At 37.1% G+C, this 72089-nt stretch overlaps 1 protein-coding gene and 1 long non-coding RNA gene across 2 annotated transcripts; both read left to right on the top strand.

The window, feature by feature from the left end:
- Positions 1 to 2362: 2362 nt before the first annotated feature.
- On the top strand, positions 2363 to 2858 carry LOC149253004 (uncharacterized). The gene is made up of 2 exons (XR_016266106.1): positions 2363 to 2411; positions 2794 to 2858. It is a non-coding gene; the product is annotated as an uncharacterized LOC149253004 (long non-coding RNA).
- A 52595-nt stretch (positions 2859 to 55453) lies between these two features.
- On the top strand, positions 55454 to 57957 carry LOC149253003 (uncharacterized). The gene has a single exon (XM_089456747.1). It carries the CDS (start codon positions 55749 to 55751, stop codon positions 57465 to 57467), a length of 1719 nt encoding a protein of 572 aa, XP_089312873.1. The 5' UTR covers positions 55454 to 55748; the 3' UTR covers positions 57468 to 57957.
- The last annotated feature ends 14132 nt before the right edge of the window (positions 57958 to 72089 follow it).

Raw genomic sequence — 72089 nt, 5'->3', positions numbered from 1 at the left:
ATTTAACTCAGCCACCACTAAAGTTCCTGGGGTGAGTTCGATTCCCAAGCTCATGTACTGTTCTTGGCTTAATGGCTATCTGTAATTTGTAGGAAGAGATTGTAATAAATTGATACAATTATTAAAAATATTGATTTAAAATTTGACTGTCATTTGGCGTATGCATCTATACTGTATATTGCTACTAGTTTTATTTTTTCCATACGGCAATATTCAGTAGGAGCCAAGTAGCCTTGGCCCATGTAATTTCACTTGATTTCCTTCCCACGAGATATCATGGCTTATGCAAATAGCTTAAGAAATTTCTCTGGCAGGTTGACTAATAATAGTTCTGCAGGTAACTATTTGACTTTACCCAATGAGGTTGCAGGAGCTCCTTCGTCTCTTATGCCTTCCCAAAGTACAAATTCAACACAGAATGCATTTTCGGGAGGGATTGGGACTGGTAACTCTGTTCTCACCTTTGTTGTAGTTTCATTTGGATAAGAAGTTTTATTAGTATACGAGGTGTTCTGGCCCTATAAAGTCAACCAACATCTTGCAGTTGGATATATGGATTCTTGGTACAAGAAATCCAGAACCCATCTCCTCATTTTTTCTCATAGGTTTACCTTGAGAAATGCAAAATCTTGTGCCTGTTAAAGACGTTTTCATTTTTCTTCTACCCTATGTGTGGATTTTACTCAAAATCCATTGACTGACTATCATAACTATGAATTTCCCGGTGTAAGAAGTTCATAACCCATGGGCATTAGGCCTATTTGAATGATTTTCCATCCCATCTTGATTTAGTTGACAATTTTTACTTCCTTGGCTGCGAGTTACCATCATTTACCCATTACCCATCTGGGCCATCTCTAACTACATTTCGTGGTGTGAGAAGTTCATAACAACCTATTGGCATTAAGACTTCTTGAATGATATATTATCCCATTTGCATTTAGACAACTATTTCACTTCCTTGCCAGGCGAGTTACCATCATCTATTCATGATCATACTCAATAAACCCAATTTTATAGACATGATGGATTGGAGGATTTTGAATTTTTGTAATAATCCAAATATTTTACTGCCTCCTTTATGGGATTTGAGTATGGAATCACAAGAAATATGAACTATACTATTTTTTGAGTGCTTTGTTCATGGGTTTTTACCATTGATTTAGACCTAGAAATTGAGCAGACAATTCCACTAAAATTTGCTGCCCTATTTTTGGGTTTATTACCGGGAATATGAAATCCACTCACGACATTTCCATCTTTCTGTACCATTAAAAATCGAAGAGCCTATTTGTTTGTTTTTTTTGGCTTCTTTCTTTTTATGTTTTTACTGTGAAACTCCCCTACTAATCTACTCTAGCGAAGGCCTTTTGTCTGATCCACTTAGACACCCCTTGTATTTAAGAGTGCTGAAGGTAGTTAAGGTTTAATACATGTGCTTTTTTGTTGCAGATGTCAGTGAATCTCTTCTTTATGAAGAGATATGGCATGCATGTGCTGGTCCACTTGTTACTTTGCCTCGTATTGGGGAGAGAGCTTTTCACTTTCCTCAAGGCCACATAGAGCAGGTATGGTGAAATTAATGGAAATGTTGATATGTGTTTCAGGGCAACAACTCAAATTGCATAGGGTTTTGAAAATCTATTGCCAATGGATCTTTCAAAATATAAACAATCTAATCATATTTATTGATTGTGTACACCATAATAGGTTATGCATCAACAAACCAAGGGGTTGATAAGCATATGCCACTGTATAATTACGCCGTAAGGCGTTTCCCTCTGGGAAGAACTCCCTTATATGCCACCGTGTCCTATTTTCGACCATTGATCTGATGTGTTAGACGATTAAAAGAGATTGTGCCGTTGGATCAGATCATTATAGTTGGAATTTTAATCAGCGTTGGTTGAACTCCCTGTTTATCTCATGCTAGATAGATTACCCGCTCGAAACCCTTCGCAGACAGTAGTGATGGCTTCGCTGGAGTTTCGATTTCCTTGGCATCTTTTGAATTTTCTATAGTTATCTGTAGACAAATTTCCTGGCTGCCTGCTCAGTTTGAAAATCCCAATTCAGTGCGGATAGACCGCTTCAATTTTCTGTCCGAGTGAAAAGATCTGCGGGCCCTGAGCGGAATTTTGGATTCCCTCAAATCTGAGGGTTTTGTTTTTCCATTCAGTACCCGCAAACAACTTTGCTCTCAGCTGCTCCGCCGAGCCCTTAACGCCAATTCCATTGTCGAGGCCCAGAGTTTGGTGGATTACGCCAAATGCATTGTACATTTCAGTTTTCATGCCCTCAGGGAAGTAATGTTCGAATTAGGGTTTGGCAAATCCTCGAATGAGAAGATGCTTTATGCTGTGGAGGAGAATATTTGCAGCTCCATTTTCGATCAAGATCGTCTTTTAGAGGTATTTAATTTACCTCATTTAAGGTTCAGGATTGAATTTTAAAGTTCAGTAGAGATCGACCAGGTTCGTGATTCATATCTTAGAATTTAAACTGCAACGATAGGTTGGGGTTCATGATTTCAGTTTTAAGGATCCATTAACATTGTGTTTAGAGTATAAATGGTGTATTTTAAACTGCATATCTGACTTAGCAGTCTAGGGTTTAGAGTTGAGAACGCCAACAGCAAACAGCTCTGTTCTAGAGTGCAGGTTTTAGATTTTATAATTCGAAGGTAGCCGAGTGTTAACGTTTAGGATTTATTATTAAAAATGGGGGTTTAGGGTTTAGCATTTAACGTTTATGTTCAAAAGTTAATGGTTATTTCATTTTGGTGATTTTTAGTATGTGCTGGAGAAAGAGGCAAAGGAGGAGGAGGAAGCTTTGATGAAGTCTAGACTAGCAATTTATCTTGGAAATGGATTGCAATCTAAAGATTCAGAGACCAGGTTGTTGGCACTTAAATTGTCATGCTCCTGCTGCTTCAATTCCAGACTCATTTTTTTCAGGCTTCTACCTATATTTGAGACGGCACTCTATCATGAGGATTGTTCCATGCGTGAATACGTGCTGGCATGTCTGATGGATTTGATCTTTATCCACCATTCAACTATTCGTTTACAATCTGTCTTCCATTTTATTTCCCCCTTCCTGTATGCTCCAACACCTACCCTTCAGCTTGCGGCTGTTATTGGCTGTGGTAAGTTCTGTTCATCTGTGTCTAGAATACATTTGTTTTGATGCCACATTTTTGTGCCTCTTTCTTCTACATACTTATTTTGTTTTTTTGGGTTTGATAGCCTAGGTATAGGATCTGCTTTGGCATCCTACTTGTTTTTATACTGATGTGCTTTTAAAGTCCGATTTACCTGCTTTTATGTTCATTGGTTTCAGATTAATAAAATTATCAAATCTTATCTTTTTCCTCACGTTAGAATTTTGGTGAATTTCATTTAGTTATAATTTTGATGAAATTGATAGTGTTCATAATATTTCCAGGGCGCCTTCTCCTGTATGATTGCTTCCCAGACGAAACAGAGTGCTTATTGAGTATAATGCTTCAGCGCCATGTTTATAGGCTCCCGGATTACTGTTCCCTGTGAGTATCTCCACTCTTAATTGAGAGCCACGAGAAATTGTTTGTCAACTTTGGATTCCTATCTGAGTGAAATCTGTTATGCATCAGCACAAGTGCTAAGAATGAAGAGTAGACTGACAAAATAGTCAGCCTGCAAGCATGGAACAATTTCAACCAGTAGGTTTTTACTATTTCATTCATTTGACAGCTTGAGAATGGGCACCATACTGTAATCGGTAATAGGGCCTTGGAAGGGTATTAAAGGTGACAGATGCCACAACCAAGTATACTGATAAAATCCTTGATGTATCTCGGGGCACTGTGTACATTATCTGTATCTTCATATAGGTACAAAGGATTGGATTTGCACCATTTTCAAATTGTTTTATATTTTAGACCCGGTGCCATCTGAGAAATGGACCAAGCTGAGTATCATGATGTATATTTTGTATAACTACGACAGATTTGGTGTGGGACTGGCTCTCTTTCCCAAGGGTAATAATCAAATTGTAAATCTCTCCTTGCAGAAAGTTTAAAGCCCTGGTTGCCCTTGTGTTGCACACAGATAGGGCACTCCTCAGACAATTTAATTACCTGCACCAACAGAATTCACAGAAATGGCAGCCTGAATCAGTTATATATGTTCTTTCAAAAATATATGGATTTAATTGTGCAAATGAGTGCTTGGTTTATCTCACCTTTGGCACACATTTGAAACAAAATAAGTGGCTACATGCTAATTGCTTCGGCTCCACAACGACATCTGCACATAGATTTATGGGTAGAAGTTTCAGATTTTGTTGTCTGTTGTTAGAATACAGATAAATCATTGAAATAACAATGTAAAAAAAACGAATATTCTAAGTACCCAGGCATATAGAACAAGTAAGTTCCTTATCGATAGCAGATTTTGATGATGCTTGTGTTAAAACTTTGGAAATAGTGGGCATGTTCCCCATTGTTTTCTCTGTAGTATATAATACTGTTTTAATACCATTGGATCCATTAAGATTTGAAAATGGACTCTCTGGAAGGTTATGTCCATAGCTGTTGCAAGGAAAGAAACTCACTGATCATTACCTTTTTATAATAATCACCAAAACAAAACAAAGTAGCTTCTATTCAACTACTTCCAGGAACCCATTATTGACAGCTTGTTTTCTAAGTAAATCTTTGTCATGTTCTTTATTTTACAGAACTGCAGACTGTGGATGATGGTCTCTACTTTTCTTGATCATCATTGTCCCGCTTAGGCTTATCTTCGTTATTCTCCAGTACCTCAAGCAGGTACCCAAGATGATCGGTTGAAGGAAACTTGTTGAGATCTGCATAAGAGGATGAATGAAATTACTTAAATGCAAAGTGACAGTCTCTAGAGAACAGATTGGAAAGTTATCCATATATCAGGAAATTAACAGCTTGACATATCCATCCCCAATAAGATTTTGTATGAATGAGTTAAATTTTACTCTCGATGGAAATACTGAAGCACTTGTGGCTAGTGGAATGTGTGTCCATGGAGGGTAAGATTTTATTAACCGTTACCAAACTATTGTGAAATGTATTCCAGAATATCTAGTAAGGATTTGTGAGATTGTCTTTTCTAGTGATGGTCACAAATCATGACCACAACAATGCAATTCAGTCAGATCTTTGAGGACCAATGTTCACAATCTATGTGAAACGCCATCTGTACAAATCAAAAATAAATGCCCAAAAGGGTTTAAAATGATGTATTGAACGATAAATGGACTGCTGCAACGTTTTAATTTTGATGATAAAATGTAAAATATTTTAATTTCAATTACATATATATTATATATCATTTAACTTTTTTATAAATTTTTATGGTTAAAATATTTATTTCATTTTATATATACTTTTTTTGACATTCAAAGATACAATTTAAATTATGAAAATCAACACGTTCTATTTTTCACTCTAAAGAAGTTTGCAGGTGAAAAAATTTGAGATCCTTTTCCAGTGAAAAAAATTGATCTTTCTCGTTAGATCTTGTACTTAAAATGGATCTATACAATTTGATTTTTCTTGACTTAGGTTAGATCCGTACTTAAAATAAATCTATGTTAATTTTACAGATCAGATATATTTTTAATAATATAGTAATATTAAAAAAATTCTATCCTCAACTTAATCTAAATCACTACAGCAAATTAACAATCCACTATCGTAAAAAATGTTAACCACATATTTTCAACCCAACCTAACTCAACTCAACTCAAATTTCAACGGAACGAGCAACTTAGGTTCATGGATGGGCGTTCAGATCTCTCAAATGCAGCACGTTTCGAGGCTAGGTCAGTTACGGTTCTAAAACCATGAGGAAATTTTTCGCGTACTAAAACATGCGAATCTCTAATTGACTCCAAGTCATTCTCCTGAAATTTGAGATTGACCTATTTATACAGAGAAAAAATAATAATATCCGTCGGTCCATGGGAGTCAGAATTTAATGGCCATAATAGGTTGATCGGAGTCAAAAATTTTAATAGGAGCATCACTCTGAATTCCCTCCCTTTTATCTCACAAATAAAAAAAGACTTGTAAATAAAGTATTTGAGTGGTAGCAACCAAGTATACTGATGGATGCCACAACCAAGTATACTGATAAAATCCTTGATGTATCTCGGGGCACTCCTCAGACAATTTAATTACCTGCACCAACAGAATTCACAGAAATGGCAGCCTGAATCAGTTATATATGTTCTTTCAAAAATATATTGATTTAATAATGAAAATGAGTGCTTGGTTTATCTCACCTTTGGCACACATTTGAAACAAAATAAGTGGCTACACGCTAATTGCTTCGGCTCCACAACGGCATCTGCACATAGATTTATGGGTAGAAGTTTCAGATTTTGTTGTCTGTTGTTAGAATACAGATAAATCATTGAAATAACAATGTAAAAAAAAACGATTATTCTAAGTACCCAGGCATATAGAACAAGTAAGTTCCTTATCGATAGCAGATGTTGATGATGCGTGTGTTAAAACTTTGGAAATAGTGGGCATGTTCTCCATTGTTTTCTCTGTAGTATATAATATTGTTTTAATATCATTGGATCCATTAAGATTTGAAAATGGACTCTCTGGAAGGTTATGTCCATAGCTGTTGCAAGGAAAGAAACTCACTGATCATTACCTTTTTATAATAATCACCAAAACAAAACAAAGTAGCTTCTATTCAACTACTTCCAGGAACCCATTATTGACAGCTTGTTTTCTAAGTAAAATCTTTGTCATGTTCTTTATTTTACAGAACTGTAGACAGTGGATGAGGGTCTCTACCTTTCTTGATCATCATTGTCCCGCTTAGGCTCATCTTCGTTATTCTCCAGTACCTCATGCAGGTACCCAAGATGATCGGTTGAAGGAAACTTGTTGAGATCTGCATAAGAGGATGAATGAAATTACTTAAATGCAAAGTGACAGTCTCTAGAGAACATGTCTTGAATAAGTGGGTATCCTAGGTTTACCTTTTGATGCCTTGGATTCTATTTCAAATTGTGGGAATCCATTAGTGAATCTACTCTCGAGGGGGTGAGAAACAATAATAGGTAGTGATGTTGTAGGTACATTTGGGTAAATATCCATTTCTTTCTTTACACCAGCTCTTTCCTTAGGAAAATAAATGTCATTTATAATCAAGCCTTCATAAAACTAGCTGCTATCATATTTCAGGTATCTGGCTCCAGAATATTTCATGTATGGCAAGGTTAATGAGAAGATGGACGTGTATTCCTTTGGAGTAGTTCTTCTAGAGCTAATAACTGGAAGAAAACCAATCAATGACAAGAATCCTAAAGGCCAAGAAAGCTTGGTTATGTGGGTAGGGCTCTAGTGTCCTTGCTTGTTTTGTATTTGATAATTTTGGATTCTTTTGGTTTCTTTGTCTTGGTTCAGAATCTTAGTCTCTTGTAAATTTCAAAATTTAGGCAAGGCTGCTTGTTTTGTATTTGATAATTTTGGATTCTTTTGGTTTCTTTGTCTTGGTTCAGAATCTTAATCTCTTGTAAATTTCAAAATTTAGGCAAGGCCATTACTGGTAGCTGGCTCTGTAAAAGAACTTGCAGATCCACTTTTGGAAGATGCTTATGACACGAGGAAGATGAAGAGAATGGTCATTGGTGCAGCATGTTGTCTGAGATAGGCAGCTTAGTTTCGACCTCGAATGAACAGAGTAATTACTATTATTCTCATTAGTTGCATATATATGTTTCAGTTTCTAATCTTATGTCAAATTTAGTTGCTTGAAGACATTTCCTTTCCTGTGAGGAGTTAGTGCTAGAATTGTTTTTTCCCATAACGAAGAATGGCACATGAAATATCGAGTTGATATCGTTCTGACATAGAGTAAAGGGTGTTTAGACCTAGTGTTTAGGGTTGTAATCTAAACATTTGTTTAGTAGTTCAATTTGTAAAATCATCACCCTTAAACAGGTTAGCCCTAAATGCTGATGGTGGATTATGGCAAAATATTCAAAGCCTCAATTGCCAATAATCTATTTTTCCATTAATGAAATATAATATTCTTTGAATATTAGCAAAAGAGATTACATCATATCTCAAACCAAAGCTTCAGTATGCAAATTACCCCTCCCTGAATAGGCAAGAAGAGCCAGCATATCTGCTTTCACTCCAATATCAAGAGAGTATATAGCTTTCCTGAGAATCACTATCCTAGCTGAAATCTGGATTGCAAGATTTGAATTGAAAGCTTTGGTTTCCCCAAATAAAGTGGCTTACCTTTGCATTAAATTGACTTTGTGAAATTTCAAACAATGGATAAATGTTAATGTAAGAACGTGAACTTATTCTTCCTCATTGTTTGTCTGTAACTTATTATTGCAGACTTTGAAATTACTACGAGGAGAAGGAGATGACCTACCTTATTGGACCAAGAGGTAATTGACAATGTCCATGGAATTAGATGAATTGATTGAGGATGAATTTGGAGAAAACTCTGGGAGTTGTGACATCCAAACTCATCTATCACTTGCAATGCTTGGGGTTGATGATGATTTGGTATCAAACAGTTGTCCAGATCAAAGTGTAAATCTTGTACATGAGAGCAGAACATTGGAAGATTATTTCTATGGACATTATAGCCGTTCAACAAGCTTTGATTGATTTAAATCTACTTCTCTAAGCTTCATAATTTTTCTTACTCCTTTCTTCTGTAAAAGCTTAAATATTTTATACTTGGTGTATTACTGTGAGCCAATGCCACTACTTAGCTATGTTCAATTTCAATCACTCTCCATATTGGCTGAAGTTGTGTCTGAAGTTGAGTGGAGTCCATGTAAAGTCCCTTGCCAATTCCTTGTATAAATGTGAAAGCCATTAGTGGTCACTCGTTTTGGTGACCCACTGGTGCTCACTAGAGCTGAAAAATTTTCTTGTCCTTGCCTTTGGAGCAATTGTATGTATGTGGAAGGAAAAGCAATTATGATATCGCTATTGATATGCCAAACCATTGTTATGTACTTTTTTAGGTCTGAAGATGTGTAACTTATGGTTTAGCTTGGTACATTCTCTTGTATACCAGTTTACTTTGAATTTGTCAATATCATAAGCCCAATAGTGATTTAAGTGTATGTCTGCATGGCAGAACTGCATTGCGGTTGAACTTTTTCTAAAATTAAGTTGTATTTAAAGAAATATGGTGTCTAAAAAGCATAGAAATCCAAACATCAAATCTCTTTGCTCCTTGTAGGCTTGAACCAACATCTCTTCTAGAGAAATTCAACAATTCTAATTTAATAATCCTATCGGCCTCTCTTTGTACCTTTTGAGACAATTGCTAGTTCTAGATGGGACATATAACTCCAATGTGCTTTGTCCTCGTTACAGAGAACACAAAAATATTAATGCAGGGTATAACAACTATACCACTAGCACTACAAATCATTTCTGCTCAAAAAGGGGGATTTAAATCATGCAACAGCTTAAGAGGGGCAGGGTCCAGTTTCAAAAATAGCCTTACAATTGGACTAATCAAAATAAAATCTGATTCGCTTCATAGGCGTAGAGTAAACAGGTACCAATGAGGTAACGTGCAAGTGGACAATTAAATCATATTCAGCACAAGACCAGCCCTCGGCATACAATGCAATTGAAAGTCTTGTGTTATGAGCTCCGAACAAGATCACAAATGATATATTATTCACCAAATTTTAATCTTCCACAAAGAGACAGATTGATCCTCTCTGATTTGTCAAACAAATAAAAAAATACCAAAATTATGCATAGAATCATCTTTGAACTGTAAACACTATAGTATATAGTAACCTGGGAAAGTGATGAAGCACTCAATACCATACAAAAATAAAATTCCTTAATAGAAGATTCCTTAATAGAAGAAAACACCACTGAAAATTGTGAAAAGCTGCCAAATGAACTTTGCCAATCTTTTAGATTTACAGAAACAAAGTCAAAAAACCTCTTCAAAGCTAAGTGCTTACTACCAGCCACATCCAATAGAAAAGGTTTTATGGGGCCTGATAAGATCAGAACTTGCTTGACCACGGTAAGATAAGCACCGTACCTACCTAATGTATAAAAGAAGACTGATAAGCTGGAGGAGGGGCAGGCAGTCTACTGCCAAAGTGATGGTTGCTGTAATTAGTAGAGGAATTGTAAGAATCGGAACCCAACAACGAAGGCCCCATGTTATCTGATGGATACATATATGGCCTTGAGAGCGAGACTGGAGTCCTATTTCCAACACCATAGCCTGCTCCATATAATCCTTGGTTTGATCTGTCATATGCATTTTGGCCCTGTAGGTTGTAGGATGTAACACCTGGAGCTGCACCAGAATATTGTACTCTATCCAAAGACCTATAAAAGCTTCTGTCTGCACCATTGGAAGAAGCATAAAGAGTCGGAGTTCTTTCATCTGCACTTAACGGAGGCATATATACACCAGCATTTCCTCCATTGGCACGAGGACGCTTAGGTTGAGACTTAACAGCACCTGCAGACCTTTTTTCTGTCAGCCTTAGCTTTCTCTAGCTGAGCTACACGCTTTTGAAGAGGATCTGGTGAGAACTGCGATTCAAGCTTGTGCTCCTTAATGCACTTTATAACAGCTCTGTAAGCAGAAAGCTCTTTTGTATTTACTTCATTCTGTAGCAGCAAATAAAAATATCGATCAAAAAAGGAACTTCCGATATAACCAACAATACTAAGCCAAAATGATCATCACATAACAAGACATTTTGTATAACAGTAATACAATCGTACTTGTGCAACAGTAGAGTTATTCCCTCTTTTTAAACTTGCTTGAGAAGCTTTCTTAGCATCTTTCAGATATTCCTTCAACAAAAGAATAGGTGCAAACTTCTCTGTCAGCCCAAATGCATGAGCAAAGTTGACTGCCTCAATTTGTTTTCAACAAGGGAACAGGTGCAAACTTCTCTGTCAGCCCAAATGCATGAGCAAAGTTGACTGCCTCAATTTGTTTTCCACTATTGACCAGGGTTTCCACAACATCTGCATGAAATTGTCACAAAATTTTCAGTTAATCTGAATATGTCACAAACATTTGAAATACCAAAAGACAGTTTACTGTGAAAGAAAAAACAATACAGACAACTTCAACGGATTTGTCAATAAAGATAACAGCTATGCCAGCTTGAGACCATTTTCATAAGTAAACAGTTCCCCACTCATGAAAGGCCTTATGACACTTTACCATAGCTGATCATCTTCAGGTGCCTTTATTAATATCAACAAAATAACTTACATACAACTTTCTACCTCATAAAAAGATGTCTACCTAGTAGAGGCCACTCAGTATCTGCCTTGCATATGAAATGTTGAGATCTAAAGAAAAGACTACCAACCCCGTCAACTTAGAAACCTATTCACTGGACTAAACAAAAAACGTTGGGAAGGTTTACTACAGCCAGGATTACCAAAATTTATCTTCAACTCAATCAACCACAACCAAGTATACTGATAAAATCCACCAGTCCCTCAAAAAAACCAAGCTAGCCATGAATGCCAGAAAAACAACAAAAAGCCTATCTACCAAAATGGATGGAAATTTTGCCAGCCTAGCCACTGAGGCTAACATTACAGAACACCAGCCAACCAAGCTGGCATTTTTTATTCAAGTCCAAGGGAACGATAGAGTTCAGGTGTCTGCCTGCACCGTGCAAATGCAAGAACAAGCTTGCATAAGTCATCTTTATCAAACTCTGACGCAATTCCAAAAGTAGCTAGAAGTTGCAAGGAGGCCTGGGCCTCCAACGAATTGCCATTGGCAACATCTCCTTCAAGGTTTATCTTCGACTTCCATTCATGTGCAATACTTTTGGCTTGCTCCTTTATATTTAAGGGCAGAACTGGATGTTCAACACCCAAAATAGGATCTGCCAAAACAGGTACAACAGATTCCAGTAATAATGTACAGGCTCGGCGTAGAGCCGGGAGCCCAGACTCTTTCTTGTCACTTGACTTTTGTTCAAGAGAATAAAACCCCTCCAAGGACTCCAACACTAACCTTGGTGGGTCAGTTGCAGAGTTTAATGCAGAGGGAACCTAATTGCAAAGCCCTATTTCCAATTGCAAAAGTCATTAAGAATGGGAAGAAAGGATTTAGGGATTATAATATCTGAAAATTTCTATTTTTAAAGTATTATAAAATGAGTTTAGATATTTATATAACAATAATAAGTGGAAATCAGAAAAAGAAAAAGAAAAGAAAAGAAATTGATTGGAGATAAACTTTTTATAATTTTGTAAATGTTATTGAGTTCCAATGCTCAAACAAAATATTTATAAAAGGTAATTCACTGGTCTGTGGATGAAGTAAGCATTTGGAGGCTAATTCGTGAAGTTTGACAATAAAAGAGGTGAAATTAGAATGAGTAATGATAAGACAGACATCCTTGTATAGAAATTGCAATGAGGTTCTTCTTAAAGGTGACTTAATTGTATCACATTGATTTTGACATGACAACATCAGCAAAATGATATAAAAGTCGTTGCAACTAGTACATCTGTGTTTGGTGCATTAATCACTATATGAGATTAAAGGAATCTGGCGCATTCTCGATCAGAACTATTGCTTGATTGACAACAACATGAGTCTTGTGTTGTACAACAATTGTATAATTGGTGCATTAATCACTGTATGAGATTGAAGGAATCTGGTCGCATTCTCAATTAGAACTATTGACAACAGCATGGGCCTTGTGTTGTACAACAATTGTATAATTTGATTGTGAAGGATTTAAGGAGAAGTAATGTTGTTTTTTCTGATCCTAGCAAGGATTAGCAAATATACTATTTATTGGTCCCTGTGGTATACATTGTTTGGACCTTGTTTTCTCCCTTAATTGTAAGTGCATAAAAATATTAGATTCATAGGACAGGGTACCATTAATCATGTGATCCAATGATCTTGGACGTTTTTTATTGAATTCTTCAAAACTTATTTCCATTTGATCTTCCAAAATGTGATGATAGTTTTATTGGTTGGAACAATGCTACAACTTACAAGTTATAATAACAGAGATTTTGTTCTGCATAATGCTTTCCACCTTGCAATCTTTTTGTGGATATGGTTAAGCAATATTCTCTTCGAGTAAAGAATAAATTATTGTGTGTAGATTCATTGGGTTTACTATAGTAATGATCGTAACATTTTGTAGTCTTTTGTTTGTTGTTATGTGGTTTACTGGTTGAGACAGTGCATTACCATGTTAATGACCCAAAGTCAAACTTAGAGATCAGAGCCCTCAATTATAAGTTGGTTGAATTTTATGAGATTTATATGCAATATTAATTCAATAATTAAAAAAAAATATAGACTTAAGCACCCTAAATAAACTTCAATTTATACATCTTTAGAATCTCATTTATGCTACATATCTGCATCTTATGTACATTTTCCCATTCCCATGTCGGAATTGTTCCTCAATTTATGCCTTACGGCGTTTCCTTTGCAACATTTGGTGCAAATGCTAGTATAAATATATTTTAATATTATAAGATCTTACATTCTAATATTATAAGATCTTTTTATTTAGATGGATTTCATTCGTTATATATTTATTTTATTTTATGTGTAATTATTCAAAATTATATTAAAATATTTGTTCTATGTAGAATTATTCAAAATTATATAAATATATTTTAATATTGTAACTTTTTGTTTTATTTATATTTATTGCAATGTGATTGTAATGTTAGTGTGAAGGATTGTTATCACCCTAAGAAACTTTCCTAAGTTGTATCTCGGAGATGCTCGGGAACATTACAAACTCAACAAAATGTTGGAAATGGATGAATGGAAGGAATGATGCTTGTCCATGCCAGATAACCACTTCTACTATGCTTAACTCTAGACATGGGTGAACACCCCTAGACTACAAGGCTTTAGACCACCAATTACTCACAGTTTGAGGATTAGGTGAACATGGAGACTACTGACCACACCAGCAGATGCACAAGACCATGTGATGGCCGGCTACAACTAGTAAAGAGGTCTCCAAATCTATTTCCTAATGCACAGATAGGATGACAGCGCTCTGGCACTAAGTAAACAGAAACCTGCATAACACATTCAATGATACATACTAGACTTCAACACAGAGGTGGAATGATAGCCCCTCTAATGCTAAAAATCAAGAGCACATGAATAAATGCATAACAGGCACAACCTAGAACAGAGTAGAAATGGAAAGTGAGCAATTAACAGCAAAAGAAGCTTGTATTAGCTAAAAATGAAGACCAGACACTGCAAATATCAAAGTAGTTACAGTGTCCAGAAGTTGAACCTTACATCAAAATAACAACCATCAACCCTAATTATATTTGTTTTCTGGGTATATATAGAGTTTCTTTACAAAAATTCTCTACTATTCTATGCGTGGAGGGGTCATAAGTGACCACCAACCACATTAACTCTTTGAAAGAGTCTCTACTACAATCTGCGTGCTTTAATAAATGAATTTGATCTTTTCTAATATTTTATTGTCCTTCTTGAGCAGATGGTGTTGTACAGGAGAAGTTCCATAATTGATCAATGTTGCGATTTGCTCGAGGCTGTCTTTTTTCTTCTCGGCCATTCTTTTTCTTAAATGCAGTTGTTGGAGATGAAATGTGCCGGGTACGGGTGAACTAGTTACTTTCGTCCTTCGGAGACACGGGACAGGCTATGGACGAGCGGACTGCATGGCGGAACAAAAACAACCGTTGGATCAAGTGAACAGAGGGCAAAGATATGTTGGTGAGAAGAATTGAATGAAGGCAGGAGCAGACAAGCGTGAACCGTCGGATCTTGGGCAGACAGATCTGACAGCCATCGGGCGAAGAAGATGTTGGGAGTTTATCAGGCAAGGACTACGGTCTTGGCGGTAAGCAGTATTACCCACACCGCTTTTGGGAGGAAGGTGGTAAACGTACATTCGAGTCATCGGGCGATGCGTGGGGGATGTGACGGAAGGAAAACTGTCGTGATCATGAGTTAACGCGCGGGCAGCTTGCAGGAGCGAGAGGTGCGAATGTTGTCCGATCGCGGTGGGGGTTGATCGGACAACGCGGATGTGATCGCGCGAATTTTTGATTGATGTGACAGGGGAATAGTGTATTAGGAATTTCACGAAGGCATGCGGTTATATGTGTTTCAGAGTTTTAATGCCCAGGGCTTAAGGAAAAAGCATTGTATGCGGTTTTTAACAAAACAGGTGTAAAGGAGGTGAAAGGGAAATGGGCGAGGGATTTGAGAAAGGCGGGAATAACTGGTTCAGGCCCTCTTTGTCTAGAACCAAGGTCCAAGGTTCTTTCTACTCTTTGAACGTCGGCAACCCATAATAGAGCTAACAGTGGCTCCTTCTGGGGATGAGATCCTCCTTGTGAGGTCTCAAGAACTGCAGACCAATGCCTTCATACAAAACAAGATTAAAAACATTGCCTAGTATTCCATTGGGCATGGAGTCTAATTAAGTCTACGCTAAAACCCATAAAAAAACATGCTAACAATCATAAATCTTCAAAAACTGGCCATCTAGTGGACCATCAAAATTGTTTTTTCTCCTCTCAGCTGGCCTATCAGCCAGTTCATCATAGATCTACAAAATTGGATTGATTTGATCCTCTACCTCAAAGAGTTTAGGGCATTTGACCTTATTAGGTAGAGATGGTTTGTATTTCACCCGCTCTTTGTATGCTCTCATCCTTGGATGTTCTTCATAGGAGCCTTTGTACACCTGTTGAATGACAATGGCTGCTGTGCACTTGTCTGTGTCATTTGTGGCCTGCATAATTAATATAAATGGTGAACCAATGCATTCTTGTGTGGAGGACACAAAGACATCATCTGCTCCTGCATTTTTCTTAGAACAGTCCACATCCAAGGAGGAGTCCCAAAATTGTGCATCCTCTTCTTCTATGATTTGGAAAACTGCCCTTCCAAGTTGTGTGGAGGCCAACTGGGCAGGCTTTGGAATATCAAGACAAATATTATCCATATCAGCCTTGGGCATTGAATTCTGGCCTGCTTCAGTGCCTAATGGGCAATTATGAGGGATTGTCACTTGAGCAGACAGAGAGACATAAGATGATGGGGAGCTTTCTTCTCCCTTTTTGATCATTGGACTAGGGATAATAGCAGGCTGGCCAGTTGGCAGATTTGCATAGTCATGGGAAGTTGAGCTGGCTTCGGGCTCAGACTCTTTGAGGATGGTGGGACATGCTGCTGACTGCTTCTGTTGATGAGCTTGTTGTTCTGCAGGTACAACAAACTCACGAGTAGTGCCTCTGGATAATGCTTTCTCATAAGCAGCCCTGGTTAAGAAAGGGGCATTGCCCTTATCTTCCAAACCATGGACCTCATCCTCTTCTTCAACACGCTCTTCTTCCATGACTATATTCTGAAAAAGGGTCTTCACCCTTTTGTCTTCGTTTACATCCTTGTTTCTTTGCAAAATCTGCAACTGCTCATTTTCTCCTCTATATGGATTTGGATTTGGAAGAGAAAAGGAACAATGAGCTCCTACTTCCTCAAAATGTTGCTCCACCCTTAATCTGGAAACTTCAGAGGTTAATGATTCTATCATCCTAGCCAAATTATCGATCTTAGGATTTGAGGATGATGAGAGATCACCCCCCTGTCTTCTCCTATCAGCATCACCTCCGAGCCTCTCTGTAGCTATGATGTTTGATTCTACTTCAAAGGCTGCATCTTGCATATCAGCCAAAGAAGCACATCTTCTTTCTCTTAACAGCAGGCAAAACTAAGAATCAAAGGCATTGGCATAAGTGAGCATAGCAGAAGTAGGGGTAGGTTTCACCTCAACTGGTATTCTGCTGTACACATGGTTGAATCTGATGTTGAAATCAGACAACAGCTCACCATTCTCCCTCTGCAAGTTCCCAAATTCAGTATGATAGTGGAGCAGATTTTTCTTATCCCCCCAGTGCTTTAGGAATACATCTTCTAAGGCCTTGATGTCTGCTATAGACCTAGGGGTTAATTCTCTGAACCATTTTCTAGCCTCCCCATCTAGGCTTTGGACAAAAATCCTCATCCACGCATCATCCTCATTAATGTCTAAGTTATCAGCATAACTATAAAAGGACTCTAGATGTTCTTCAACTGATACTCCCTCTGTACTAGTAAACTTAGGCATATATTCCCGATAATCTCCCGCGGGCATGGCATTTAAAGGGATAGGCAAGACCAAAGGTTCGTACCTAGCAGCAATGATTCTTTCTATCTTTGTGGGAGCTTGCTAGCCTGCCATGACTGAGGTGGGTGGAAGGATACTAGTAGATGGAGAATTATGGATCAATGAAATGGATAACAGAGACAGAGGAATATGATGGACAACATGGAATGCTTTTTTTAGGCTGAAATCCAAAAGGGAAATGAATGAACAGGAGCTTTATGAATCTCTGAAGGTGACTTCTTCACTAGCAGAGATACATGAGATTTTTTTTTTTTAAGGCTTACCTGATCCTGATGCTCATTTCTGCAAAGTTTTCTTCTACTTAATGATATTCTCAGGGTCAAGCACTGAAACAGCTGGTGATTTCTGAGGATTTCTTCAAGCATATCTCACAAACTGAGCCAGGACTGTGATGTGGAGTTGAAAAAGGATGACCTTCCTCCAGTGGAGTTGCTAGATAGATGATTACAACCGGAAATGTGCCCAGACTTTGTCTATCATAAAAATCTAGAACTATGTCGTCTCCTAGGGAAGTTGAGCTTCAATCTCCTCTCCCCGTCAACGGCGCCAATTAATTTTATCACCCCAAGAAACTCTCCTAGGTTGTATCTTGGAGATGCTCGGGAACATTACAAACTCAACAAAATGTTGGAAATGGATGAATGGAACGAATGATGTTTGTCCAAGCCAGATAACCACTTCTACTATGCTTAACTTCAGACATGGGTGAACACCCCCAGACTACAAGGCTTTAGACCACCAATTACTCACAGTTTGAGGATTAGGTGAACATGGAGAATACTGACCACACCAGCAGATGCACAAGACCATGTGATGGCCGGCTGCAACGAGTAAAGAGGTCTGCAAATCTATTTCTTAATGCACAGACAGGATGACAGCTCTTTGGCACTAAGTAAACAAAAACCTCCATAACACATTCAATGATACATACTAGACTTCAACACAGAGGTGGGATGACAGCCCCTCTAATTCTAAATATCAAGAGCACATGAACATATGCATAACAGGCACAACCTAGAACAAAGTAGAAATGGAAAGTGAGCAATTAATAGCAAAATAATCTTGTATTAGCTGAAAATGAAGATCAGACGCTGCAAGTATCAAAGTAGTTACAGTCTCCAGAAGTTGAACCTTACATCAAAACAACAACCATCAACCCTCATTACATCTATTTTCTGGGTATATATAGAGTTTCTTTACAAAAATGCTCTGCTATTCTATGCATGGAGGGGTCATAAGTGACCACCAACCACCTTAACTCTCTGAAAGAGTCTCTGCTACAATCTGCATGCTTTAATAAATGAATTTGCTCTTTTCTAATATTCTGTTGTCCTTCTTGAGCAGATGGAGTGTTGTATAGGAGAAGTTCCATAACTGATCAATGCTGTGATCTACTTGAGGCTGTCTTTTTTCTTCTCGACCATTCTTTTTCTTAAATCCAGTTGTTGGAGATGAAATGCGCCAGGTACGGGCGAACCAGTTACTTTCGTCCTTCAGAGACACGGGACAAGCTATGGATGAGCAGACTGCATGGCAGAACAAAAACAGTCATTGGATCAACTGAATAGAGGGCAGCAATTTGTTGGTGAGAAGAATTGAACGGAGGCGGTAGCAGACAAGCATGAACCATCTGATCTCGGGCGGACAGATCCTACGGCCATCGGGTGGAGAAGATGCTGGGAGTTTATCGGGCGGGGACTACGGTTTTGGCGGTAAGCGGTATTACCCGCACCGCTTTTGGGAGGAAGGTGGTAAACGTACGCGGGCTCGCGATTCGAGTCATCGGGCGACGCGTGGCAAATGTGACGGGAGGAAAACCATCGTGATCGCGAGTTAACGCGCGGGCAGCTTGCGGGAGTGGGAGGTGCGAATGTCATCTGATTGCGGCGGGGGTTGATTGGACGACGCGGATGTGATCGCACAGATTTTCGACTGATGTGACAGGGAAACGGTGTATTAGTAATTTCACGAAGGCACGCGGTTATATGTGTTTCAGAGTTTTAATGCCCAGGGCTTAAGAAAAAAGCATTGTATGTGGTTTTTAACAAAACAGGTGTAAAGGAGGTGAAATGGAAATGGACGAGGGATTTGAGAAAGGCAGGAATAACCGGTGTAGGCCCTCTTTGTCTAGAACCAAGTTCCGAGGTCCTTTCTGCTCTTTGAACGTCGGTAACCTGTAGCAGAGCTAACAAGGACCACAATAGCTAGACTTTTGATTATACAATATTATTTATTATTAATTAATTAATACGACTTCTCATTATATAATAATATTTATTATTAATAAATTAACACAACTGAAGGTTGGATAACCTTATGGGTTTTTGGACAAAGGGAAATTTTTTTTGCTCACCTATCTTTACCTAAAGATACTTTAATTCATGAAGCTTACATTCTCGATTGTCTTGCTTGAAAATCCATGATCCATATCAATAGATTAGATGTCGAGTTTGCTTGAACACTTGGTGGGTCAGTTATCTGATAAGTGGTATGTGATATGACTGGTTCAGAATTGAATCTGGTAGATCTCGTTAACAAGTTTTACAAAAGAAAAGGAGTGGAACAATGTCATCACCTAAATAGGAAGGAGGTGATGTAACACAAAGAACCACCTCCTGATAGGTGAAGAGACGCAATTGAAAAAGAGGGTACAAAAAGGGGCAGGTGTTACCCATTTCGCTCCCTTTCTCTCTCACACAAAATCAAGAGAATATAATGAACCAATGAGCCAAGTTGGGATCTAATAGCTGGAATACAACAAGAAGAAGAGAGTAGAAGGGGTGTGAGACACTCTAAGATTGGGAGTGGTCAGCCTAGGCTAGGTCATATCTCCATGTGTACTGATACTTTTCCATTGATCCGATGGCCTACTCTCTGTGACTCTTGTGATAATCCGTGTAGCTATGTTTATAACCATTGAGATCTTTATCTAAGTCTATGTGAAATTCAGTGAATGAATGGGCCACTAAGTGTTGGTTGTTGAGACGGTGAAGCATTGGAATAATCGAATCCATCTCCTGAGATCATGTTCAACCTTTTGATGTAAATCATTTTCCTGCATAAGTGTTTTCTTCAAACCGTGGATCCGGATCAAGGGTGGTAGCTGCAAGAAAGGTTGCAGTGTAGCTGGCCTATGGTTGGGTGGAGAGTGGAAGTCCCTCCCTTAGTTTCCAACCATTTTAGTCTATTCAAATAAGTATTCTTGGATTATGCATGTTAGCATATAGAATAATATACCTTATTGGATTCATGACCAATGATTTATCTTATGCCATTTATATTAGTATGCATGATTCACTGTTTAATCTTGATTGAATAGCTAACTTGTGTATTTGTGATGATTATGAGTTGCTTGAGTTATGTGGATACAATATTTCTATTCTTTTGCAGGTTGTTTGATATGTCCCTAACTAGTAATCTAAACTCACTCAGGGCTAATCCATGACTTCATTGTCTTATTAGGAGTGTAATTCATATGTTGTGTATATAGAATAGCATTGCCTCTGGAATGATTGTTGAGATATATGTTTGATCATAAGTTACATGAATAGGCATGGTTACTTAGTATTCTTCAGCTAACCTATTTTGGTATATGATTTCTATAATGTAATATGTTGCAAATATCATGGTTTATTGCGTTGTTGGAGGTCGCAGACTCCCTCATGAGAGGAGGAAGTAATATGATACATGGATGCTTGAAGTTCCTTAGTTAATAAGTGATTTCATTGATATGGGTTCAACAAATTTGATTATTATTTACCATTAATAAGAACATCTAGTGGATGTACACATCTGTATAATGTTGCATTGTCTTGAGCTTCCTAGAAGAAGCATGCTATGAGAGCTTCCTGTTGAAATGTTGTATGTGAGTGTTTTCATGGTTATGGTAGGCTTAGAGACCTTTGTGTATGTCTATATGATCATGAGATGTAGAGATATGCCCATAGTCATGAATGGCTACTTGATGTGCTTAACTAAACTATTATAGGTTGCGAGTTCCATTGTCTAATATGTTGTGAATATTATGGTTTCCTATTTGTTTAAGGATTGTAACTATATTTCTAATGAAGGGTTATGATTAGTGTAATGCATGATAAATTAGTATATCTTATAGTAATTATTTTGGGCATTCCTTATGATCTCGAATGGTGTAGTTGTATTTGAGTTTGCAGAATGGATAGATTTATGGAATGTATGATTGATAAGTATAACGATTAGAACATTTTGTGGTTGGATAAAGTTTTTAACTATATAAATGAGCATTTTGGGTAATTCATTGCTTCAAGGTGAACCCTGGTAAAATCCCTTGAAGCTCAGATACTTTCTTACTTTAAGTATTACATGGATTTGAAGTTGTATATGAGGTTGGTTACCTTTTAAGCTAGCAAGTTTATCTTAGCCCATATACCTTTTCAATTGGAAGATGTATTTAGGGGTGGAGGAGCCAATACCCATTCAACTGGCTAATGTATCTGAATATTCAGGCGTCCATCCAACAAACACTGGTTTGTTATTTGAAAGGGACTAGATTTAGAGTGGGTCAATTTTTTATTGAAGGCATAGTTTAATATCAGAGATTCGGAGTGGGACCCATTTGGAGAATTATAGGAGAGAGTTTGGATTACCTCGCAAGTGAAGTTTGTATTTGGAATTGGAATCACTTAGGTGATTACTTGCACAAGGTTGAACGTGACCTAAATTAGATTTTAGAGGAAGTACAATATATCCAGGGTGGGGCTTAACATAGTGGAATAATTATGTGAAACCAAATGTTTTTTTTTTGGTGAGAAAATGTGGGATCTGAGCAATCTGAGAGGTTGCACACAGTACAAAGCGTTTGCAAGCTAGATTGGATTGGAGTTGGATATTGTAGATGTAGAGTTGTAAATATGGGGTGGGGCTCAGTGTGATGAAATAATGTGCATGAGGCTAGAATACATAAGTCACATAAATATTTGAGACATACAGGGGCAGAAGCATGGTGCAAACTAATGGAACCTTAGATTTGGGCCATTTGGTCAGGTTTAGATCTCCTTGCAAATGCAGATTGTAGTTCAAGGTCTAGGGCTCTGGAAAGTTTGTTAAGTGTAAAATATTGTAATTACTAGACTTCTTCCAAAGCCAAATATAACGTGAGTTCGTTGCAAAACATGAAGAAGTTTGTCTAATGGGACCCATGAGATTCAATAACATGGAAAGCATCATGAATGTGTTGTTAAGACCACATGAGCCCCACACAGGCCATGTGAATAGGTGACATGGTAGTATATTATAGACATGGCAAGGATAATTAGTCAAACATCAAATGAGCATAAATTTCAATCTAAGATTCAGATTGAGATATTATTTGTATCGGTGAAAAGGTCTTTACGAGATGAATATAATGGTGATATTTATTTTGGGTTTTGGCCAAGTTGGGAAAAGTATATTTTTGCAACCTCATCTTCATAATGAGACCATGGAGGTTGGGTTAATTAAAATTAACACCTCCCATCAACCAAGGAAGACCGAGGGGGTTGAAGGGAGTGTTACAAAGTGGTATAAGAGCATAGTTCAACACTAAATCTGGATGGGCTCGAGTATAGGAAAAATTTTAGTTTTAAAGATAATATCTATACATGCATATGTGCTTGTGTGAAATTATCCTTTTGTATATAGAAATTTACTGATGTTATTTAAATATTGTTTTGAGTTTGATGTAGCAAGACAAAAATGCAGGATGCTGACTATATTCCATGGAGAATCCCAACAAAATTGAAAAAGTCTATGGCTCAGTGATGCAATTATAACTGTGATGGGGGAACTCTTAATTCAGCTCTTGCTAGTTTAATATGTTTGTTTAATGTTTTAATAAGTTGCCATAAGTTGAACAATAGCATAGGAATGCAAGAGATGAAATACATCAGAGATGCATGTCCAATGTATAGATATTAAACAACGATATTCTAGATTCATGAATGTATGCTAGGTGTATACAATAATGGTATGAAAATAAAATTTGTACATTCCATGTTTTAAGTAACACAATGAATTTATTTAATGGATTCCATGTCACTTGGAGGAGCCATTGGGAAAGTGTACAAGAACATGACACTTTTTCTATAAATTACCATTATAAATGTTCATTGTTGTGTGCATTAATGAAAATGATATAGGTTGGAAATTGACAACATATACATAAAATGGGATGTGTGCATGTGTGGCACCTACTAGTCAAAATGAATATGCACATGAACTGTTGAACATTGCAATAGTAGGAATGTTACTAAGAAGCTAGACCCCTTAAAAAGGCTTAATCTAAAAGTGTTGGTAATGATAGACAAGTAAGTTAGGCAGTAGCAAGACATATTAAAAAGGAAAGGAAATGAATGGGGGTAAGAATTCCTTTCAACTAAAATTGATATATATTTTTTCAAATTAATGAATGTCTTACAATGATGCCCAAAAAAGAACATGGTTAAGGTGGGACACCTTTGGTATGAAAGTTTGTGTAATATTCCTAATCGGAAAAATTAACAAGGTATACCAAAACAATAAACATGGAACATTAAATATTGAATAACATAGCCACAAATTAATACGCAAGTGACACCAACAAAACAATCTGAGCCATTATATTAATAACATGGGTATGGGTACATAAAGTGAGATAAAAGAATATAACTTGGTCTTGTCAAGAAAGCTAAGCAAAACCCATAAATATGCTCTTGACCCAAGTTCTAGAAGACTCAAGATAGTGATGTTGCTAGTCTAGTGAATTAACTATTGTTGACTGCCAACTAGAATGATGGTTTCCTACCTAAATACTACCCGGATTAGCCTAAATTTTCACCCACCAACTCCTCTCCAAAAACCCATAAATACTTGGAAAGGGTTTGGTCCAGTTCCAAGCTATGAAGAAGCCATCCAAATGGTGTGAGTGGCCTAGTTAGCCAACTAGTGCGTACTACTGATAAAATTCTCTGCTGGAGTAATCCTCAACTCCCCAACTGAATATTTCCCCAATCAAGCAAAGATCCACCTCCGGAACGCCCAAATTCTTCAACCCCTTAAGCTTTTAATTTACGCAACTTCTATGCCTACGCAGGATTTACCAAAAGAGGCCCTTGGGAAGATTAAACCACTTTTATTTCCAACCAAAGTAATGTAAATATCATAGAAAGCAACCCCTCTAAAACTCTAAAAATCAACCCCTTTCTTTTAGCTAAACAAGAAGAAAAACCACTCATTTTCTTGATGGAAAATATTAATTCCTTTGCATGGGATTACAAGGAGAAGAATGGAGTTCACACCTCTATATGAACTCATCATATATACATCAAGGAAGAACATAAACATGTTCGCCAACCTCATGAAAGAGTGAACCATGCACTAAAACATATTGTAAAAGAAGAATTCCAAAAATTATTAGATGTGAGTTTTGCCTATCCAATTTCAAACAATGAGTGAATGACCCCTTTAGTAATTGCCTCTAAGAATAATAGAAAATGGAGAGTCTGCAATGATTATAGAGAACTTAATAAAGACACCAAGAAATATCATTTTCCCTTGCCTTTTATTAACCAAGTTTTGGATGTTCTTGTAGGGAAGAATTTCATTTCATTTCTACATGGGTTCAACAAGCAGTCATATCCAAATTATTCTTGAAGGTCAAAATATGACTATTTTCACCTATCCATTCTTACAAGGTCCTTCCATTTGGCCTGTGTAATGCCCCTACCACTTTCTAGAGGGCGGTATTGAGTATTTTTTTCTAACCTTGTACATGACTTAGTAGATATTTACATGGACGATTTCACACCTTCTAGATATGCTTTCTAAGAATCTCTCTCAAACATGTGCAAAGTTTTGCAAATATGCATAGAGATTAATCTCTCCTTGAGCCTTGAGAAGTGTTAATTTTTAACGAATGAGAGAATGTTTTTGGCACCTCCTCTCTAAAAAGGGAATTCAGGGTGATCCCAACAAATAACCAATATTAAAAAGATTATTGTTCCTAAAAAACAGAAAAATGTTAGAAGCTTTTTAGGACTTGTTCGGTACTATAGAAGATTATTAAGGATTTTAGCAAAATTGCTTCACCTTTGCTTTTTCTACTAAAAACAATACTCAGAATTATGTTGGACATACTTATGTGAGAAGATATTTGATGAAATCAAAGTCAAATTGACAACTTCACTAGTCCTTAGAGGCCCAAATGTTAGGATATTCCGACACATAGGAAATAGTTAAGTACAACTTGGTCTAGTATAGAGTTAGGTAAAGTGTGTTTCTTTACTATGTACATTTTGTAACTTACAATCCGACGGTCATGATATGTAGTGATCCGACGGTTCATTCTCTCCTCGGTATTACCGACACTTGATCCGTGGCTTAACACCCGATTGGTCCATGATCTCTATTTAAAGAGCATGGAGGGTCATTTGTAGGGTAATCCGTCTATGAGAGAAGCATATGTAAATTTTCATTCTTTTATTAATAAATTGCCTGAAGTGGCTATGTTGGCTCAGGCCGTGGACTGTTTCCCTCTTTGAGGGTTTTAACCACGTCAAAATACTGGTGTATTGATCTGTGATCTGTTTGTGAGCGGTGTCCTTTGGTGTTCTATCTGAGGAACTTGTTAGGATATTCCGACACATAGGAAATAGTTAAGTACAACTTGGTCTAGTATAGAGTTAGGTAAAGTGTGTTTCTTTACTATGTACATTTTGTAACTTACAATCCGACGGTCACGATATGTAGTGATCCGACGGTTCATTCTCTCCTCGGTATTACCGACACTTGATCCGTGGCTTAGCACCCGATTGGTCCATGATCTCTATTTAAAGAGCATGGAGAGTCATTTGTAGGGTAATCCATCTATGAGAGAAGCATATGTAAATTTTCATTCTTTTATTAATAAATTGTTTGAAGTGGCTGCGTTGGCTCAGGCCGTGGACTGTTTCTCTCTTTGAGGGTTTTAACCACGTCAAAATACTGGTGTATTGATCTGTGATTTGTTTGTGAGTGGTGTCCTTTGGTGTTCTATCTGAGAAACTTACCCTGTAAATTCCTACATGGTATCAGAGCACCAAAGCACTTCAGGCAATTTATTAATAAAAGAATGAAAATTTACATATGCTTCTCTCATAGACGGATTACCCTACAAATGACCCTCCATGCTCTTTAAATAGAGATCATGGACCAATCGGGTGTTAAGCCACGGATCAAGTGTCGGTAATACCGAGGAGAGAATGAACCGTCGGATCACTACATATCGTGACCATCGGATTGTAAGTTACAAAATGTACATAGTAAAGAAACACACTTTACCTAACTCTATACTAGACCAAGTTGTACTTAACTATTTCTTATGTGTTGGAATATCCTAACATCCCCCCTTAAGAACAACTTGGGATAGGATTGAAGGATTTACAAATATGACACAATAGGAGAAGGAAGGAGGCACTAGAGCCTATCCCCCCTTAGTGACAACTTTCTGAACTCCAACCATAAATCGAAGTTTAGTGAACTTCGCCTCCATGAGAGCCTTTGTAAAGATGTCTGCAACTTGATCATCTGTTGAACAATATTGCACTTCAAGAACATGGTCGTGAATGAGCTTTCTGATGAAGTGCATGTGCAGTTCAATGTGTTTGCTGCACTGATGTTGGACTGGACCTTTGCATAGCTGAATGGAACTTTGATTATCACACCAAAGTGTAGTCGGATGCTGCTGCTGAAAGCCAAACTCTGACAGGATCTGATGAAGCCACAAGGCTTCCTTACTAGCTTCTACGACACCACGATATTCTGCTTCTGCTGAAGAAAGAGAAATGGAACCTTGTTTCTTGCAAGCCCATGTAATAGGTCCTGAACCAAGAGTGAACACATAACCTGCAGTAAACTTTCGATCATCAGGGTCACCAGCCCAATCGGAATCAGTGAAACCAACCAATAGAGGAGATGCTTCGGCACTATAATGAATCCCAAACTGAACTGTACCTCGAACATAACAAAGTATTCTTTTAGCTGCTTTCCAATGAATTTCACGTGGGTTTTGCATAAACCGAGCAACAAGGCCAACAGTAAAGGAAAGGTCAGGACGAGTATGGGTTAGATACAAACGTTTTCCTACAAGTTGATGGTATAAGGTAACATCAACTTTAGGAGAAGTACAAGTGACTGAAAGTTTGACTCCAGACTGAAAGGGAGAAGGGACTGGCTTACAGTCTTCCATGTGAAAGTGGCATAGAATATCACAGGCATACTTGGACTGAGAAAGGGAAATACCTTCCTTGGATTGCAAGACTTGAAGACCGAGAAAATAATGTAAGTGTCCTAAGTCTGTCATTTCAAACTTCCTTTTAAGGCTAGACTTCACATGGTTTATAAGGTTGGGATCACTACCAGTCAGGATAAGATCATCAACATAAAGAACAAGAATGATAAGAGACTTGCCCACTTTCTTGGTGTAGACAGTATTGTCAGAATAACACCTAGAGAAGCCAGATTCTAAAAGAAAGTTATCCATTTTGGCATACCAATCTCGAGGAGCTTGCTTGAGACCATAAAGGGATTTCTTAAGCCGACATACAAGGCTGGAGTCTATTTGTATAAAGCCAATAGGTTGTTCCATATAGATTTCTTCATGCAAGTCCCCATGCAAGAAGGCGGATTTAACATCCATCTGATGGACTTCCCATTTGAAAGAGGCAGCAGGGGAAAGGACAAGGCGGATAGAGTTCATTTTGGCAACAGGGGAGAAGGTTTCAGTATAGTCAATGCCTTCAACTTGTGAAAAACCCTTAGCAACAAGACGAGCTTTATGTTTATCAACTTTCCCATCTGGTCCATACTTGGTTCTGTAAACCCATTTGCATCTAACAAGTTTTCGTCCCTTTGGTAGAGGAACAAGATCCCATGTATCATTTGCCAATAATGAATGATATTCTTCATTCATAGCTGCTTCCCAATCTAGATGGCCTGAAGCTTCTGCAAAGGTGTCAGGATCATAATTCACTGAAGCTTGAGCCAGTAAAGAAGAGGCTCTCTCGAACTGAGAACGTGTACGTCGCTGATCTATAGGATCACCGGCAAGATCACCTGCTGCATCCCGAGTAGCACGGACCCATTTTGGAAGCTAAGGAGCTGAAGGAGGATCCTGAGAAGGTGGGGGAGGATTTTCATCCTCGCTGTCATCATCTGAAGAAGAAATATTTTCAAAAGTAGAAGAGATAGGGAGAGGTGGCACATCCACCGAACTAGGCTCGCAGGCCGATATATTTTCATCAAACTTTACATCTCTTCTAATGATAACATTTTTGGACTTAAGTGGAATAAGTCTATATCCTTTGACATCTTCAAAATATCCAACAAAAATACATTTTTCACTCTTTGGTTCTAAAGCTTTATGTTTCTCATCTGGAATATGGGCCCATGCTTCACTTCCAAAAACACAAAAGTGACTTACATCTGGTTTGTTTGAGCTCCATGCTTCTTCTGGAGTGATATTCTTTAAAACCTTAGTAGGAGTGCGATTTATTATGTAATTTGCACAGTTAATTGCTTCTGCCCAATAATTAAGACTAAGTCCTTTAGATTGAAGCATACAATTAGCCATTTCCTTTAAGGTGCAATTCTTCCTTTCAGCTACACCATTTTTTTGTGAAGTATATGGAACAGTATGTTGCATTTGAATTCCATTCTCAGTGCAAAAGTTGATGAATGTGTTTTTAACATATTCTCCGTCATTATCAGATCTTAGCTTAAGAATTTGATGTCCAGATTGTTTTTCAACAAAGGCCTTAAAGCCCAAGAACATGTTAAATACTTCACTCTTGAGTTTTAAGAAGTATACCCAAGTGCGTATGGAGAAATCATCAATGAAAGTTAAGAAATACTTGTAGCCAGAGAATGAAGCAACTGGAAGTGGACCACATAAATCACTATGCACGAGCTGTAAAGGGGCTGAGGTGTGCCAAGAGGCACGTTTTTCAAAACTCTCCCGATGATGTTTTCCGAGTACACATCCGGAAAAAACACCATCTCTGCAAGATACCTTTGGAAGACCTGTTACCATATTTTCTTTACATAGATTCTGAAGAGAGCGATAGTTTAAGTGACCAAATCGCTCATGCCAAAGTTTGCTCACTTCATCATTATGAGCAACAAATACTGAGGGAAGATTTGATGACCCAAAGTTGTGAAACTTATACAACCTTGTAGAATTATCAGTAATTCCAGTAGCTAAAATCTGTCTAGGATCTCTTAGGTCCTTAATTACAACATCGTGAGGTGAAAATTCAACGATTTTACCTTCACCTGAATGGGTTATCTGATATACAGATAGAAGGTTGCAGGATAAGGTTGGAACACATAATACATCATTAAACTGTCCATTGTCTAGATGAACAGTTCTAGTCTCTACAACACTAAGAGATCTATCATCACCAACATATATATTTTTGGTGTTACAATCATTTAAAGAAGAAAACATGGCTTTGTTTTTGGCCATGTGATAAGAAGCTCCAGAATCAATGAGCCACTCATGAGAATGAGAAGAAGAAGATACATTTTGTGCATAGCCAGACCGAGATGCTTGACAACCACATGCAGAAAGTGCCATTCCTGAAGATGAAGTTGAAGTTGAAGATTGCTCCAAATGGATGTTATGCTTCTCCATTGCTGCTTCCAAGGCTTCCATCTTCTTAAAGCATTTGGATTCTAAGTGGCCATCTCGATTACAAAAGTTGCAATGTCTATCAGTCTTCTTCCCTTTGTTTTTATTTGTCTTATCATTTTGTTGAAATGATTTTTCATTTTGAGGCTGAAATTGCTTAGGACCCTTGTTTGGTTTAGGACCATTCTTTTTAGGATACGACTTCTTAGGATTCTTTGAATTTGGTTGCTGCTGGGCGGCTAACACTTTCTTATAAGAGTTTCCAAGATGAAGAAGACCAAGGTGTAAGAGTTTATCTTGTTCTCTTAGTAAAGAATCACAAAAGGAATCAAAGGAAGGGGACTTGTAGGTTTTTCCTTGAGAAATGAAGGCTTATCTTGTAGAATGGAAGGTGGAAACAAACACAGAATAGGCTGGTCCCAACTTAGTAAGAATGGAGTAGATAAGGCTACTATCTCCTTTCTTAACCTTAACACCTTCCAAGAGAAGTCTAAGGGTCTTGAACTTGGACAAAAAATCTTCAATGCAAGAAAAATTATTGGGGTCCAATGTAAGCAATTCATTTTCAAGTTGATGCGCTTTAAATTCATTTTTAATTCCAAAGACTTTAGTAATTTGTTGCAGTGCTTCATCAGGAGTATCAAGTTCTGCAATATGGAATCTAAGATCTGGAGAAATAGACATCCCTATCAACCCACGTGCTTGGTCTTGCCTATTTTCCCATTTAGCTGCCTTATCTTCATCTTTCGGTTTGGTCTCTTAGCCTATGGCTATTTTGTAAAGACCTTTACTTCTAAGTAAATCCATAATGTAGGACCACCATTGGAAGTAGTTAGTGCTAACAAGAATGACTTGGCATGGACTTTCCATTTTTAACAGAAACTGAAGCTGTAGATGCTGAAACTAAGTGTACCAATGGAAAGGTCTCGAAAAATTAGGCCATTTCAAAAAAAACAGTTCTGAAAATGGCTTCCGGATGAAGAATTTATGGCTTTTTGAAAAAAAATTGACGAAGTCGCCAACGAAGTGCAGGAATGTGTGGAAATGAAAAAATCCGCCCCCACAAAATGGAGACTTGAACCCAAGACCTCTACTCTCATAAATTAGCTTTGCACCAAAAATTTTGAGAGAGAGAGAGAGATGCTTTGGGTTGCGTGCTTACTTTGAGAAAGCTCTTTTTCCCTACAAAACAAAAAACACAAAACCCAACACGGACATAAAAAAAAACGAACCTTGCAGCTCAAAGTTAGCTTTAACCGGAAACTAAATATTTTAAAAAACGAACCTTGCAGCTGGAAGTTAGCTTTAGCCGAAAACCAAATATTTTCCTCAATGTTTCTGATTTTCCAAGATCACACTAAGGCGCAGCGGAAAATAGCATACACATGAGAAAAATCCTTCCTTTCTGTTTCTGATTTGCCCAGATCACACAGAGTCGCAGGGCAAAGAGCATATGCAGAAATGAAAGGTATAGATCCGGTAATAAAAAAAGCTAAATAAACCGAAACCGAAATAAACAGAGAGAAAATAATTGTAAACTGCAAATAAACACTGTATACCTCCAGATCTTAAAAATGACGCAGCTACGGCTACTGGAAACCTTTTCGCGTGAAACAAAAGGGGTTCCTCACTAGAACAGATGCTCCCAACACAACGGAGTAGTCCTCTTGGCCCGAAAGCAGTCAGAAACAATAGATCTAGGAAACGACAGTCGGATGCAGTTCTACCGACTTCAGATTTGGATCACCAACGGACGCGGCCCTCAAATAGCTCTGATACCATGTAAGAATTTACAGGGTAAGTTCCTCAGACAGAACACCAAATGACACCGCTCACAAACAGATCACAAATCAATACACCAGTATTTTGACGTGGTTAAGACCCTCAAAGAGGGAAACAGTCCATGGCCTGAGCCAACGCGGCCACTTCAGGCAATTTATTAATAAAAGAATAAAAATTTACATATGCTTCTCTCGTAGACGGATTACCCTACAAATGACCCTCCATGCTCTTTAAATAGAGATCATGGACCAATCGGGTGTTAAGCCACAGATCAAGTGTCGGTAATACCGTAGAGAGAATGAACCGTCAGATCACTACATATCGTGACCGTCGGATTGTAAGTTACAAAATATACATAGTAAAGAAACACACTTTACCTAACTCTATACCTAACTCTATACTAGACCAAGTTGTACTTAACTATTTCCTATGTGTTGGAATATCCTAACATCCCCCCTAAGAACAATTTGGGATAGGATTGAAGGATTTACAAATATGACACAATAGGAGAAGAAAGGAGGCACTAGAGCCTATACCAAATTGGGCTTTTCCCTTCCACATCCGCATAGATGAATCAAACAAAGAAGTTGGGAAAACATTGGGCAACTTAAAGGTAAATTGTCCTATGCCATTTATTTCATTAGCAAGAACTTGTACAAGGTTGAGCTTAATTACACACTTACCAAAAAAGAATCATATTTTTGTGGATACTAACGATGCAATAATTAAGTACTTGATGAATAAATCTGATGTAAATGCTTCAATCATTAGATGGTTATATTTCTATAACATATGGTAAATATAATGTTAAGTTTCAATTACATCTAGTTTTAGGTTAAGTTTTAGTCTGATTTAGTTTTATTACAACAATAAAACTTACTAACTTATTTATATTTAAATCCAATTTTATTCATGAACATATGGTATTTATTTTTCATTGGTTTCTCGTATACCTTTTTTTCTCAGATGGAAGCATTTGTGAAGCCGAGGAGGTGTCAGAACAACTGAAGGTATTTTTCTATTGATTGATGTATCATTCACATTTTAGCAAGGCTTCCCATTCAACATGTTTCTAGAGTGAGGATTGTCTATAAACGATGGAATAATCTGTTACCTCCTTGTAATTCCTAGCAAAGAATCGATCCAAATTTTTAGTAAATTCCATCCTTGAATTTCTCATACAATTCTATTGGGATCCCAAGCATTAGGAAGCATGGGTCATAGAATTAGCACATAGTGGTTCAGACATAAACTTTTACAAATACCAAAGCATCTGCTTCTATATGAGAAACGAAGACAGTTTGTATCTTTCCCTATGCAATCTTGCTACCAGAACTTGGAGACAACTGTCTCATCCTGCCCATAATAACCCAAATTGGGATTCCAGGGCAATGACCTTCAACGCTACCTTGAGGCGTTTCACTATCTTGCTCGTTTATAATAATGTTGAGGAACGAAGTGGGAATTTGATGGTGTTGGAAATGTATGATTCAGAGTCCAATGCATGGACTAGAGTTTCCATGGAAGAATCCAGATTTATTAAACCTCATGACGAGGGTCTCTATTCTAATGGAAAGTTTTACTGGATAATTAAATGGAATGCAATCTACTTCATGATAGCATTAGTTATTGTTGAGAGGAGTTGGACAAAAATTACATTGCCAAAGGTTTGAAAAAGTATCTGCCCATACCTAACATCTCTTTATTTAAGTGGTTGTGATGGGGGAGTGGTGTTAATATGCTATGGAGAGGAACATGGTAGTATACACGTGTAGGTTAAATTATGGTGGTGACGTTGTAGAATGATGTGAACTCCAAGATATATGCATCCTAGAAGGCCATAAGTTTTTCTGGGAAGTAGCAAACAAAGGATGGGTAATGATGGTTGACTGTGAAATGGAAGTATATTTGTGCAATTAGAGCACGACCCAGAAAATTTCAATACCAAGGCGGCTTCACAGGGACCAGAAATTCTCTAGATGGTTTCTTTGAGCCTTCGAATCCAACAACGTTTGGTGACCTTAGGCAGTGAAAAGTTTCAATCAAATAATTAATCTCTTAAGAAGCAAAGGTCCCTACATTTCACACTTCTTAACTCAATCTTTCAGCCTTTGAATCTGACAACGTTTGGTGGCATTAGGCAGTGAAAAGTTTCAATCAAATAATTAATCTCGTAAGAAGCAAAGGTCCCTACATTTCACATATGTCCAGACTTTGTATTATAGGTGTCACATTCAGCATTCAATTTACTTTTTGATGTATGTCATGTAGAATATGATTTCTTTTAATCATAGAAAATAGGTTTCTTGTGATTTGTTCGACTGGTTTTACAAGTGAGTCATTTTGATGCAATTCTATATTATAGAAAATGATTAATTTCTAACATTCAATTGTGAATAAAACCAAATTATGAGAATATAGATTTTGATAGAAAATGTTTCTTTTTTATATGGAAATTTGAATAAGATCAAATTACTAGAAATATTTTGATAGAAAATGTTTCTTTTTCCATATGGAAATTTGAATGAGATCAAATTACTAGAATGTAGATTTTTGTAGCAGAGTATATTCTTTGTATGAATTTTTAGTGTCAGAAATTTGTGCCCCAATGTTTCTATATATAATTTTGATTTTTAGTGAAAGAATTTTATGTGATTTTTATTTTCAATGTAAGAATTTTGTGGCCTCAAGTTTCTAGTAAACTTTTCTCTATCATCGATTCACTCAAAATGCGAAGCTACAAAATTCTTATACAATTAGATTAATTTATTTTGATTTATTTTGGCTTAGAGTGTTGTTTGATAATTTTACTACAGAAATTATAAAATATAAATTGATTAGAAAACAAATTTAAATCTATAGTTATTAGGAAAATTTGTAATAAAGTCAATAATTACTATAAGAATTGATATACATGCACCATGCACCTTAACATAGCATAAAGCACATTTAGCTTTAGTTAGCTTTAGTACTTGCATGTGGTGTACCTACACATTAACAAAGAATAAATCACACTTAGCTTTAGTTAGTTTAGTGTTTGCATGTAGTTAGGATTAACTTAGCTGCTTTACGTTTTGATCATTAGATATACATAATTCATTCTTTCTTCTTGTAAGTTTATGTAATTATTCTCTAGGTCCTTACCTATGCATGCTCTAATAAATTAATAGTATGGAAGGAAAGAGAACCTTTAATGGGAGAAAATATTGAGCTACAAAATTCTTACATAGTGAAATATAAACATCATACATTAATATCATTTTATTCATGTGCAGTGCAACTTTAGAATTAGATGTTCCAGAAGGAAAAAACTATAAAATATAAATTATTTTAAAATTGTTTCAAATCTGTAAATCTTAGGCAAGTCTATAATAAAATCTGATTACTCTATTGTGATTTGTTGCACCTATTAACAATTTTTGTCTACTTTCCCCATTATGGATTCCATTATCTTGAAGGATTGATGAATGGTATGCTAGTTGTGTTTCTTGAACATTAATTTAGCATTGTTCAAACACTTTTCACTAAGACACATTGTTAGATATTTTACTGCGTAAAAAATGCATGAAACCATAATTTGCACTCCATTTATTCCTTTCATTTTTGCATTAATTTCCTATTTTCAGTTCCTATGAGATTGAAAAGCCTTCTTCAATTGTGTCAGTATTATTTCCATATTGAATGTTGATGTGGTTGAAACATATTGAATTTTGATGTGGTTGAAGTAAAATTGTGTTGTTGGATTGGCCATAAAATTTGTTGATCTGATACCTTCTGATATGGCTAACCTCCCAACTATCAAAGGTCGCCAAAGAGGTTATGGTCCATTTAGTTTACTTTGTATTTGGACATTCAAGTTTAAGGGAGGTCATTAAGATTTGGATACAGTTTTGAAATCCCATAATACTATATATGTTGTGGTAACTAATGTTTTCTAGCAATTTGTAATATTTTCAGGAAATTTAGAGATAGTAATATTCCATGCATATTTCAGTTATATTTGTCCTCCCATAGCATATATCACTTATCTTGAGCCCACAGGGCTTGGACATTCCAGTGATTTGCAGTCCTTCTAGCAAAGCTAGAGACATTGTCATATGGTTTGCAGCTTTTTCAATATTGCGTACATATTTTAACAACATTTAGTTACCTATGGAGTATTTTATGCCTCCTAAGTTTGTTGGGTCTGCGTTTTCTTTTGATTTCTTATTTGGTTAAGTTTAGTTTATCTAGTCATATTCCTTTAAAAGAGGATAAAAACTTACTATACTTTCTATATTAGGTACATACATGCTTCAGTGTTCTAGGTACTATTTAGACTCAACAAAAATGCTCAAAGCCATTACAAACAAACCCATTATGTCACTTGTGCGAATTGAACCTTGTTGGAGAAGATAACAATCATTCCTCTCAACTACTTGAAATAAACCCAACTAATAATCTACTATTATTTTTATTAAAAAACATAAAATTTTAAAAATAAAATAAAAAATTTATACCACACATTCAAATGAGTATATGATATTTTTTTATTTGATAAATAATAAAATACTAATACAAATTTTAAAATATTTTTAAACCCATATAATATCTATCTTTCTAAATCTCACAATATTATAAACCAAAATATGAAATTAACATGAAACCAGTAAACAAAAAACAAAAAACGCTAGTAAAAAAATATATATTTTAGAAATTTAAAATAAAGAATAACTAACATAATTTTTGAGTGAAAAAGGAATTACTTGTCTTTTTTACAACTCTTATTAAATATTTTGAACAAAAATTAATCTTTATTAAACTTTACCACTTCATTAGTTGAACATTGGTGTGCAACATGAGCAATGAAGTGTGTTCTTTGGTGAATGAAGTGTGTTCTTTGGTGATTGATGGTTGATTAGGTGGATTCATAAATAAATTGCAAAACAATTTTTTCAAAGAAGAAGTTATGATTTATAATTATTTTATATTTTTTATCGAGCTAAAAAGAATTGTTATCTATAAGGAATTGTTATCTATACATCCTCCGAATTGTTAATAGTGTGGGTTTTTTTACATAATTAGTAAATATATAGTAATGACAATTAATTTTTTTTGTTGTAAATTTCAGCACTTTATATTCATTATAAAAGAATGAAGGATTACATTGTTATCATGTCCATACCCATGCCCCCAACGATACGAACCCACAAAACTAGTAACCCCCGAGCCAAAACATGCACATCTATGAACACAACTACTAACAAATACATTTCATTTACACCATGAAAACATTAAACTAAACAAGGTATAAGTCCAAGTACACTTATCCAAGAGATGTGAATAGGAAAGGAAATGAGCAGCATGAACTTAAAAACATTGTCCAGTTTGTAACCATTTCTTTAGAGAAATACCAACAATACTTTCCTCCATAATGATCAGAGAAGCATACATAGTGCGCACAAAATGAAAGAGGAAACAACATGACATAAGAACGTAGGAAGCGCAAAATTGCAGTGCCAAGAGGAGACGATACACAAAAACAACCTCCAAAAACAAGAAATTTGTATGGCTATGGCCAATGATTTAAAACAACGTCAGTAATTTGAGAGCCATAAGCCATTTGGAAATGTACCATAGTACACATGCATGCAAACTGGGAGAAGATGCACTATCTCATCAAGCGAAACTAGAACCATTTCATCAATATTATGGACCATCAACACCAACGTATTGAAAACATTGAAACACTTTCACCATTAGGATAATGTTGACAAAAAACACAGGCCCCTGGACTTGAAATGCTATAAAGATAACAACTAAAAAGGCTCAAGGCTCTAAAGGGAAGTAGCAAAACACCCACAAGTCCCACTTCACCTCGATGAAATCTGTAAGAAGTGGAGCAAGAAAACAAGCAAAATATTCCCATTCTATGTACTTTAGATTGATAATAAGAAAGAAACTGCCCATAAGAATCCAGACCTGAAGAACATATGCAAAATTGATGAGAAAAATATATGGAGTCATTGTCCTAGTCACGGTCAGAGGATATTAGAGTAGGTGTCTAGACACTATCAGCCAAAGTATCAGTGGGATCACTAGAGGAGGAATCACTCATGAAGAATCTTTCTACTCGAGCCAAACGAGAGTCCAAATTATCTAGACATAACCTCAAGTTGTGGAGCATACACTTAATTTCCTCTAATGAAGAGAAAAATTTGTAGTTTTTCACATGTTTATCTTTGAAGATGAGACACAATAGAGTAACCATATGTTGATGTAAAACCAGAGAATTCATAAAATGAAACCAACTTTTCTAGAATCTACCAAGGTCGGGAACCCATTTCATATCTTCCCCCACCAATTCAAAGTCAGAGTGATAAGGATGTTCCCCTGCCTCCCTATTTTCCATCAATAGAATTTCCTTCCTCACTTCCAAAGGAACAACATCAATAAGAGTAGCAACAAATTCATAGGCAAAAGGGTGAACCCTTTTATGCCCTATGTTACCTCCATCACCCCTCTTATTGTTAATTCTCTATCGAAGAGGTGTGAGCACAACTGCAAGTGAAGAATAGGGACAAAGAATGATAGACATTCTACCTATAAAGTAGGAAGAAGGATGATACACGAAACCCTGACCTCCCGACTTGAATACAATGAAATCGTTACCTAATGGCTACACTACAAGAGAAAAACCCATAAGATTTTCAAACTCACCACATCTCAGGTTCATGACATAACCCAAAGATAACCTGTGAAACTCTCTTCTACAAAGTCTAAATACTAAGAAACTAAAATGATTCCTCTAACCTTGAAAATTACCAATAAACATGGAATTCAAGTCAGATTGATCAAACTGCAATTGGCTAAATAAACTAAATTCTAGAGCTAAAAACACAAATGTTAAAGTCTTTAGAGGTAGAGAGTAGGGATACCAAACCCAAATGTCAAAAACTACCCATAGAGATTGGGAAAGTTTCCTCAATGTTATAGACATTTTTGTGCCTTGCAACTCCAAGCATGAAATTTCCATAAACCAAGGGCTCCTAAGTCCCTAAAAGTGTTGTTTTAACTCCTAAAGGAACAAGGTCAACAAATTATAGCTTCTCCCAGAAGTTCTCCACCAGAAACTGCTTAGAATAAGTGAAAACAGGATCATTTCAGCTGCTCCACTAGCTAGCTGCGTTGCATAGCACCTGAATACACTGGCTAGGTGCGTTGCAACGCACCTAAATGCACTATCAGGGTGCGTTGAGCGGGAAATGACAAATGGCAGTGTCATTCCGCGAGGTGGAGAGACAATGGAAGCTTCCAGAATCTTCTCCTATGACACTTGCCTCACTGAATTTGACCAAGGATGAGTAAGAGGCCTTCAGTATCCAAGTGGAAGCAAGAACTGACAGAGAGAAGCCATTAATCAAATCATAAGCTTACTCATCCTCCTTGCATACATCTATATATGGATCCCTCATCCCAGAGATCCAGAGGCTAGAATTTTGCACATTGTAAGGAATTGCTGTTGGTTTTGAGACACATATCAGAGAATTGGGTGATCTATGCTTTGTTGGAGGTGAAGAGGGGCTTCTTTGCTGGGAGGTTGATGCTGGGTCAGGAATCATCGGTTGTAAATCCTCCTGGATCTTCTTGTATATCAATAAAAACTATTTGAGTTTCTCCTCCATGTTTTTTGTATCATTGATGCTTGTTACATTTGTATGGTTAACTTAAATCTGATCCTAAGTTATTTATGAATATAAATCCATGTCTTTGTATAGTTTTCTTCTTCTGCGATCTTACAGGTACTTGGTGAAGCTGGGCAAGTAAGGGAGCAGGTAGCTGGAAGCTATCAAAGAGGAGAGAGATTGGACCAAAGGACTAGCGCAAGACACAGGTTGGTTCTTCCTATTCTTCTTTATTTATAGTTCATAAAGGAGATACAAAAGTAGTTTTCTCTGTTTGTTTCTAAGGCAGCTGTCACACCTTAGTGGGATAGAGCAGTTCTAAATAGACACTTTTCCCGGTAACAAAATGGCGACTCCACTAGGGAGCGATTGTCTAATTAGTTTGTTTGTGTATCTCTTATTGTTTGTTTCATAAACTTATAAGTAGCATTCGAACTGCATTTGCCATAACAAATGCAAAGTAGACATTTGCTGCTTCAATCCATTCACTGGATTTGTTTATGATTTGAACAACTGATTCACAAACTATCTGATTGCCCTTGTGATAGCTCTTAGACCCTCCATAGATCTACCCCTGATTGTGCATTACTGATTGCTTTTACTCGGCCAAAAACCAAAGAATAAACTGCAAACCGTGACCCAGAACCCGGATAGAACTTTCGTTTCTGCCCCAGCGCAGGTACTGTGAAGAGATCCTGCATTTCAACGCACTTCCCGAAAGGGCAACCTGCGCTGCAATCCAGTTTCTCTGTGTTACAGGTGCGCTGATCAGCCTAGCCCTGTGCAGCTGAGGTTCTTGTGCTTCACTATTTCCAGTTATGTCTCTGAATTTTGCAGCCTGTGATCAGTATATGACTGTTTCAAACCCCTTTTCCTTACTGATATTCCGCCTCATTTGTACAAAAGAATTGTAGATGTTTTTGTGTGTTTTTTGAGTCATTTACAGTTTTCCATTGCAAAAGTAGAATAGTCTTACTGTCGTCCTTTGATTTAGATCTGTCGCAAGTGTCGATTTTGATCATAGGAGAAATTTTATTTGCTGTTGATAGTTGATTATGCTTTTACTATTGCCTTTGGTTTGAATTTGTGACTTTCTAGTGTCAAAACGAGTATTTATTTCAAAATCATAAAGTGTCGTAATCATCTCTACCTTTTGATTTCGAAAAGAAGCTTGTTTATGTTTGTCGCTTGAAAGCAAATTCAGATTTGTACATCAACTTTCTTTTTAGCATCAATATTAAGAAAGTGGAAAACAAATACATGTATGTGCATTTGCATATAGACAGTCTGTCTGGCTTGATTTAGGAAAGTGCATTTACAGTGTGCTCTTTGCTCTTTGTGAAAAGATTGTGTCTTTCTTTTCCCCTAGTAGCTAGGATTTTCATTGCAGAAAAGAGATAAAAGTTTGTTTATCATCTTTAGATTGCATTTTAGGAATTACATCTACATCTCGTGGTGAACCCAAAAGGAAAACTTCATAAGAAAGATCAACTTAAAATAAATTCAATGAATCTAACAATGCTTTGGAACTTAACGCACAACATTTAGAGGTCTAGGCTAGAGACGTATTCCGGCATCGTAAAGCCTGGTAACTGTTGTCCTCACTGATGGTTGGGTGATTCCTCCACTTTGAGACGATAAGTGCTAGTACGGACTTGTGCTCCCACATACCGTCGAGTATATTTTGGGAGACCCCTATAGGCTTAAATCCTTTATCCATAGGAAGCCATGTCGGCCGCCCTACTAATCGCAATGCACTAAACACAGCATTCGGGAAGATTGACTGCCGTACCGTAAAAATTATTCTGCAGTTTTGCGATTGGTTTGGTACTCCCTCTACCTAGACCTCCAGAGCAGTCCCTTTCATTCCTTTTCAGACTCTTTAATGGAAAAGGTCCATCTGAGCACTTGTCACTTCAGGCTCATTAAAAATCGAAGGAGACTAGAGTCATCTTTTGTTTTTTCTCGACTCTTAAAAACTAAAAAAACAAGTTGTGTCAAAGCGTATAAAAATTTATTTTAAATGGAATATTCATACCCCTTTCCTACGTTGATCTTGGGTTGAGAAAATGGAGTCTACCAACCAAGGAATTCCCCTTGGTGGAAATCCTAGTCCCTTCTCCTCTTGGGGAGATGTTGGTGCACCCCATATGGCCACATTGTCGCTTCCAGGGCTGACAATTGGTTTTCCAGTATGGCTCTTCTCAACCTCTGTCGTTCAGAACACCACTATTCCTGAACAATCGAATCAACAATTAGACGAGTCCAGAGTTGCCCACCAACCTTCTACTTCCTCTAATTCTTCCTCCTCCTTCCTCTTCGCTTGATGGGGCTGGTAAAGCCAAAAGTCAAGTTCCTAAGGAGAAGAAGGAAAAGAAGAAGAAAGAGAAGAAGAAGAAGGAGCCAAAGGCGAATGGGGGAAAAAGAGTGTCGTCTAACGAAAATCCACACACTGCACCGACCAGGCCTAAATCGCCATGTGTCATTTGAAAAGGAGACCACTTTCACAGAGATTGTCCTTGCATCCCTCGGATACTAAGAGACTGGTCTCCTCGTTTGCACAACCCAGTGTCGTCAACCTCTGATGATCATGTTGAAAGCACACCGTCAACTAGTGAAAGTGAAGCCCCAGGACAAAAAGGGAAAGCTAGATTTCCTTGTAAACTGTGCGAAGGCAATCATACCGTCCACCGTTGTCCCTTCTTAGACGAAGCTAAAAGAGTTTTGGATGATCGTCCGGTTTCACCGTTACGACTTCCTCCGGGATATAAAAAACTCTTGCCGAGTCCGTCACTAGTTGAAAATCCGGCTGGCCCGCTCAGGTGGTCGGCTGAAGCACCTATCATTGAAGATAAACCATCTGGATCCATACCAGACAAAAGTCAAAAGGTCGAGGCGGCAGTTGACCCGGTCTTGCCTTCAGAGGTTTCATCTTCAGATGATACAGTCACTAAAGAGAACAAGGATGACACTGTCCAAATTCTCTTCATAAGCACAGACTCCAACGAACATGGGGGCAATTTACCCGTTCCTTTACCGCAGGAAGGAAGTTCGTCAGAGCCGTACCCGGCCGTCTATTCAGTCCCACCTCCAAGCAACCTAGTTGTCTCCTTCGACTAGAATCAACTAGGCAGACCCCGTTTACCAGCAAGCATACCATTCCGAATTATCGTTCAAATATATAGAATGGTTATGGCTGGTACCATCATAGATGAGGGGGCTTCTGTGAGTATCCTTTCCTCAACTGCTTGGAAAGCGCTTGGTTCGCCATCGCTTTTTCCTGAGATGAGAAATCTGACAGGCTTTGATAAAGGAACCAGTCGACCTTTAGGGATCCTTCCCGATGTGCCCATAACATTGAGAAGGAAGACAGTTCGCATGAACATAATGGTAGTTCAAGGACCCTTGGATTATAACCTACTCCTTGGACGAGACTATATTTATTGCATGGGATAAATTGTCTCCTCACTCTTTAGAGTAATGTGTTTTCCGCACGAAGGAAGAGTGGTCAAGCTCGTGGACCAGCTTTCATTTCCCGGATCACGCATAGCAAATAGTCATATACCATCCCTAAATGGTCTTTTCACGCAAGAAATGTCTCAATCTCTAGTCCGTCCTCCCGATGAGCGCGAGTAATTCGGAGGGATATGACTGAAACCCAGGGGGCATGCATCCTGGTCTGCTTCGGCAGGAAAACTTCGGGTATAGGGTAGGTTTCCGTGGGAGAATATGACTAGTCTGTACCCCCATCCGTGATTGGAAGAGGGGGTTATTCTAGAATAAGATTCTCTTGTCAAAGTTATGAGAGTTGGCGGGCATCATCGCTCACCTTTGTTTATCTCGGTAGACATCACCGAAGAAGTGTTTTGTTTACATCGTGAATAGAACAATCTTTGGGTAACCTGTAAGAGGTAGGCCTCTCTCGGTAAAACAAATGTTTTGGCGGAAAGAAGTAGAGGTAACCTTGAAACTCTATTTTATACCTGGGGGCATGCAAACCTTTTGGAGTGCAAGCAAAGAGTGATTATTTATCTGTTTTTTTGGGTTAGTCGTTTCCTAACTTGTATAAAGAAAGGATGTGGGGCAAAACTCTAAAAGTTGCCGTTTTTATATGAGACATTCTTATCATATGACTGGATTAATCGAGCAGTGTTACCGCAAGGTTCAAACTCGTTAAAAAATAAACCCGCACCGAGCAAATGTTTCCACCCGCGTTTAAGCTCGTTTAAAAATGAACTATTCCCAGGTAAATAACCACCATGAATGAAGTATTTCAGCCATTAAAGCCTTGGTCGTGTTTGCACCGTCACCTCCACTTTTTCATTGGCCGATCGTTCACCTCCATTTGATTGTTTACCCTTTTTGAGGAACAGCTGCGAAGAGTGATTTCACTAGCCATCCTTGTGACACTGCCGTTATTGGAAAATTCCAAACCTTACCTGGAATCAGCTGCTACCCATTTTTATCACTCGTTCCTCAAAAGACGAGTCTCCTTTAAGCTCTTTTCAACTGACTCGTAAAATATGAAAAGATTGCCGAGCCATTGGCCTCTGCAGCTCGTTAAAAGGATAGGAAGTGCTATCCTCCTCTAGATTTTAATCTTTTTGGACCTGAGGGTTTATTACACAAAAAGATCGAGCGCTTGTTTTGTTCGGCTCGTTAAAGCTATCGAAAATTCATCCCTTCTGTATTGTTTTATACTTTTTCGGACTTAAGGGATTAGATGACAAAAAAGGAATTTTGGAGTTACCTTTACGTACCTTTTCAGACTCTCTAAAAATGAAAAGGACCGAGTTATCTTTGTCGTTAAACTCGTTAAAAAGATTAATAGCGACAAACTTGTCTTTAGACGAGAACGAGTTTCACTATCGCTAGGCTCGTTAAAACATAGCGATGGGTTTGCCCGAAGGGCAAATTATAGAACAAGCATATGTTATCCTCCTCAAGCTTGATAAAAATAAAGAGGTATTGGTCAGCAATGATTGGGGAAAAATTGGGAAGAAAACTCAAAGAATCTTTATTGGTAGCAAGTCGCTCTTGAACATGACACTTCCGCTCCGTGCCCGAGTCGGGTTGGGTTGTTTCATTCACCGGTCACATTGCCATGGTCACGCCATACCATCCACATTTGGGGTTAATGCTACCAATCCATCAAATCAGTGTCTCCGATAGGTTCAAGAGAAGTCATCCAGAGAAGTCACCTGTGTCCCACCCACTACCATACATTATACTTCATTCTTTCATGACCACCACCCTGAACCGTATATCATCAGATCGTTTTCACCTCCATCAAAATCATTTGCTCCGTTCCGTGTCATTGATGTGGGATTCATTAAGGCCCTCCTGTGACGGATCACTTCTTGTCGACATCAGCTCATTATCCAAGAAGTTGGTCTAGGAACACCCCCTTCAGTACTTTGAAGCTTGCATGCCTCAATGGCAAGTTTCTCACTTCCGGCGACAGGTTTACATCAATGACCTTCGACCGAAAGATTTTGCGTGGTGTTCGACGCCAAGTCATTTATTCACACCACGTGAATTGTACTGCAGTACCTTGAGGATCATTATCATTATCGGTGATTCCTCTCGCGCTTGTTAACAGTTTACATCATTGACTGGTAATCAAAGCGATGTCTTTCCATGTTCGACTTCAAAACATTTCTCACATGGATCGACTTGTACTTCGAGTGAAGATCGGACAAGATTGAAGACCCTAGATCTAGTTTCATCCATCCGGGCTGCGATATATATTCAGGGAAATAAAGACATTAAAATGTATAGCATTGCAGCACAGATAATCATCCTACCAAAAGGATGACGGCTCTATCAGAATCGTCAGTCTACAATCAAACGATTGTCTGTCCTATGTACATGAAAAATGAATTTATAAAGCTGAGCATGGGAATGCCCGCCTCAGCTAGATCATGAAAAATAGTATGAAGATAATGTATTGTATTGTATCTTATTACAGGTCTCCTCCCAACATTGAAAGAACTTCGGATCCTCATAATAAAGCATTTCACCCGATTAACGGCCTCATACTTTAGGGGGCAACTGTTATAGACATTTTTGTGCCTTGCAACTCCAAGCATGAAATGTCCATAAACCAAGGGCTCCTAAGTCCCTAAAAGTGTTGTTCTAACTCCTAAAGGAACAAGGTCAACAAATTACAGCTTCTCCCAGAATTTCTCCACCAGAAACTGCTCAGAATAAGTCAAAACAGGATCATTTCAGCTTCTCCACTAGCTAGCTGCGTTGCATAGCACCTGAATACACTGGCTAGGTGCGTTGCAACGCACCTAAATGCACTATCAGGGTGCGTTGAGCGGGAAATGACAAATGGTAGTGTCATTCCACGAGGTGGAGAGACAATGGAAGCTTCCAGAATCTTCTCCTATGACACTTGCCTCACTAAATTCGACCAAGGATGAGTAAGAGGCCTTCAGTCTCCAAGTGGAAGCAAGAACTGACAGAGAGAAGCCACTAATCAAATCATAAGCTGACTCATCCTCCTTGCATACATCTATATATGGATCCCTCATCCCAGAGATCCAGAGGCTGGAATTTTGCACATTGTAAGGAATTGCTGTTGGTTTTGAGACACATATCAGAGAATTGGGTGATCTATGCTTTGTTGGAGGTGAAGAGGGGCTTCTTTGCTGGGAGGCTGATGCTGGGTTAGGAATCATCGGTTGTAACTCCTCCTGGATCTTCTTGTATATCAATAAAAACTATTTGAGTTTCTCCTCCATGTTTTTTGTATCATTGATGCTTGTTACATTTGTATGGTTAACTTAAATCTGATCCTAAGTTATTTATGAATATAAATCCATGTCTTTGTATAGTTTTCTTCTTCTGTGATCTTACAGGTACTTGGTGAAGCTGGGCAAGGGAGCAGGTAGCTGGAAGCTGTCAAAGAGGAGAGAGATTGGACCAAAGGACTAGCGCAAGACACAGGTTGGTTCTTCCTATTCCTCTTTATTTATAGTTCATAAAGGAGATACAAAAGTAGTTTTCTCTGTTTGTTTCTAAGGCAGCTGTCACACCTTAGTGGGATAGAGCAGTTCTAAATAGACACTTTTCCCGGTAACATTCAAAGACTCAGTTAAATAAGACAATTGTGAAATTACCCTCAAATACCCAGAGCAACATATTCATGACAAAATAATTAGTAAAGATATATTCATGACAAAAGAATTCTAAAAATATAAGTTACACATAGAACATTCCTAACTGGGTTACCCATAATTTAATCAATACTCCATATTACCACAATTCATTGAGCCATTGACAGTTTCTTTTTTTTTGACAGAAATGGTTATAGAGTGATTATATTCATCTTGGCCTGAATGCTGAAAGTTTGTTTACAATGAGGATGTCTAAATCCTAGTGTATCTCACTGGTGAGAGTGAGAATGCTACTGTAACTTGAGGCCTTCTTCCTTGCTTGGGTTTCTATTGATTCTATTTCCGAATTTTTTCCCCACTTGGAAATACAGACAAATTATTTAAGATAAAGCAGTAAAACATGGTGGTGCACAGCTTATGGGATGGGTTCCCATGATTCTTCTCCGTCTTTCAGCTTGACCCCGACAGAGAGGAGGGCTGCTTTATTTGCTTCATTGTCCGCATCTTTATTATGTGTTCTCAGCACATGGTAGTAATTCAACTTCTGAAAAGCATTTTCTAGGCCCTTAATTCTAAATATCAGCCTGGCTAGCTTAAGATCAACAGTAGGGGGATCGGAGACCATTGCATTTATAATGATCTGGGAGTCGCCTATAGCTATTGCTTCCTTTATATTTAGCTCCTTTAGGGTCTTAAGGCCTTGCAAGAGAGCTAAAGCCTCAGCTTGAGTGCTGGTTGAGTGTCCAAGCCCCCAAACATAGGTGTGTATTTTTTCTCCAATTGAATTTACAACGACACCTCTTGCACCCACTCTGCCTGAATTACCCTTAGCTGCCCCATCGAAGAAGAGAGAGTACCTTGAGTGCGATTTGAGCCAATCTTGAAAGTCTGCTTCCGGTTTCATTATTTGCCAATCTTTAAGAGGAGGGGCAATTCTGATTTCTGGGTGAAATTGTAAGTCAAGGAATGAACCCCAAGTGATATCCTGCTGGCTGAGGCTAGAATCATCTTTTATTTCAGACAGGCATTCCTTTATTTGACATTTGATCTTAACTTCAACGGCCTTGTAATGTTGTCTGGAGTTTCTAAAAATTCTTCTGTTGTGTTCTAGCCATATCTGCCAGCAAGTAACTTTTGGAAGAATAGCCCGTGCTGTTTTGATTATCAGATTTTTGGGAGGAGGACCAGGATATTTGTTTGCCCAGTTAGAGAAGAGATTGATGATGGAGCAAGGGAGCAGGAAGTTGGGATCCAGGGAGTGAATGAGGGAGAGCCAAATCTGCTTGGAGAAGCTGCATTCCAGGGTTAAATGAGTTGTTGTCTCGACATTATTATTGCACAGTGAACAAATAGAGGGACCATAGAATCCTAATTTCTGCAATCTTTCAAATGTTAGGATTCGGCCATGACATAGTAGCCAGGCGAAAAAATCGATTTTGGGCCATGACTTGCTGCGCCAGATCCCCTGCCAGGGTGCTGGATTGGTGGGAAGATGCGGTCTCTCGATCAACTTGGCATACCCCGCAGAGACTGTATACCCTCTGACTTTCAGCCCCCAGCCTAACTCGTCCTTTTTCCTCCTGTGTGTGGGCGCCAGACCATGGAGGAGATCGATCAGTGTGGCCCATTCGTTGATCAAATGTTCTGGCGTTTCAACTCTTTTCCACCCTGCCCATTCAGTGTCATTCCAGAGGGAGATGTCCCACAGTGTACGCAGCCCCTCTCTATCCATCCATTCCCGCAACTCTCTAGTGGGTACTTTGTCATCGATCGGATCCGTGAGCATGATTTTATCAGTCCAGATGCTTATTTTTTTGTCGTTTCCAGGGATCCAGTGGGTGTGGTCCTTGATTAGAGAAGCAGCCTTGTCATACAGCTTGAGGAACGATGAGTTGGGCAATTGGATCACTTTGTCTAAGTAGCAGGAGTGAGGACCTCGGAAGTATTTTTTCCAGAGTGCCATTTGGGCCCAGCCAAGATTGGGCGCGATGATCCTCCAAATGATCTTGGCTGCCATTGCTACATTTTGCTGGCCAAAGTTTTTGAAGTTTAAACCTCCCTCCCACAAAGGCTTGGATATGGCTTCCCAACTAATGAGGGGTATTTTGCTTTCGTTTTGCTCTCCTCCCTTCCAGAAGAACCTTCGTATAAACTCTTCCATTTTTTTTAATATGATTGCTGGAGCGAGCATCCCTGCAAATTGAAATAGGGGGAGTTTAGAAAGCACTGATTTGATAAGGACAGATTTACCAGAAGAGTTGAGCCAGGTGAAGCCCCAAGCTTGAATTTTAGACCGAAATTTTTCGAGTTGAGGGAGCCAATCTTTACTTGAAGGTCTTTTGTGAACAATAGGAAGGCCCAAGTGATTGAAGGAAGTCCATAAAGAGGAGGCTGCAAACGCCAAACACCTATAAATAGCAGAGAGAAGTTTGGGCGGGGTATTCCAACTAAAGATGTGGCATTTATTCTTGTTTACAACGCTGCCTGAGCCCTTGCTGAATTCTTCCAGAACTGTTTTGAATTTGGAGGCGGAGGAGAGAGAGGCAGCACCCAAGAGCAGAGTGTCATCCGCAAATAAAGCATGATTAATGTTCTTGACCCCTCTTGCTATACACAGTCCAATAAGATCTTGGTCTTGCATTTTTTTGTCTAGCAGAAAGCTGAGAACGGAGGCTTGGATGACGAATAGCAGAGGGGAGAGGGGACACCCCTGCCTAAGCCCTCTCAAAGCTTTGAAGAAGTCCGTGGCTCTTCCATTTACAAGACGAGCAATCCATGGCTCCGAGATGCATGCCCGGATCCAATTAATGAAGTTTGTTCCAAACCCAAACCTGCTCATGACTTTTAAAAGAAAAATATGGTTTACTCGATCACAAGCATTTGCTAAATCAAGTTTAATCACCATACCTTGTTCTTTTCACTGAAGGCTTGAATGAATTGCCTCTTGTACTAGGGTGAAGTTGTCCACGATCTGCCTCCCTTGGATGAAGCCTCCTTGATTCTCCGGAATTATTTTGGGAAGAATGTGCTTCAGTCGATTTGCTATTACTTTTGTGATTAGCTTGTACCCAGTGTTACATAAGGAAATCGGCCGGAATCTACTGAAGTTGCTGGCGCCTTTTTCCTTAGGTATGAGGGCTAAGAAGGCAGAGTTTGTGCTGCCACCTATTTTCTGAGTGTTCTGAGATTTTTGAATCATTTTGAGAAGATCCTTTTCAATAATAGGCCAGCAGGCTTGAAGAAACCTGGCAGAGAATCCATCCGGCCTAGGGGCCTTATTTGGATCCATATCATAAAGGGCTTTTTTGACTTCATCTTTAGTGATTTTTGCCTCCAAGATTTCGTTCATACGAGGAGAAATTGTAGCAGGAACAGAACTCTGAGGATTGTCGCTGATCCTTTTCTTCACTGTACAGATTTAGGAAATGGGTGTAGGCTGCCTTCTTGATGTCTGCAAACTCCTTGTAAGTGTCACTGTCCTCCTTGATCTCGGAGATGGTGTTAAAGCATTTTCTGATCTGTGCTTGTTTATGGAAAAATGCAGTGTTTCTATCCCCTACTTTGAGCTAGAGGTTTCGAGATTTTAATCTCCAGTATTCCTCTTCAACAAGACAGGCCTTATGATAGCGCTGTTGCAGACGGGCCTCTTGATCCAGCAGTTCCTCTGTGACTATAACATTCTCCATATGCGATTGATGAGTGGCAAGGGAGACTTTAATATTTTTTCTTTCTATATCAGGTTTGGAGAGGTTTTTGGCCCATTTTTTTAGAGCTCCTTTTACCCTTCTGAGTTTTTCTTCCCAAATATAGAAGGGGGATCCTTTAACAGGTTGACTCCAGCATTCCTTGACTAGATGCATGAAGTCTGGCTCCTTGACCCAGAGGGGGCTGAATCTGAAGGGTATAGGACCCAGATTAGGATGAAATAGAAGGTTTAGCTTTATGGGTTTTTGATTCGAGATACTGTTGGCGAGGATGTGCATTCTAGGTTCTAATCCAAGCAACAAATAGGATCTTTGTATGAAAAATCTATCTAATCTGGCAGCAATATGACCAGGGCATATTCTTTTATTGGTCCAAGAATACTTACCGGAAGAGGGCTTGATATCCAGCAAGTCCCAGTCTTGCATGAGGTCCTCTGTCCATTCCCTTACCGGATCTCGAACTGCACTACCTCCCCTTTTTCAGATGAGTTAAGGGTGAGGTTGAGGTCTCTAGCAATAATAATATTTTCCAGATTCATTAGATCTGCTTGATGTCTTATCGAGTCCCAACATACCTTTTTTTCCCCCGCACTAACTGGAGAGTATACGTTGAAGATGCAGTGTATTTCTTTAGTATCCAGGTTCTGCATTTTCAGCAGCAACCAGTGAGTGTTGCTAGCCTCACTGATGACTGCAAATTTGTTGGCGTTCCATAGAGTGCCAATCCCTCCCGAGGCTCCCCTGGCAGAGACTGCTCTTGCTTCACTTTTAAACCAAAGTTTCTTGCTTGCTTGAAGGAAGACTATGTCTTCCAGCTTGGTCTCCTGGATGAGAAGTATGTCTAGAGTTTCTGTTCTTATCAGGCTTCGCATGGCTTCTTCCTTGACTTTACTCCCCATACCTCTGCAATTCCAGGATATGATCTTCATTATTTATGTTTATGGTGGGCTCCCTTGGAGCCTTGGGGCTAACTTTTCGGCATCCTAGGCTTTGAGGCTAACAGTTTTTCCAAAGTTGGCTAGCTTCCCTGAAGCTTGTCTTTGTAGGCCTGCTGCTCTCTTTTTTCTTTGTCTGTTTTGCGACCTCTTGTAGATCTTCTTACTGAGGTTTGGGAATATCTTATTTCTCCTTCTTCTTCTGACTCATCAGTTTCCTGCTCTTCTTCCTCATCCTCTAAGGCCATGCCTTTGGGGTTTTCAGCTTCTTTGGGGGAAGCTGATGGAGTGCCTTTACTTGGAGAGACTGGTTTTTGGGTTTCTACCTCCAGTGTGTCTTCTGTCGGCTGGCTTAGAGGGTCAAATTTGTTTTCTTGCATCTTTTTGGGAGGGGGACGCTGGACATTAACTTGGAGATTGCCTTTGCCAGAGGATCCACCCTGTTTCTGCCCCTTGTGATTGGCTCTTGCTCGCTTGACTTGGTTCCAACCCTCTTCATTCCCTTTCTCTGGCTCTGCATTGGTCGGACAGTTTCTGGCAAAATGCCCATAAACGTGACATTTCCTGCATTTGAATGGCAGTTGTTCATAATCCAAGATCTGCACATGAGACCAGCTGCCGACTTTGATTTTGATTGCCTCTGGTAGTCCCACCTCTAGATCTACCTCTACACAAATCCTGGCACAGTCGTACTGATCCTTGTTGCTTGCCCGATCTATGAATTTTCCGAGGGAGTTGCCAATGTGCTTCAAGGAGTCCCAGTTCCAACAATGAACTGGCAGATTTGGGAGACGAACCCATACCGGAACAACTTTGGGAACATCGACCGCCGGGTCAAAGTCCGGGGTCCATTTGTTCAGATAGAGTCCCTGAGGACCCATGAAATACGGCCCATTTTGGAAGATCAGGTCTTTGTCTTCTTTGGAGGTAAATTCGAAGAGAAAATACCCTCGCCCTAGAAAGTATGAGGTTACACTTTGATTAATCAGAGGCGCCCAATTCCTATTAACCCATTGCTCAGTAGTTTTCGGAGAGGGCCAAAGTCCCGTGAATTGGCCAATGAGTCCACGATCCGCCAGAGACAGAGCTACTTGAATGGGGGTCTCCGGAGGCAAAGAGATCTCAGGAATTTCATCGAGTTTCTTAACGAATTTTGATGCATCACTTCTTTTCTTTGGAGGCAAGCCAGCCAGGAGCTGATTGAAAGCATCAAAGGCAGGATCAGGGGGCGGATCCGTGTGGTGGCCCAGCGACTCCATAAGATCTGACCAGATGCCAGCCGCCACAGGGGCAGCCACGCAGCAATGGCCAAACCCTAGCCAGAGAATCTGCTGACTGTCTCAGATCAGGATCAGGTCTTCTGCAGACAGGCCCGCAGTGAGGAGGTGCCGCAGAGAGCGGGCAGAGCCGCAGGCTTCAAAGCCCGCAGAGTGCGGTTCTCGCGGAAGGAGCTGAGGCTCTCAGGTTGTAGAGCAGCGTGTGGTTTTATAAATTGAGTACTGAGCCACTCGTTGGTTCGAAACGCATCGACAAATGATGTCTCATGTGATATTCACCGAAAAATCCTTTGTAAACTTGATATGGATCACAGAAGCCTAAACTCTACTAATTTTAAAATAATTTGTTATGTTAATAATGCTATAGTTTGAGAAAGAAGAGTTTAGAAATTTTGCTAATCTCTTACCAATGTCATAGTGTATCCTTATGTCCAATGTAATTAGAGATGTCATAGCAGATATAACTAGTGTCCATCATTTTAGATCACTATTGTGACTTTAGTTCTTTGTTTTTTCTATCTATTATGTTTTTAGATTTGGTACAAGTGAACATAAGTCCCTCTATCCCTCTATTATGAGTGGGTCATGGTTTTCTTTGTCTCTTTGTTATGGTATCATGATATGATTTGGGATAAAGGCTACACTTATTAAAAATGTCAAAATCCAAGTTTTGGTTTTTAATTAAGAGCATATATTTTATATAATATATGTAATTGAAAAATATGCATTATATGTGTGTTATTGTAAGTTTATATATATATATATATATATCTATATATATATATATATATATATATATATATATATATATATATATATATATTAAAATGCATATCAAGGCATACATTATTCTCTATAGGTGCTTTCATCCATCTATTTCCATTCTTCCATATCTATATCTACATAGCCACAACAATATATTACATCTCTAATATGTATTTATGGATTTTTTTGAAAAATGTTCATTTGACATATATTTATGGATTTTTTTTAAAAAATGTTCATTTGACATATATTTTTTTGTGTGGTTCATGCTCTAAGTAATGATAATCATTTATGAATGCATTTGAATAATAATGTATAGTTATAACTTTAATAACATTTTATATAAACTTTACATGTTATAAGTTCACTTCTATCACAATTTTTTATATGTATTTTCCACTAAAGTGAAGCAAATATATTTGTAATGGGATTTGTAATGGGACCTTTTTATTGATAGAAATGTTACGCTCAATCATGATAATATAGTATTTGATGCAAAGAGAAAAATGACATAATTAATATTATTTTTGACATAATTGATTTGTCAATAACATTAACAAATTATTGAATGATGTTCTTCATAATACTTTGACAACCTTTAATATAAATAAAATTCTTAAAAAAAAAATCTTTTAAATATGAATATTATTTTCATGAATTTATAAAAAAGAATCATGAACTAAAAGTGATTGTGTTTGACTAAGAGTTTGCTTAGCCATGTAGGGAAACAAGTTAACAACCCAAGACCAAACCAAGTTAACAACCCAAAACCTATAAATATTTGGTAGGAGTGGAAGTTTACCCCTTAGGGAAAACCATTAGATTATTTTAGAAAGAGTGATTTTTTTTAATAATAATGATGAGCTATTCCACACTTATTAATAATAAATGATAAATATTATTTCATTATTAATTTGACAATTAAATTATTATAGATTTTCTCATTATTTAAAAAAATTATATATATATATATATATATGATTTTTTAAAATATATTTAAAATAAATAATGTACATTAAAAAATTTGAAATACTTTTAAAAATATTATTTATTTAAAATATAAAATTATAATATAATGTTTTATTATATATAAAAATTAAATTAAAATTTAAAAACTCAAAAATATAATATTTTCCTTTCATGTAAATTTAATTAGTATAAATATTTAAAATATATACTTCACTTATTTCTATCTTACTAGAACCAAGAGAAAAAAACGTTCATGCCAGGAATTAGATGCTCCACATCCTAATGTGGACACCCATATGAATATAAAGAAAAGCAACATAGAATATTATAATATATTTTATAATAATTTCCTAATATGGACACCCATGTGAATAAAGAAAAGCAACATAGAATATTATAATATATTTTATAATAATTTATTGGATTGTATTTGCTTTTCATTATATATATATATAATTGATTTTATTGTTTATTTATAAAAATTATATGTTTATAAATTTATAGTAAATTATGATATATTATTTGGTAAATTAAATTATTGATAATGCAGTCAATTTAATTTAATTATAAATAATATAATAATATTCTTTTTATAAATCATTTTAGGTTTAAAAGTATAACAAATAAAATATAATAATGAAATTAATTCTAAATAAGTGAATATAAGAAGTGTGACTTGTCTAAACTTGCTTAAGTTAGAAAGTATATAAAAACTTTAAAAATAATTGAGTCTATAGTTTAGTAATCATTTAGAAAATGAAGAGGTCGAAAAAAATAGTAATAACAATTTGACCAGTGATATTTGGACAAAATCTTGGAGCCAAACTAGTTTTTTTTTCAGAGAAGGAGCCAAACTAGTTGAACTCCACTCAAATCTTAAATTTGTAGTTCATTTTATTAATAATGTAACCATGTTATAATATTTTAAATATATATATTTAATTATAATTAAATATAAATTACTTATTACATCAAAGCTTTAAGTTATTTATAAATAACATTTTTAACTTTAAAGATTGGGAAAAAACAATTACATTCTGACAATGTTAGATTAATTAAAGAAAAGAGAAAAAGAAAAAGTCATGAAATGATTCTCTTTACCTCACATCTTCGAATGTGCCTAAACGGAGGACTGGGAATCCGGTAAAGAAGGCATGGCCATTGGCGAACCATATGTTCGTAATCAGTAAAGAAGATTTTAAAAAAGAAATCAGATGTTCAAAATCAAATTCCTTACTGATAAAGTTAATAAGGTTGTACATTAATTGGCGTGTGCAGAATTTAATTTTAATTGAGATCGGGAGTAACCTGTGCCAGTTATACAATCCTGGTAAATCTCGTACATGGAGAGATTGTTTTTCTATCCAGAGTAACGACCCTAATATATATTCAGTATAATTTGGAAAAAAAATACAACTTTTATCCAACAATGAGATTAATTAGGGCTTCTATTAGGCAATAGAATTCATTCAATTCTGGTCAAAAACTTGATTTGTGAAGGGCTTCTACTAGGCAATAGAATTAAATGTTCTGTTCAAAAACTTGATTTGTGCAAAATTTGCAGAGTCAATATTGATTTCAGAAAAGCTTCCCCATAGATTGTATTTTGAAATGGCTGTATTCAGAGATTGGCAAGGAAGGCGATGTATGATGCAGTTTTTTATTCTTAAGTTGCTTGTCTGGTTGGGATTGCTCTGTAATATTGCTCTAGCACAGCTCGAGTTAAGTGAAAACTTAACAGGTTTTGTTAGTTTTCCTGACGTGGTGATTACCTGTATAGGCAATGCGGCAATTTTTATTACCAGTTTATTAGTAGGAAGACTCGATCTCGAGATGGGTGCCAGGGATGCTTTGGCCACCATAGGAGGTCCTAAATTGGCTGACATAAATGGATTTGGACTCACAACATGCAGGATAGGGGATGCTTCTATTGTAATGCTCTCAAACCCCAACCCCAATTCTTCCATCAGGCAATTCATGAAATATATTTCCAAGGCCTATAATGTTCATTCCATCTTACTGCCATGCCTGACTAATTTAGAATTTGCACGAGTTGCTGGAGAGATCTGTATCTGCAGGGGGTCATGCAGATGCATTGTATTCAGGACGGTAGAACAGATCACAATCATGATCGCTTGTAGAATGCCTGGAACTCTGAAGAGACTGTCTGATTCTCTGTGTCTACTCCCATCTCTGAGCTGCCTCAGAAATGGCTGTCATGGCTGCAACCAGGGCCTGCTACATGTGGAGGGCCAGAGATTGACAGAGCGTGAGTCCATGGTGGGATCCCCTGCTGCAATATATCAAATGCCTAACTTTTTTGAGGAATCCCCCATTTTAAATGAGCACAATTGCATCTGCATTCCAGTGCATGAAGCAGAGAATGATGTCTGGACAAAGATGCTGATCAGATCTTTGAAGTCTAAAGATAAGGAAGACAGAGAAATCAGAATCATGGCTTCGGATGATCTGGAAAATTACATTGCTCAAAGAGGGAAATGCTCAGCACGAGTAAAATACAGCACTGCTTCCTTAATATTGCCAAGAATCACAGAAGTATTAGTGAACCTTCTTCTAACTTTCTGGTTCAGGGTTGATGGCTTTTCTAGCTCTCTGGTTGCGAGGAGGGCGATAAGAGATCATCTCGTTGATAGTAAAGGAAATGGGTTTGCTGCCAATGCCTTTTTAACCGAGGCTCGAGTTAATTCAAATGCTACTAATACCCATGTTTGCCAAGTGCTAACCTTCAGAGGTAATCGTCTAAACCTCAGAACATTATCCTTTATAGTGGGTTCTGTCAACATGATTTGCTCCATTAGTTGGGCTCTGCTTATTGCTTTTGAAGGAGGCGCTGGAAAATGGTATGATACAAAGTCCATGCCACCCTCTAAAGCCACAGTTGCTGTAATAATGGCAGCCATTATTATTGCCTTGGGCTTGGACTGCTTGCATGTGTATTTGAATGCTATCAGTGATGGACTTAGTTGGAGAAAAATTCCAATGATTTGGACAGTGATTGTTTTGGAGATAGCATTCATTGTATCAGGCAGTGCAATGGCAGGATTTTGGGATGTAAAGGCTTTTGGGCATAAAGGTTTTTGGGTATACAGTGCTCTACAAGGACTGGTTTGGGTGAAGTGGGGAGTTGGCAGTTGTCTTCTCGGTGAGTATTCCCAGGAATTTGGTTTCAGTGAGTCTTCGGTAGAACTTGGTTCCAGACAGCTCTGGTGCACTGACAGAGGTGGAGTTCTAGTCTACTCCTCTTCATTCTTGCTCAATGCTATCTTGGCTGGAGTTCGGGGAAAGTGGGAGTACTCTCCAACCAGCTAACGAGGTTCGAATCTCTCGAAGATTTTTTTTTGGGTTTCTTTTTTAATTCTATAGAAGCTCTATGTTTAAAGAATATAACTCCTCGCTTCAATCCAGCAGAGATATGCTGTGAGATAGGTTGCTGAAGCAAGAAGATTACAGAGTTGTAAAAACATATCTGTGAAGCCTCAAAGGACTGTGGGTAAATATCTCAGTAAAAGCTGTGTTAAAGGTGTTTTACAGAGGTTTCACTATGTTGAATGAATGGTGTGGCTATGTGAGGGCTGTGGAAACCTTCTACATGATGGGCCTCCATCCCACTCTCTGCTATGTTTGGGTTCAAGGGCAGGGTAAGAGATAGACAGAAGCCTTGGGTGTGCAGGGCAGCATGAGTCATTTTACTCTAAATATAAGAAATAATATCCTCCTGGAAAATTATAAGTAAAAATAAATTTATCTCACACCAAACAACCCTGTTTGTTGTTTTAGTGTAAACTTATACTCAAAAGTAAGAAGATTTGATTTATACATGAAGGCAATGGTGTACTTAATTTAGGTGGCCTGAACAAAAATGATGGATGGCATTTTTTTTTTTTTTCCTGAATGTTTTAAAATATTAGTAAAATTTAAATTGATTTTTAAGTAGATCATTCTGTATTTGTTTTGATTTTCTTAATGAATTTAATCTCGCATTGAAATATGCAGTCTTTCTGTAACAACTCAAGCTTTCAAGTCAAACAAAATTTTAAATAGTTTTCTTCCGGTGTTTTGATTTGATTAGTGGATTTAATTTCACAATGAAAAATTTAGTTTTTTTTAATCATTAAATTTTTTTAAACCAACTAATTTTATGTAATAACATAAAAAATAAATCATATTGATAATTACAGTTGACAAGTTTCGAACCTTTACTGAAGTTCATCAAAACAAAGATGAATTTGGGTAATAGAGGTTTGAAAGGCGTGGACCGTAAATTGTCAATATCATTTTTTAGAAAAATTTAAATAATAAATCACAGAAACTTTTAATCTGAAAATAAAAAAAAAATAAACCAAACATTTTTAAATTATTCTTCAAAATTGTATACTTTTTTGTTCTTCAAACATGCCTCCAATGACAAAATATGTATGGAGGTCGGACAATGAATCTGTCCCTCAACTCCATGAAATGCTATGCATAAAATAAGTATAATATTTATTTCACGTATTGCTGGAAAGGTTTATACTCATTTGTATTAAGCCTGCCCTCAATATGTATTAACAAAAAAATATTAAAGTTTTTTTTTGTTAGTTGTATTATAAAATTATAAGATTTTTTCCACATGGTATATAATTTTTCTATTTATTTTTTAATTATCAACATATTTGGGAAATTATAATCTATGTTTTTTTGAAATTATAAACTAAACGAGTTTGACATAGTTTTTTTTCTATAGTAATATTAAAGTATTAGTATTTGTTTTATTAATTGGATTATAAAATTTTAAAAAGAAAATATTTGGATTTCTTTCATATATCATATGAAAGTTTCATTCCTTCAACATTTAATACAAGGTTGGAAATTATCATATATATCTTTTCGACGGTCATAAAAAAACAAATTTTGAATTTATCCCCCATATTACATGAAGATATACTAATACAAAGTTGGAAATTATCATATGTGCCCAATGCTCTTTAAAACTGAAAGAAAACAAACTTTAAATTTCTCCCATAAAGAAAACAAACTCATTCCTTAATTGATATATGTGTCATTTCATTCTTTTCTTTTTTTAATCTTTACATGTCCAATTGATACTATTTCATCACAAATTACCAAAAATGTTTAGAATTAAATTAACAACTTTTCCAATTGTAATTTTGTTCTCAAAATGTACTAAATATGTTGGGCAACAAGTGAAGGGTATAAACAAGTGTGAAAAATAGACATCCATTATTTTCCATATAATTTTGTTCTTAAAATGTGCTAGATATATTGGAAAAAAAGTGAAGTGTAAATAAGTGTGAAAATGAGACTTAAAAAATATATAATAATCACTAAGAGCCCATCATTAAAAAATGAGACTCAAATTGACTTCAAAGATACACACTAGAGTTCAAGCCTTATTGTGAAAGTGAAGGGCATTAGAGTTCAACTGTGTGTTATGGGCATGGTAATTTAAAATCAAGAAACAATCCATGTGACATTTAATAATCATCCAAAAGACTACTAACATTTTGTGACTACTATTAATATCCTATAAAAATAGGGAGTTGTGTCTTGAAGATTTGGATGAGGCATCCTTGTGATAAGAGGACCAAAATCAAAATTTTGAAGACAATAATGAAGAAAAGGGCTTTACTACATAGGCAAACAAATAAGGAGAGAAAATTAAGAAAATAAGGTTCCTAAGGAGGAATCTAAACTTATTTTATATATGAAATGGTAGGAATCTTACTAAGGATTATTGGCACAAGAAAGCCTATTCTCCTTAAGATAAAGGGAAGAAGCATCTAAACAATGCATTAAAATGTCATTCAAAACATGGAACAATAATTCATGTAATGGTTAAAAGATAAATACAAGGAGTCTTGAATCCTCTAATTTGTGTGCTCTTTTGTCTACACACATAATGCTAAAATATGAATGCTTCTCCATGTTTAGAGACGAAGGGATGCTTGAAATTTTGAATTTAGTGGAGCATAATCTATTTGAGCCTTGACGTGATGTTAATTCTCTTTGTAATGAAATAATTACATTCTAAAAGTTATATCTTTGATCGCCATTATAGAATATTGTTGCCAATCATTCGTAAAATATAAGAAAAGGCTTTGTATGATGAATAATAACAAATCATATTTATCATCTCAACCAAATACAAAGTATAAAAAATACAACATAAAGTTTATACTTACAACATGGATGCCCCTTAATCATATTTATGGCTTATACTTTAACTCAAATGTTTATGACACTAAGGCTATTATTACGATATGTACAATTTACAATCCGCTCTCTAAGCTTAGGATCCAACAGTCACTTAACAAACTTATCTATTACATTCCTTTGCACACCATGCAAAGCTCGTATAATTTAATAACTTCTTTCCAAGGGTTTAATCATTAACATCATTCTTAATCTTTGTTGTACATGCCATATCCAATTTGTGGGCCATGACAAATCTTGTTTCATCTTTTTGGCAAGCATTGCTACTTTATAATGAAAGTTTCCCTAGTTGTTTCATAATAGATCAAGGTATGGTCATAATAACAAGTGTGTATGGATCACATTGATGCTTTATAACAATTTTTAGGGCTTTTTTTTGGTCCATGCTCCAAACGCTAGCACCAAGAGAGGTGAACTTTGCGATTAAATGGCCTATTCTCTTATGGATACTTGGGGGTGATTTAAACTTAGTTGAATGGTGTGGTGATAGGATGGAGGTGACATAAGAAATATCTTGGGACTTGATAAACATGCATGGACTAGATGTGGGGCTTCATCATAGCTTTTTGTCCCAAAATGGAAAAAGAAGAGTATCAACTATGGTGGATGGTTTATTTGGAGTGACAATAGGTAGATAAATAAATGGCTTTAGGTGAGACTAGAGCACTTTTATGGATCTTGGGATGGTATCTTCATTTAGTAAACTTTGACCTATGGATATATTGTTAATGAAGATTATAGGCTTATATCATCTCCCCATGGCCTCAAGGGGATAAAAGTTGGCTACTCTAGTGGGTTATTGTTATTTTTCTAATAATGAAATTTATGAGGTAATGGGGTAATTTAGTGGCTCGGAAAAGGAGGAAGGGGTTGAAGGATGTGAGGAGCCAACTTAAGGATGTTTGAACATTTTTATAAAAATAATCTTCACAATACAATTATTTAGAAAGAAGTAACACACCTCGAATTGAAGGTTTGAAGAGAGGATATATACATTGTTAGTTGATCTGATTTGATTTTTTAAAGAACTCTTCTTTGGAGTGTATTCATAGTTTATGCAGTGATGATGGAACTTTGAGGGACAATTCTTTATAAATAACTCGAAATTTGCGGCTGCTAATGAAATCAAACTAAAAACAATAGACACGAATTTCTTCTACTCAATCTAGGGAAGGGAAAACATACAATATAAACACATGCAGTCATTCAATCACAATGAACACAATTTTTTTAACTAGGGAACCAAACTAGGAAAAACACCTCCTCTATTTGTATTATATCAGATGAGAACAATGATCTATTACAACGAAAACTTAAATGCTTGAAGTTCAACCTGCACTACAATATTGATATCCTTCTCTTGAGTCTACTCTGCCCAATACTTAGGTAAAATAGGCCTCCTTCTTCCTCCTATTTCCTTTCACATTTCCAAGAGAATACACTCACCTTCTTAATGCAAACTCCGTACATTCAACAATATACAAAAATAAATACAATTATTCCTTTTCCTCCACTCAACTAGTCAATTCGAATTACATGCATGGTTAGGGATATTTTTAGTAAATTGACTAGTTAACTGAGATATCAGTGAGTTAATAATAGTTACAACTACTCAGCTGAACTCATACTGACTCTATTCATGTCTAGAGCTCAAATAAATGAGTTTCACTAACTATAACTTGCTTATATCGCTAGATCTTAGCAATCAACTCATGCACAAATCTACTTCATGCCCACAAACTCTATTTGACTTAACTAAGTGACTTGGCCATGTAACTCCTGTTAACTGCAACTCAAGTCATCCTGTTAATGTGGGAATTCAAATTTCCCCGTTTGACTAAGGCACAAGTCAAATGAAGCTTTTTCTTCCTATAATTTAACATTCCCTCTTAGCAAGAAAATGGTTCTGTACAACCCCAATCCTTCTCTTTTGTAGGAATGTACTGGAACACAACTAACACTCTAATATAGGTCGATATTGGTGGCCACCCACCTATTCCACTTGGACCCCCACCATTGTTTCTTTCAGTTTTTCAGTTTCCTTAATTGTAGCACAGTTTACTATTTTTGGCAGTTTTTTGGATCGTGAACTTCTGGAGTCATTTTGAGGCCCTAAAACATGTTTTTAGGGAAAGCCACAAGTGAAAAATATGAGTATTTAACTCGATATTCATTATAGACAGTTGTAGTCCTCGAATAGATCTTTCTAGCGAGGTACCTTGTGCATCAAATGGAGATCGTATGCCAAAGTTACGACCCCGGGAAGTTGATGTACCAACTTACCCCAACGGGCCTCATAGTTTGTCGTTTCATCTCCTAGGGTTAGGTTTTTGGATGTTTAGGGTTTTCAATTGTTTCTAAATAATAAATAGGCCTTCAAGCCTCATTGTAACATAGTTCAGAGGCATGTAGCCACCACATCTCTTCCCAGAGATAAGTCGCTCGAGCTAGTTTATTTCCACTCTATATGTAAGAATATTTCAGTTCTTCAATATTAATTAAATGAAGTTTTATTTCCACTGCATCTTTGTGCATATGGTTACATCTATAATTTTTTGCATTCTTGTTTAAATTCAGATTAGTGGTATCATAGCGGTTTTCTCTTTCTCGATCCTTTTTTGCATGTTCCCAATGAGGTCAGGTTATAAGGATTTAGGGCTCGATCTAGTTGAACCTTTGCAAGATCAGCCTCACAAATCCCAACGACCACCCATGGGGGAAGAAAAGAAATATAAGGGAGAAATATATCTTATCAAAATATATGATAATGGATAACTTTGCCAAAATCCTTCAATTGTTGCCTACCGATGGCACATCCACATCCAGCAGCCACTCTCAAGGTTTCACTCCTTTTAAGATACAAGTAAACTTTGACATTCTCATATTTGAGGGCCAAATAGATGCAAATGCCATAGATAAATGATTAAATTTTCTAGAAGGATATTTTTCTGTTCATGATTTTTCCAGTTAAGAAAATATTACTTTTGCTCCTCTCAAAGCTAACCCTCCACGTCAAGGACTGGTGGGAAACCTACTATGAGTAGAAGGATGAAAGTACACCCTCATTTTTTTTAGCCACACCCACTTAGAATTCGTTCCGGGACGCCATCAATGAGCAGTACTACCATGTCGGGAGCTGTGAGGATAAATACATAAAGTGGACCACACTGCGGTAGGGAAGGGACCAAGACGTTCCAGAGTTTACCAATATTTTTCATACCCTTCGCACGAAGTTGGGTATCGAGGATTCTTAGAAACATTTGGTACTCAAGTACCACGGATGCCTACACAGGTACATCCAGGATGATACAGAGTTCCTGGACATCTCCTCGCTTGGCACGATGTACCGAAATGCTATCAAGATCGAGAAGAAGTTGAAATAAAAAAAGCGAGGCTTTGGATCTTTGTGTTGGGTTATGTTATATTCTTTCCAAGACTATCCCACGTAGTTAACCGGGGGATTAGAAGGGGGCCGGAGCCCCCCCTTCATTGCACCGATTGTGTAGCGAGGGGGATCACAGGGGGTTTGAGGGGTGCAGGTGTTGAGTCTTGAAAATGTCATTCATTTCCATTACACTTTCACTATTATGTCCATTATATCACCTCTATTTCACCTCCATTTCACTACTATGTCACTACATTCATCCCACTTTCATTATCATTGGGCCACCTTTATGTTTTTCCAATCTTTATTATTTCTAGGCCTTTGAAGTGAATTTGTGGTGAAAAATTAGAAAATAATGTGCATATGCTTATACCTAACAAATGGGTTGAGTTTGTTGACATGTGTAGGTTGAAAGGAGACTTCTAGAAGACCCTTATGTGGCACTCTAAGGCCAAATTCGAATTTGGTTGGAAAGAATCATGGGATTATGAGGATATGTGTCACATCTCCTAATTGTATTGTAACTCTAAGAAAACATGTGTCTTATCAGTTCCTATTTTGATTAGGACTCTAGAGGTAGAGGGAGAGATTCATGGACTATCATTAATGAGATGACTCTCATCTTTTTGTATAAATAGGAGATCTCTCTCCTTCATTTGTTAGTCCTTAGTCCCTAGTTCTTAAGTTTGTAGTTCTTCCTTGATGGCTTTTGAAAGCTTTGGAGAACTTTGTTGTACTTTGTACTTTTGAAGAATTTGAATAAAGCTTTGATGTTCTCAACATGGAAGGAGATGTGAAGTAGATGTCATGGAGCATATTAGAATGTAAGGTAGAGTAGATTTCATTTTGTAAATAATGTAAGGTAGAGTAGATTTCATTTTGTAAATATTGCTTTCAAGTTTGATAGATTAGATTTTTCATTCATGCAATTTTAATTCATGCAAGTGTGTTCAATTTTGCTTTGATTTCATTATGATTATTTGATTGCTTTCAAGTTTGATAGATTAGATTTTTCATTCATGCAATTTTAATTCATGCAAGTGTGTTCAACCGGTTGATTGTAGATTAGTGATGCACATAGCCTTTTAATGACTAATGATATGATAGAATCATCTTGTCCTTTTGCTGAAGCAGCAAGGATACTGGGTCTCATAGTCACTAGCTCATTGTTTGGTTGTTGCATTCTATTTTGATTATAGATTAGTGATGCACATAACCTTTTAATGACTAATGACATGATAGAATTATCTTGTCCTTTTGCTGAAGCAGCAAGGATACTGGGTCTCATAGTCACTAGCTCATTGTTTGGTTGTTGCATTCTATATTAGTGATGCACATAGCCTTTTAATGACTAATGACATGATAGAATCATCTTGTCCTTCTGCTGAAGCAGCAAGGATACTGGGTCTCATAGTCACTAGCTCATTGTTTGGTTATTGCATTCTATTTTGATTGAAGTAGCTGCATATTTACACTTTTGTTTAAGTACTAATTCCATCAATAACATGTTTTAAGTTCTTTTGAAGTGCTAAATTTTGGAAGTTACCATTAGGGACATAGGCCTTGTCTTGAAATCTTTATCCATACTTGTCCTTTAAAAGTATTCTTAAGACCTTAGAATAGGATTTCCATTTGCATTAAACACTTTAGAAAACCAACAAGAACAAAACCCCAAAAAACCAACATAAACTATAAAACAACGAAGTAAGAGAAAGGTTAACTAAGCACATATGGTGCACCACACTTCATCAGTTTACGATACCTGGATTGATAATTTATGTAGAGCAATTTAAGACATTAAATTGACTAGAAATTTTGGCGCCGTTGCCGGGGAAGTGTAATTAGGAGACCTTATTTCTTACATCTGAAAAAAAAATTAATAATTCTTGAGTATGCTCTCCTCCTGCACTTTGTGTGATCTGGAGGATCAAAAAAATGATTGTTATGTAAAAAAAAAAAAAAGTTAATAATTCTTGAGTATGCTCTCCTCTTGCACTTTGTGTGATCTGGAGGATCAGAAAAAGAATTGTTATGTAAAAAAAGAAAAAAAAAAAGGAGACAAAATAAACTTCAACATTTCAATTGATTCAATAAAAAAAAAAAAAAAAAAAAAATAAAATGAAAATCAACTGCTTTGATAGGTTCAAATTGTCCAAAATTATCTGGTTATGGTTTGTAGTGGTCTTCAAAACACTGTATCCTGTTTTAATAAGGTTTTGCAACTTAGCTGCGGAAACTGCCCTGATTCCGCAGCTAGCTGAGAATTCCGCAGCTGTTTCAAGGTTTAGCAGGTTACAAGCGTCCAATGAAGAAATCGACCACATGGGCATCTCTAGAATTGTCCCGACATGGATCCTATCCTAGTCACCCAGCTCAGATCGATGAAAAACCAGCCTAAGACCTCAGTCAAAGTCCTATTTTTAACATGTTTTTCTTAAAGTATTTGCTGCCTGAAATTGAAAATCATGAATCCTTTTTATAAAATTTTACAATTTCAGAGAAGAAGAAAAGAGAAAAACAATCCTAGCTTCCACTGTGGGCTTAACAAGAGGCATCCCTGTTCATGCAATAAAAGAGGAATGGTCTAGTCTACTGTTAGTCATCCAGAAATTTATCACGTGTGAAGGTCGCTTTTTGGTTCTATGTATATGTATCATGTTAGACTGATGATGAATTTCATAGAGGGTCACACTCTCAATTTGCCTCATTTTCTGCTATTGAGTTTGAAAAAGATGAGTTTTACAGTTCAAAAACACGTAGGCAACATTGAACCTCATCTCTACCATCATGGATTCATAAAAATCCTTATTAAGGACCAGTTGAAGAAAACTAAGGATACTTGGGAGCAATTCTTGACAAGAAACCACTTCCAAGAGCCGTCTGAGGCCTCTGGAAGCAGTCCACCAAAAATTCCAAGGAAAACTAGGAAGAAAGAAAAGAACATTACAGTCCAAGACTCCCCTGCAATAGAAATTCAAGAAACTGTCCAAAAAGAAGGAGAAGATAGAGCTAAAAATAAGAAACAGAAGAAAGAAAAAGGCAAAAGAACCATTCAAGAAGTCTATCCATCCCCCGAGCAATCCATAGAGGAGGATTATCAACCTCTGTCAAAAAAAAGATTAGTAAATACATTGAAAGAAAAACTCAGAAAAATGCGTAAACAGCAGAGGCTTAACAGGCAAGTACTCGAACTCTTTTTGAGGATTCACTCTTCTTTTCATTGCTGTGAAAAGGTGAAAATTGTGGTGGACAGCTTGACATGTATAAGAATGCACAAATTCGTATCATCCAACCACTAATTCCAAAATTTTACAGGCCGAATGCAGAACTGATAACTCAGAAAAACGTGAACAGCAGAAAAACGTCAAATTTAAAACGCTCGATTTGCCCAAACAGAGACGAATTTCAAGAAAATAAAACATGGGTTTTTTTTCCAGGTGGGTCAATTAGATAACCCAGAAACCATTTGAAGAAGTTTGTGGCGGTCTAGGAGAAATCTTCGGTTCTTTGGAGCCTCTTTTTTTGCCGCCGCGTGAAGAAAAACGGAATTTGAGTTAATTAACTGATAGTTTGAATGTCTGATTCAATTCCGCGTGCCTGAGGAAGAGAAATCCGCTCAGGTCCTATCTCCTTGGCGGCTAGATCATCCACTATGTCACTGAATATGAGGAAAAAAAAGATTTTTATTAAATGCATAGAGAACAATTCAAACACGGCACGCTGTAATTGAAATATGACTCTTTGTCATTAAAAAACCGTTTGTTGATTTTGCCACCCGTCTAAGCACTTTCTCCGCCACCTTTCGATTAATAACAGTTCTAAATTAAACAAAACAGTGGTTAACAACAATCCAATTGAACACGGCTCTCCATCACGTGAACCAGTCCAAACTGATCTGGCAATTTCTATCTAACTTCACTACTCTGCTCCGTTCCTGCCACTTGTTCTCTGTTTCTCCATTTACCATCACTGTATTTTTCTCCATAAAACCATGTCAATTCCCCGCTAACACATTATGAATATTCTTCATCCATCATTCACGCAGATGAATTGTTAGAACAAGAAGGAAAGAATGGGTCTGTTATTGAGGGCAGAACCGGAAGGGCTTAAGTGGCCAAATAGTTATGATCATGGTTATAGGCTGTTTATCAAACTATAAGTCCATTAATAAGATTGTTTTGCTCCATTCACAGAGTTCCTACATGCAGACAATGAAAAAAAAATTTCAAAATTGATGATCGACTGTTTTAGCTTAACTTTCCGCAGCTGGCTCAACTTTCCGCAGCTAGCTCAACTTTCCGCAGCTGGCTTAACTTTCCGCAGCTGTTTTGTTAAACTCTAGGTTGCAGGTGTCATCAAGCAAAACAAGTCACATGGGTAGCTGGGGGAATGTTGGTACATGGATGGTGTCCTATTCATTCGATCAAATTTGATGAAAAAGACCTCGGTCAAAAGGAAGTCAAATTGTGTGTTATCACTAAGTCGCCACACTGAGTCGCCACACTAAGTCGCTGCATGTCAAGAAAAAATAATAATTTTGAATCAATGAAATGAATAAGTTATTTGCTCACTTTTCTGAAGGTATTGATTAATTTTGGACTGATGATGAAAGATGAATGGCTAACTTTGTATTCAAGATTTTTAGCTACAGAACCATGCACATTCCGCAGCTAAAGTCCAATTCCGCAGCTGTTCTCCAATTCCGCAGCCAGAAAAACCTCATTGTTCAAATCAGCCTAAATTTTTCATACAAAATCAGATTTTGATGATTTAAGTACCATTGGAAAGATCTCAACAAGATCTACACAATGAGAAATATATCATTAGAGTTTGAAATGGCAAATAATGAAATAAATTGCTGAAAAGAAGCAACATCAACTTGAGGCACTAATTCTAGATCAGGTATAAATTCTTTTGATTTTTCCTTTGAGAACTTGTTTCATTAATACAAATTCTTTGTTTTGTGTGTAAATATCATAACTAGAGAGATTGATCACCTCTCTCCTTTGATAATCTTACATTCCATTGCAGAAGAAGTATTAGCTTTTTTGCAGGTTCCAAGAGGAAGGACAAATGACTACAAGAGAATGGTGTCTCTCTAAGAGACCAATTTGTTTCATAAGAGGATGATCAACAACAAAGAGGAAATATGCTGATGCAAAATCAGATCCAAACACTTGAAAAAAAAAAAAAACTTTCAGATACTATTGTCTCCATCACATCCATACTTCATAATAAACCATTCACCTCATTCCACTCCATATTTTCCATTTACATTCACATACACTTTCCATCTCTTTTTGTCCATTCATAACCCACAAATAAAAGCAAGAGGCTCATTCATATGCTTATTGCCCATTACCATTTCTATTCTCCATTGCCATCTTCCATTTTCATCTTCCATTCCTTGTCATTTTCATTCTGCAAATAAGCCCTGCTTCAATGCAAATTATTGAGTCCATAGTCCTTTGAGTCTAAGTTCTTTGTAAAAACACCTTGAGGCTTGCATGCCTTAATGGCAAGTCCTCATGCTGACAAACAATGGGAATACATTAATGTCCCTTGTTCGTTAGATCTTCTAGGTGACTCGAATTCAGCAAATTCATTCGTACCTAGCAAGATGTGTTTGGGCATCTTGACTCTCATTGTCATCAATGGTGAGAGTTCTCGTGTTGACTAGTGGCATCCATTAATGGCCACTAAGCCAACAATTTCCTACTATGTTCGACATCAGAACATCCTTTCACATAGTAGGAATTATGCCAATGAGTTTTGAAGACATGAAGACTATTATTTTCAGCGTTTTGGAGCAGATTCAACAAGTTTTAATAGAAGCAATAAAAAGTCATCTTATCTCTCTATCCATGAATCCTCTTGTTCAACCACTTGAAGAAGAATATGATCAGAATTTTTCAGCCACCACACATACAACTCATCCATTCCGAAGGGTAAGTGAAGGTACGTCATTTTCTAACTTTTGACCATAGAATTCCATAAAAAGCTAGAATTATAATTGTTGGAAAAACATTTCTCTTCCTCATTTCATAAAATTGCCAATACCATCAGTTGGGGGGGAATACATTCATATTCATATCTTTCCATGTCCATATCATATTCAGGAGCTCACATACTTCCAACATATATTAATTATTACATTGCTATTATGAGCATACAATGGCTTTTGAAAAAGTGCTTAAAGGATAAATTGGATACAAACAAAATCATGGTTGTCACACAAGAACCAACCATCATGCAATCCAATAAAGATATACTTTGCAACAATAATCAAAATATCATTATGCAAAGTTCAAAGATCAAAATAGAAGGCAACAAAAAAAAAAAAAAAAAATGGTTGTAACACAAGAACCAACCATGTTGCAATTCAAGTGAAACACTTTGCAGAAATATGAAGTTATCAAATGATATCATGCAAAGTTAAGCCAAAGCTCAAGGATCAAAAGAGTTAATGTAATATATATTGCATGAGGACATGCAATAGCTTCAGTTGGGGGGTATGTTGAGTCTTGAAAATGTCATTCATTTCCATTACACTTTCACTATTATGTCCATTATATCACCTCCATTTCACCTCCATTTCACTACTATGTCACTAAATTCATCCCACTTTCATTATCATTGGGCCACCTTTATGTTTTTCCAATCTTTATTATTTCTAAGCCTTTTAAGTGAATTTGTGGTTAAAAATTAGAAAATAATGTGCATATGCTTATACCTAACAAATGGGTTGAGGTTGTTGACATGTGTAGGTTGAAAGGAGACTTCTAGAAGACCCTTATGTGGCACTCTAAGGCCAAATTCGAATTTGGTTGGAAAGAATCATGGGATCATGAGGATATGTGTCACATCTCCTAATTGTATTGTAACTCTAAGAAGACATGTGTCTTATCAGTTCCTATTTTGATTAGGACTCTAGAGGTAGAGGGAGAGATTCATGGACTATCATTAATGAGATGGCTCTCATCTTTTTGTATAAATAGGAGATCTCTCTCCTTCATTTGTTAGTCCTTAGTCCCTAGTTCTTAAGTTTGTAGTTCTTCCTTGATGGCTTTTGAAAGCTTTGGAGAACTTTGTTGTACTTTGTACTTTTGAAGAATTTGAATAAAGCTTTGATGTTCTCAACATGGAAGGAGATGTGAAGTAGATGTCATGGAGCATATTAGAATGTAAGGTAGAGTAGATTTCATTTTGTAAATAATGTAAGGTAGAGTAGATTTCATTTTGTAAATATTGCTTTCAAGTTTGATAGATTAGATTTTTCATTCATGCAATTTTAATTCATGCAAGTGTGTTCAATTTTGCTTTGATTTCATTATGATTATTTGATTGCTTTCAAGTTTGATAGATTAGATTTTTCATTCATGCAATTTTAATTCATGCAAGTGTGTTCAACCGGTTGATTGTAGATTAGTGATGCACATAGCCTTTTAATGACTAATGACATGATAGAATCATCTTGTCCTTTTGCTGAAGCAGCAAGGATACTGGGTCTCATAGTCACTAGCTCATTGTTTGGTTGTTGCATTCTATTTTGATTGTAGATTAGTGATGCACATAACCTTTTAATGACTAATGACATGATAGAATCATCTTGTCCTTTTGCTGAAGCAGCAAGGATACTGGGTCTCATAGTCACTAGCTCATTGTTTGGTTGTTGCATTCTATATTAGTGATGCACATAGCCTTTTAATGACTAATGAAATGATAGAATCATCTTGTCCTTCTGCTGAAGCAGCAAGGATACTGGGTCTCATATTCACTAGCTCATTGTTTGGGTATTGCATTCTATTTTGATTGAAGTAGCTGCATATTTACACTTTTGTTTAAGTACTAATTCCATCAATAACATGTTTTAAGTTCTTTTGAAGTGCTAAGTTTTGGAAGTTACCATTAGGGACATAGGCCTTGTCTTGAAATATTTATCCATACTTGTCCTTTAAAAGTATTTTTAAGACCTTAGAATAGGATTTCCATTTGCATTAAACACTTTAGAAAACCAATAAGAACAAAACCCCAAAAAACCAACATAAACTATAAAACAATGAAGTAAGAGAAAGGTTAACTAAGAACATATGGTGCACCACACTTCATCAGTTTACGATACCCGGATTGATAATTTATGTAGAGAAATTTAAGACATTAAATTGACTAGACAGTAGGTAACCCCACTCTATGGGGTTTGGGGTAGCGCCCTAGAAAATTTTGCTTTTGGACCCTATATTAGGTTCGGCGGACCTACCTATGGTTTTGTGCATGTTTTTTCGCACATGGTTTTGGACACGATGGTTTTTGGTCCATGGTTTTGGATGCGATGG

Source organism: Pinus tabuliformis, chromosome 7 (assembly GCF_031772625.1).
Source record: "Pinus tabuliformis cultivar Carrire ecotype Pingquan chromosome 7, CPIR1, whole genome shotgun sequence".
Lineage (NCBI taxonomy): Eukaryota > Viridiplantae > Streptophyta > Pinopsida > Pinales > Pinaceae > Pinus > Pinus tabuliformis.
Note: the sequence above shows the minus strand (reverse complement) of the source record. Positions and strands in the feature narration are given on the sequence as shown.

Coding starts and splice junctions, on each gene's coding strand:
- LOC149253003 (XM_089456747.1), top strand. CDS start 55,749: ATGGCTGTATTCAGAGATTGGCAAGGAAGGCGATGTATGATGCAGTTT.